Raw genomic sequence first — 55,228 nt, 5'->3', positions numbered from 1 at the left:
CACGACTCGTTGTTTCTCCGTCCTCTACCAAATTCACCAAAGCCCACCCTTTGGGTTTTCACTCCAAGAATATCCGGGGCTCATTAGTGGTGGTGCCGTCCCTGTTGCGGCGTTCTTGTTCGCGTTGATCGTGCTGTTGCAGTCAACGTTCTCGTCGAGCGTTGGTAGATCACTGGGAGGGTTTCCGCTGCGTAGGAGTTCTGAAATTTGAAGATAGTCTTCAACTGGTAAGGAACTTTGATTCCCTGTTATTTATTTTGTTCTGAGCATGCCGATAATTAGATTTATGTGCATAATTGTATGTGTTGAATGTATATAATTTGTATTTTGGTCACGGTGAGATCGGAGCGATCTGAACACGCTCATAGAACTCTCAGTATGAGATCCTTCAATTGTCAGTTTATTGGTTTGTGGGTTAATGTTACTAAATGTCGAATAAAATATCTCATATATTATTAAATAAATAAAATTGTTTGTACATTACAATTACAAACATAGAAACCACAAGATTTAAGACATCAACCTCAACAATCTCTCACTTATCCTAAAGCTTGTGGGGTGTAAATATAAAAGTCATACTAATATAAAAGTACACACAAAAACAATAAACTAGGGCATAAAACGTGTCCAGGACAAAATCTCCCACTTCTCCTTGACTAAATGTGGCATGTTCCGTAGACTCATACTCTGCAGGTGACCTTCAAATACCTTAGCCTTAAGGGCCTTTGTAAACAGATCAGCAACGTTGTGCTCCGAAATTATCTATGTGACGATCACGTCCCCTCGATGCACAATCTCCCAAATGAGATGATACATCTGTTTTATGTGCTTTCCGCGCTTTTGACTCCAAGGTTCTCGGGATCAATCCGCAGTAGAAGCAGGGATCGGTCCTAAATTTTTTTTTTCAGAATCAAAATTCACAGTACAGAAATTATGCATAAAAAAAAATTACAGCATGCAATCTAATAAAACAAAGAGAAGGGAGAAGGGTTTAGATCATGACTTCTTACCCTTGAAGAGTTGTTCTTCACATAATCCCTCCACGTTCTGTCACGAACAATCACGAACCTAAACACCACCACAAGAGTTTCCTCTGTATTCTCTATAGGGGAAGAGAATCCTTAGAAGTGTGTAGGCTCTGAGATCTTTTGCGAGAGAGTTTGAGAAAGAGGAAGATTTTTCTTGCAGGGAGTCTTCTAGAAGAATCTCAGAGAGATTGCAAAAACCTTCTATAAAGAAGATCAAGACCACACACACACTAGCACGATCTGATGAGAGAAAATTAAAGGGAGGGAGTCGTAACTCCCTCTCTTTAATTTTGAAATCTAAAATTAAAATTAAAATTAAAATAAATCTAATTTAAATAATTATACACACACACAATCTAATTTAAATAATTATACACACACACACACATATGTAGTATCAAATATAATACATAATCTATAGTTTTTAATTCTCTCAATCATTTGTGGTATTTAATATAAATCACATGTATACTAAATATAATTATATGAATCTTATCCATATAATTAGTATTTGAATCAAATTCAGATATTTAATTTCTCTTTCAATAAACTTTATTTTATAATGTATCAAATACATTACATTAATTATATCATATATAATTAATTTAAATTAATTATAACACATATAATTATTTCTCTAAAATAATTTGAAAAATTCAAATTAATCCAAAATTAATTCTCAATAATCTCTGTTAAGCTACAGAGGGGACCTTAGAACTGTAGATTGAAGTTCCAATGATAATTGAATAATTAATTAAACTCCTTTAATTAAAATATTCAACATCCATTCACTATCGGTTACTCCACTAAAGATCGATATCTGCACTCTTCGCACAACAGATATATTTCTATGTTCATTGGATATAACCAGTCAATAGTTCGATGACTCTTCACAAATTGCTTGTAAGTATAACTTAGCCAAAAGTACCGCTTTGCCCCTGTAGCTACATCTAACTCGTTAAGTACCACTGATCCCTCTAATGAACAATAAGTCATAGTCCAACTATAACCAAACCCCTCTTGGGTCAAGAGAAGGTGTGGCGCCATATTATTCAAGCCCTAGAATTAGTCTTTAAGGGAGCAATTTATCTATTTATCTCAACATTAGAAAATGAGTGAATTCTGTCTTGTGTAGCTGTGTTCCCAACTCCCCAATTAAACGAATCCCCAAAATGGCAGGCTTATTAAATTGGTCATCTAGCTACTCTCACCCATACAAATCAAAGGATTGCCTTCAAAAGCAGGAGTTCACAATTCACTAAGGATTTAGGTCATGTCACATATGGTCATCTTGGTGAAATGTAACTCTGTTATTAATAATGTTATATAATGAGACTATTCATTTCATGGTCCAGTCTTATACAAATTCCTTTGTATAGAATACCCTGGCTCATATGTCTCTACATGAATGATCGGGATTATATCATTTGTAGCACTTTACAATAATTGTAACATCTACAAAGCGAGTCATATTCGTAGTGTCACCAGGATAAGGTACCCAGTCTTGTCTATCTATTACAGACCATTTAGGTTATCACTTAAACATTATCCACCTGTATGTCTCTATATACATGTAAGCTATAGAAGATAGCCTTGAATGTCAGTTTATTGGTTTGTGGGTTAATGCTATTAAATGTTAAATAAAACATCTAATATTTTATTAAATAAATAAAATTGTTTGTACATTACAATTACAAACTGCAGGACCCACGAGATTTAGGGCATTAACCCCAACAAAAGAGTTATCTAGTTGACAATTAGAAATTGACTTTTAAATGAAAATAAATAGTTAACAACACTTGTTAACTATTATGCAGTTTTACTTGGAACTAATTCATCTACACAATTTGACCCTATTAAAGGTGAAGGAGCTCGTTTTACAGGAGATCCTTGAGCGGAAGCGGATCGTCCAAATTCCATTTTTATTGAAAACTAAATTTACAGTAAACATACAAGATATGCATTCACAATAAATTACAGCTGCTTGAAACAAGAAAATGATTCAAGAGATAATACCTTCGAAGAACTTTTCTTCATGTAAATCCCTCAAACAGTCACGAACTCAAACTCAACAACTCTTGAAGACCGTCTTTAAGAACTTCTCGAACCAAATAGAGACACTACCACAGTGAAGTTTTGGTATTCTCAGGGTGAGAACCTGGGAGTGGTGGGCTCTAACTATTTTGGTTTGGAGGGTTTGTTTGAGTTTGGAGGAGGAAGAAGATTGAAGCACAGAACGATTCTGTAACTTTCTATCGGATAGCAAATCTTCTATCATGTAGGTTGTTGTATCATGTAGGAAGAAGAAGAAAACCCTTTTCTTTTATTCCTCTTGTCACAAAATTGAATAACCACACACTTAGGTGGTTGGAGAGAAAATAGAATAGTTATTATTCAAAATAATAAAATTATATAAATAAATATGATAACTAACTCATCATATTATATTTATATTAAACTATATGTTATATCAAATATAACACATAACCTATAGTTTTAATATTGTATCACATACAATATAAACTATAGTTTATTTTCTCTATTTTATGGCTTTTAATATAAATCATATCTATATTAAATTTAACAACTATGAATCATATTCATAGAAAATATATTTAAATCCTATTCAAATATTTATTTCCTCCAAATAAACTATAATGTATTAAATACATTATAACAATTATATCATACATATTGAATAAATTTAATTATATTATATATAATTAAATTTCCTCTTATTAATTTGAACAATTCAAGTTAACCCAAAAACTGATTCTCAACTAAATCCTCTTGAGCTACCAAGGAGATCTTATGGACTTGTAGCTTGAAGCTCCAACAGTACGTAAATAATTAATTGAACTCTTTAATTACATTATCCACCATCTGTTAACTGTCAGACATTTCACTAAAGACCGACAACTGCACTCTTCACACTACAGATATATTTTTGTATCCATTGGATATAACCAATCAACAGTATGATGACCCTTCACAAATTGCTCACAAGTACAACTAGGCCAAATTACCGTTTTGCCCCTGTAGTGACCTCTAACTTCTTAAGTATCATTGATTCCTCTAATGAACAATAGATCATAGTACTACTATGACTAAACCCCTCTAGGGCCAGAAGAGAGTGTGATGCCACATTGTTCAAGACCCGGAATCAACCCTTAATGGAGTAATTTTTCTACTTACCCCTGCTTCAGGGAAATAGTGAATTCTATCTTGTGTAGCTGTATTTTCAGCTCCCCAATCAGACAAATCCTCAAAATGGTAGGCTCGTTGAGTTGGCGATCTGGCCACTCTCACCCATACAAATCAAAGGACCGCCCTCATAGGTAGAAGTTCATAACTCACTCGGGATTCAAGTCATGTTACCTATGGTCATCCTGGTGAAATGAAAGTCTCTATCATGAACGGCGTTATATAATGAGATTAAACATTTTGTGGCTCGGTCTTATACAAACTCTTTTGTATAGAATATCCCCGCTCGCATGTCTAATACATGAATGATCAGGATCAAATTATTTGTAGCACTTTAAAACACTTGTAACACCTATAAAGCGGGTCATACTCGTAGTGTCACAAGGATAAGGTACCCAGCCTTATCCATAAACAACAAACCATTTAGGTTATCACTTAAACATGATCCATTTGTATGTCTCCACATACATGTTTAAGTTACAACGATAACCTTGGATGTTAATTTATTGGTTTGTGGTTAGTGCAACTAAAATATCACATATTTTATAGACAATGTGAATAAAATATCATATATTATTAATCACATAAGAGTTCATTCATACATGGTTTACAAACTATAGGACTCTACGAGATTTGGGGCATCAACCCCAACAACAGGTCCGTAACCTTTCATTTTGACTTTTCAAATGAAATTAGTATTTGTCACACAAATGTATCATTTTTTATTTTGGGTTGTTCAAAAGGCCATTTATAAATTCCTCAAGGACTAGTTACATTTAGGTGTATTTTTGAACATTTATTTCGCCAAGAGTTCGTTGTGACACAAGTGTTACAACTTACCCTAATACTAAAATGTCGTAAACTAGTTTTACAACACTTTCATAATCCAAAATCTTTCTCAAACATTTTTTGAAGAAATGATGTTTAAAATTGCAATCTCTATTGCATGTCCTTAGTAAATTTGGCACCAGTGTAATGTTTATTTTTCACAAAGTACTTAACATGTACTAAATTTAACAAGACCATATTTTTCCTGTTTCGACATAGTTTCATCCATATTGTACATAATGTTGGACGTTGAGATCTTATCTCATCTTCATCAATTAGGCATAGTACATTAAATTTCCTATAGTAATCATTATGATCTGATCATAATGTCATAATAGACTTGCCTAAATGACTTTGACTTTAATCTAATTTCTTTTGGTCATTTTATAGAAAATAAGACTTAAATTGCATTATATTAAGATACTTCTACTCATAAACACTCATTAATCATATTAATGATATATTTAGGATGTCAGACTTACTCTTTCAGTCACAAGACTACCTGGGTCAAAAATGCATAAACCTAACAAATTTTTTGGCCTGATAGCCTTATCTAATAAGGTTTAATGACACTTTTGCATGAAAAGCAAGAGTTTTGATAGGTAATAGTAATTTAACTCTAACTTTTAGAGAATTACCTTTAGAAAATAAGACTTAAGTTACATTATATTAAGATACTTCTACTCATAAATACTCATTAATCATATTAATGATATATTTACAATATCAGACTTACTCTTTCAGTCACAAGACTATCTAGGTCAAAAATGCATAAGCCCAACAAATTCTTTGGCCCAATAGCCTTATATAATAAGGTTTAATGACACGTTTGCACGAAAAGCAAGAGTTTTAACAGGTAATAGTAATTTAACTCTAACTCTTAAAGAATTACTCGTAATTGTCATTTAAATGCCGAAGATAAGTATCCTTTTTAGGAGAAAAGAAATTGTCTTTCTATCTGGATTCATTAATCCTTACACTCTTTTAGTTTAGTATTTAGATGTGTTAACTTTTAACATACAAAAAAATGTATTTATTTAAAGCTGAACATATTTTCAAACAACTTTTGCAAACATACCTTATCACTAAAACTATTCATACTCTATGAATTATTTAGTAATAAAGTTTGGAAAAATTGAATTTCTCTAATGGTGATAAAAGTACCATATTCAACATAAATAAATAACATTTTAATGTCTCCTATTAGGTTAATTGATGAGCTTCCCATTGCCAACTAATAGAACAATTCAAATGAATTAAGTATTTGTCAAGAAATATAATTTAAATTGTAATGAAGAAAAAATCTGATAGTGAATCCTTATTCAATTATGAACGTGTGAATCTGTATTCTCCAACAAGAACTTAGTAAATCAAATTTACTTATTCTTATTTTTTCTTGCTTTTTGAGTATTTTCAAAATTCCTCAATGTGTGACGTCCCAAGCTAATATGGAAACATTTTCCTTATTGGCTCTAGTCAGACTCATAGTAATTTTTTTGGACTCAAATAGTACTTAACTTTGGAGGTCATAGAGCTTCCCATGACTCCAAAATATAATATGTTTTTGCCTTGACTTTATCTTACAATCCAGACACATTATATGTTGTCTAGAAGAAAAAGTAAGCTATCATTTCAAAGATAACTCATGAACACTTCATGAATTGGAAACAATTCTTTTGAGAACATTTTCCAAACTGAAGACAAAATTATATTGCCATTATGTGTTGACGGAATTTTTCAAAGTAAATATTCACCAAACCTTTTGACTTATATCAGTAATTAAAAAATTAAAGATCTTGAAAGGAAATGACATAACTATGAATTATATAAAATATATTATTTGACTATATGCAATCTTTTACCGATTCAAACTCAACATAGAAATTATAAAAGAATCCAATAGATTTAATATGAATATCATACATATTAATTCAAAATTTTTGTTGCTATGATACTCCAGTGAGTTAAAATAATCGTCACTGAAGGGTGATCAGTTATCCATTCACTAGAATGAGATATTCTCAACCAATTAATGCTTAAAAAAACTCTTATTCCTATAAAAATTAGGTACCATTAGTTTCTTCAAGAAATCATTAACTTGCTTAACAATTTCTTGTAAGTGTGACCCTCCATTTTAGATTCAAGAGTTCCACCCTAATGAGCCAATTGAAGGGAAAAACCGATTGGGGAAAAAACTAAAGCGACTCTATCTATTTCTGAAGTTTTCCCTGATATTAACCTAATGCACAAACCATTTGAAAGGGGACACTCCCAGGGCGCCTCGAGGCTGTGGAAAAAGATCTCACATTGTAAACCAATAAAGGAAACCATAGGACAAGTTGACACACATCCTTCTCCCACTTACTATAAATACTTTCTTCATTCACCTTGATATTGACCTATGCAAACACCAATCGAAGGGGAACACTCTCAGGGCACCTTGAAGTTGAGCAAGAGTCTCACAGTGTGAACTTTTAGGGAGAGCGTGAGAGAAAAATGACATATCATATTTTTTTTCTCCTATGATGTATTTAAAAAAAAAAATGAGGGTTCATTACTTAGGCAAATTAGGCTAAGAAATTTATCTAAGTCTTGTTAAATTTACCCATTATAACTCTTATATTGGATAGTTTAACTATGTATGTTTATCATTTATTAAACACGTTAGTAAATTTTAATCATCTATTTCTTATAAAACATTGACTAATTCACCTTTTAGGTCGGTTCCTAGGTAGGGGTATTCTATCCATCAACTTAAATACTCCAATCTTAAACAGAATGTTCCTAGACAAAGGTACCTAATAGGTAAATGTTTTATAAATTTAATCTTTTATTTTCTCATTTTAATCCTATTAAAAGAAAACAAAAAGATCTATTTTAAATATAATCTTATTAGAAATAAAATTTGAAGATTAATTAAAACAGTTTTAAGCCATTTAAAACAAATTAATTAACCATATCCTAATCACATTAGGCTAGCATGCCATCGATCAATATACATCTTCCAGTATTATTAATTAAATATAACAATTATAAATTAATTAATAAAACCATATCTCATGCATATCACATTCATCAACATACACAATATAACTTTTATATATTAATGTTAATGAATTACTATATAGTAAAAACATGCGTTTAACCATATGTTAAAATATATAATATAACACTTATATTATAATCATCAAACTACATAATATAATCATGTATGTACATACTTTAGGAATTAACCTAAACTTTAAATATAACAATTATATTTTAAAATGATGCATGATCATGCATTTTCATTAATTAATATAACTCTTATATTAATACTACAAAAGTAATAATAAATGTGCTAGCATATAATATAACACTTATATTAATAAAAAAAAATGTATGACATGCTTATTATAATATGCAACCATATAATATAACGTTTATATTAAATAAGATGCATGTGCATGCTTATAAAATCATGCAACCATATAATATAACATTTATATTAAATATCATGCATGAAAATGTTTATCCTAAGGTGGGATTTTAAATTATATGACATACATTATGCAACATATAATTAACATTAATTTAATCAAATATCATACGCACAAATTAAATTAATCAGTAAAAATAGACCGAATTTTGGCATCCTTAAGAATTAATTGATTATGTTAATTTAATTAATCACAATAATAAATTACATAAAAAGAAAATGAAAAACGGCAACTGCTCCATGCCAGGCTTGAACCACAACCTCCTATTTTCTAGGCATGCATCTAACCACCCGAGCGTTACGACGCTAATTAGATTTGAACCTCCTCATGTGTGTGACTGAGTCAGAGAATAGTGATATTGTGGAGAGTGTAGCTACGTTGGGTATTTTTTTTTTTTTTTTGCCACAGCATTACTACATTCCTTGTAGCATTGCTATGCTCAGTTTCAGCATTGTAACGCTGCTTAGGGGTGGAAACGATTCGGTGGTCAAATCGAATTGAACCGATTTTTTAAAATATGAGACTAAACCGAACCGACTTATTGATTCAAACCGAATCGCATATGCGGTTAGGTTCGGTTTCAAATTCAGTTTTGTCATTTAAAAAAAATCCATGTTATATTTTTTTTTTTAATTAAAAAACGGTTCAGTTCGGTTTTAAATTCAGTTTTACTTTTTTTTAATATATAAATAAATAAATATATATTAATTAAAAACGGTTCGGTTCGGTTTCAAATTCGATTTTAGAAAGTGAAACCGAACCGAGCCGAATTAATTCGGTTTCAAAATTTCTTCAAAATGAATCGAACCGCATTTTTCGGTTTCACTGAGTTTTCGGTTCGGTTCGATTTTTAGAAACGGTTCAGTTTTTTTTATTTGGATGACCACCCTTAACGCTACTATCGAGCGTCACAACGCTGGGCTTTCGATAACGCAGTGTAAAGTGCAGCATAGTTACGATGTGCATTAATTCTGCTTAATCTAGCACATAATGCTTGATTATGTTCGTCCTTTGCCTGTTTTTGCTCCGTTTTCTGCCGATCTTCTCATTAACTCTTGCAACTCAATCGATATGGATTTACAGACTTGATAGCATGAATTTAAATACTCAAAAACATTGGGTCCTTATAATTTGATCTCATCAAAATAGTAAATTAAGTGCCAAAAATCGAAATTATCCTTTTTTGCAAACTCATACATCAAATGCACAATAAGTTACCCACCTCTTCTCTGTTTTCAATCCAAAACAAAAATCAAGAGGATGACCTGACTTTGATACCAATTGAAGTAATCGAGTTCCTCAACGGAAGCACGTAAACGCGTGTGCTTTTGAAATTCGTTTTAGAAACTATGAAAAATAAAGAAAACATACAAATACAGGATAAATATAAAACTTATATAAGTATGATGTATAGGGGAAGAGAGGAAGAAGAGAAACATATCCTCGAAGAAAATCTTCGATGCTTTTCTCTCCCTATCATGACCACCTTGTTTCAAAAGTAATTCCCTCAAATTCAACATACAAAAACAACACCATCAGGCTTTCCTTGCTATTCTCTGGAATAAGAATCGAAGGAGTTGTAAGCTCTTCGATTTTGGTAAGGGAAAAATAATTGAGAGTGTGATTTCTTGGGAGAAAAATTCAAGAACTTTTCTTCTTCTTCCATGAATTGACACCAAAAGAAAACTTCTTTCAATTAAAAGTGAGAGGGGAGGGGACTCCCCTCAATCTTATGTTAACTTCTTTGCTAACTGTTGGGGAGTTAATTTCTATATTTAATTTTAAATTAAATCTATTTAGTTAAATTAAATAAAATAAATATTAATTCATCCAATTAATTAATATCAATTGATTAAATATCATATATTTAATTAATGTCACATTTGAATATAATTCAAATGTATTACCTCTCATATACTATAGTTTTAATATGAATCTCATTCACATTAAACTTGACCTATAGTTTTAATATGAATCTCATTCACATTAAACATAACCTATAGTTTTAATATGAATCTCATTCATATTAGATTTAACCTATAGTTATAATATGAATCTCATTCATATGATTTAATAATTGGATCCTATTCAAATACCTTATTCTCTCATATAACTCATAGTTTTAATATAAATCATATTCATATTAATTTTAACTTATAGTTTTATATGAATCTCACTCATATAAATAATATTTGAATCATATTCAAATATTTATTTATCTCATATATATAATATTAATTATAAATCATATTTATAATTAACTATATATTAAAATATATCTATATGCATTATATTAACTGCATCTTATACAATTAATTCCCTTATTTAATTTGAACAATTCCAATTGATCCAAAATTAATTGATTCTTATTTTTACCTTTGGTGAGCTAGTAGATGAACTTAATAGACCTACAGATGAGAAGCTCCAATGATACGAGATTAATTAATTAAACTCTTTAATTAAATGAATCCACATTCATTAATTGTATGTCACTCCACTAAAGATCCACAACTGTAATCTTTGCATTGTGGATATATTTTCGTGTCCATAGATATAACCAATCAATAGTATATCGACCCTTCACGAATCGCTCATAATAACAACTAGATCAAATTATCGTTTTACCCCTGTATTACATCTAACTCCTTAAATACCATTAATCTCTCTCAAGCCATGAAAGGGTGAGGCCTCATTATTCAAGACCCGAAATCAACTCTAAAAAGAGCAGTTCATCTACTTATTCAAGACTAGAATGAGTGAATTTTATCTTGTGTAGATGTGTTCTCAGCTCCCTACTCGAAAAAATCCATAAAATAGTACGTATATTGAGTCGGTGAATTTGACCAACTCTCACCCATAATGGCCAAAGGATTGCCCTCATAGACAGGAGTGCACAACTCACTCATGATTAAAGTCGAGTCACCTATGGTCATGCTAGTGAAATATAAGTCTTTTCAAGTAACAGTGTTATAAAGAGAGACTAACCATTTCGTGGTCCGGTTTTATATAAACTCTTTGTATAGGATATATCCACTCACATGTCTCCACATGAACGATCAAGATCAGATCATTTGTAACACTTTACAACAATTGTAACAATTACAAAGTGGGTCATATCCATAGTATCACCAAAATAAGGTACCCAGCCTTATCCATATACTATAGAGCATTTAGGTTGTCACTTAAACATGATCCACTTGTATGTCATCTACATACATGTTTAAGATACATAAAATAACCTTGGATCTTTCTTTAATAGATTATTTCATACAAAACAATCAACCGTTATTTCAAATAACATATAACTACGAGCCTTTAAGGCATACATCTCAACAAAGTGTTGGTCAATGAGTAGAAAATGGATTCAAAATGTTGTTTGAAGAAGGAAAGTGCCTCATTTCTTATTCCAATGGGAATGAGTTGCTCAAATAAAGATGCAGCATAAGAATTTTTCGTTGGATCCCCTTGAGAATGAGAAGATAGCTTTCAAGTGTCAAGTGAATGACACTGAGTTATGACACAAGAGGTTGGGGCATTTTTGTCAAAAAGGGTTGGAGCATTTGTAGAACAATGAGATGGTAGTAAGAGTATCAATTCTAAAGGAGTTGAAAACAAACTTCCGAGCTTGTTTAACAGGAAAGCAAACAAGGCTGCCATTCAAGAAGTCACAACAGAAAGCAACTGAGAAGCTGCAACTCATCCAAACTGACTTGTGTGGACCTCAACCAACTCTCTCACTAAATGGTAGTAGGGATTTCATTATCTTTATTGATGATTATACTAGAATGTGTTGGATATATTTCATGAAGTAAAGTATGAAGTAGTTGAAGTGTTTTTGAAGTTTAAGAGGTGGGTTGAGAATCAAAGTGGCTGTAAGATTTAGGTGGTAAAAATTGATGATGGGATTGAACATCGCAAAGGTTCAATTCCTTTTATGAAGAAGCTGAGATAAAGCATCAGCTCAATACTCCATATTCTCAACAACAAAATGGAGTCAATGAGAGGAAGAACAGAAGTATTATGGAGATGACAAGATGCTTATTGCATGGGTAGAACTTACCAAAGGAATTTTGGGCTGAAGTAGCAAACACGGTGGCCTTTCTATTGAATAGACTACCTGTGAGGGTGTTGGAGAAGAAGACACCTTATGAAGCTTGGTTTGATACTAAACCAAAACTAACACATTTGGAGGTGTTTGGTTGTTTGTATTTTTTTTATGTTCCACAAGTGAAGAGAGGAAAATTAAGTGAGAAAGTCAAACCATGAATCTTTGTAGGCTATAGCATGATGTTCAAAGCCTACAAGATCTATCAACCTTACACAGAGAAGATGGTAATTAGCAGAAATGTTCAGTTTTTGGAGGATATGAAGTGGGACTGAACAGTAGGAGTAAAAGTGAAGCAACAAGAAGTTTCTCTGGATCCTGATGAATTAGTTGATGATACACCAGTTAGAGAGACTAGACTATTGAGTGAGATGTATAAAAGAAGTAGTGTAATTGCATTAGAGCCTGCAAGATATGAAAAAGCTAAAAGAGATATGGAGTTGATGGAGGCAATGAAGGAGGAGTTGAGAATGATAGAGAAGAATAATACATAGGACTTGGTGGAGAAGCCTACAGACAGAAAAGTGATTGGAGTCAAATGGGTTTTCAAAACCAAATTGAACCCAAATGGCTCTATAAACAAGGTCAAGGGCAGGTTAATAGCAAAAGGATATGCACAAGTCTAGAGAATTGATTTTTCGGAGACTTTTGCACCAATTGCAAGAAAGGACACAATCAGGTTGCTAATGGTTGTGTCAGTCCAGCATGGATGGAAGGTGTATCAGCTAGATGTGAAGTCGGCATTCCTAAATGGAGTGTTAGAAGAAGATATCTACATTGAGAAACTAGACGGATTTATCATACCAAGACAAGAGTATAAGGTTTATTTGTTGAAGAAGGCTTTTTATGGATTGAAGCAAGCTCTTAGAGCATGCTACAGCAAGATGGATGATCACTTGTTGAACTTGGGTTTTGTGAAGAGTCTGAGTGAATCCACAGACTATGTGAAAAATCAAGTATTGTGATTGTGATTGTATTTCCTATGTAGATGACTTACTGATGACAGGAAGTGATGATGTTCAGATAGAGATATTCAAGCAAGAAATGATGAAGGTGTTTGAGATGACCAATCTAGGTCTGATGCATTACTTTCTAGGTATGGAGATTCAGCAAAGGCAAAATGAAGTGTTCCTATGTCAGAAGAAGTGCGTAGGAGAGGTATTGAAGAGGTTCAATATGGAGGGGTGTAAGAGTGTGAACACTCCTTGATTCATAAGGAGAAGTTGCAAAAGGATGATGAAGAAGAACCTGTCGATGAGAATGTATACAGAATTTTAATTGGATGCCTAATGTATCTCACATCCACTAGGTCTGACATTATGTATACTGTAAGTGTCCTATCTAGCTTTCTTCATTGTCTAAGCAATAATCATATGGTTGCTAGAAAAAAGGATATGAGATATCTGAAAGGCACACTGTCTTTGGGATCAAATTTAGAAAAGTTGAAAATTTTGAGTCAAGGTGTTTCTCATGGTGTTAAAAAAAAACCAAGATATAGTGGCTCGGTCAACTGTAGAAGCTGAGTTCATTGCAGCAACGACAGTAATCAACCAGGCTATTTGGTTGAAGAAATTAATGCATGACTTGCATCTGAAGCAAGAAGAGAGTGTGAAGGTGTTTGTGGATAATTAAGTCACTCTAGTCATTTCATTGAATCCAGTTTTTCATGAAAGAACCAAACATTTTAAGATCAATTATTATGTTCTGAGAGATATGCAGGAGAAAGGAGAAGTGCAGTTGATGCATTGTAGCTTAAAAGAGCAAATAACAGATATCTTTACTAAGTCTTTTTGTGAGTCGTCTTTAAGCTCTTAGGAACAAGTTAGGTGTTTGCAGTGTTTAACTTAGAAGAAGAATGTTAGTAACTTAAAACTGCAAATTAGTTTTGAGTTGGTCTAGTCAATTTCTAGTTTCTAGGAAAAATAGTTGAGATCATTTTTAGTTATAGTCAAGTCTAAGTTCCTATTTTGATGGAGTTAGTAGGATTAGTTGCTAGCATTGTGGAATCTATTTTTAGACTTATTTATGTATTTATATGGAGCATTTTAGAATGAAATGAACATATTTCCCATTTTCTGATTTCTCTCTCAATAGTTAAAACTACAAATTAAAATATAAGGCATATATATTATATAACAATCTTAAATCTATGCTTGTTTGACATACATTAGAAAGAAACCTCGTACATATACATTAAAAGATGAAACACATGAAAACAAAGATTTGTAATAATAATTTGCATTAAATGCAATCTAACGAAATTAAGGATTCTGAATTTTAAGTAAAATAAAAAATATGTAAAATAAAAAGAAATATTTATGACTAATTAAACAAATTGGACAAGAAACAAAATCTCCAAATATAAAGAGAATGTAACTATGAAAAATCTTGAACTAAATGCATGCAAATGAAAATTCATAAATAATAAAAAAATCAAATTATGTAAATAAGAAAAAAAAATAAATACTACGAATTTCTTAAAATTAAAATGAAAATATTAATTTGGTCCAAAATTATAGCTAAAAGTTTTTTTAATGAAATAATTCAAATTTTAAAATATTTATGAAATTTATATCGTAAAAAAGATTATTTGTGTAAAAATCTATTTTGGATAAGAAGTATTTGGGTCCAATCCAAACAAAAGTCGAATCTCTAGAAACATTAAGTATTAGAATATTTTAGAGAAAATAGTTTTAGGAGATGCTTAAAGTGTAGTATAGAATTCTCTAGAATAAGAGTGAAAAAAAAATGTAATTATAAAAGATATTCTAGAGATTAATTTGTGACCATTTGATCATAATGCATTGGTAAATTCTTAACCATAAATTTAGGGGTGTCAATATATAAATAGGAGTGATGTCTTAAAATTTTTATCAAACCAAGAAAAATCAAAAGTGATCAATAACACAAATAACCTCTTTCTTAACTCTATATTTTAAACTACCCAATCTCCAAAAGTTTATTTCCCGTAGACACAAACTTTAAAGGGCTAACAAGAGGAATGACAATTTTTAAAGTTTCATTTGAAGATATAACAAACTGATTTTATGTTTTGAAAAATAGCAAAATGGTTAAATACATAATTAATTAATAATTTGTGAATGTCATCAATACTCCTATCTTCTATAGATTACATTCTTCTTTTAAAAAAAAACAAAAAAAAAGCCCAAATCTGTTAATGCTAACAAAAAAAAGATGTTGTAACTAACTAACCACATCTTAATTAAATGGTAAAAAATAGATAACACACAACAAAGCAAAAGCTGGAAAAAACAAACCCATTGAAAGATAAATAAAAACTTAATATAGAAAATGGATCAAACTTCTTTCAATTGTTTTTCCTAAGTATACTAATTGGAATATACCACGAATAGGTTAGTGACCATTAAACAATACTAGCTACTGTATGACAACAACCTGTGTGAACATAATTACTGTGTATTTATAATCTAGAATTGAAGCTCTATATAAATATTTGAGAAAAAAAATGGTGGATGGATGATACTTAGTTCAAAATCGTAAATAATAAATACAAATTCTCAGTCAAATATAACAAATCCTCAACAAATTCTATGATAATGCAGAAAAATAATTAAAAAAAATTAAATAGGGAAGACAAAATTTTTAGATAAATGATATTTGAAAATAGCATAACATTAAAAGAGGAAGAAGAAGAAAGGATAAATGGAAAATTAGAGTGGAGTGAAATTTCAAAAGAAAGATTTTGATACTAATTAAAAAAAGTAGAAAAAGAAAAGAAAGAAGCAAATAACAAAAGAGCAACAAAAGAAAGAAGCAAACAATGAATTTTTTTAAATTATTAATTAATTAATTATATTGTAATTTTAAGGTTGTCGAATAAAAATTGATGAACAACCAAAGAAAAAGTAGATAATATTTAGTGGAAAGTTGATAGTTTTGTGAAATAAGGGATTGAAATTGTTGAGAATAAAAAGAAAATTATCCATTAATTATTTCTCTTCATCTTCATATTCTGATTTTGAATTCACCATCTCTATTTAGCCTCGTCAAGCCTCCATCGCATTTTGTCCTGCCGATAAACTTGTCTAGAAAGATTTGTTGCTTCATCTAAATCTCTCATAGTCAGGACGATGACTTCAATACTTGATACATATATATATATATATATATATATTGAAGAATGAGAACAACTTCAATCTTAATTTGCATAAATTGATTAAGAAGAGCAATACTTATCACTGTCAAGATTTTCTTTGATTTTTAAAAAAGATTTGGCAAAGAATAATCCAGAGCATGAAAATGTATCATGACTGCACTCCAAGAAAATCACATGCAATGTAGGCATTTTGCCATAATTCAAAAAAATCCTATAATTTGTTACTCCAAATGATAGCATAATTGCTGCTATATTTCTAAATACTTCATCTTTGAAAGTTCAAAAACCTATTGAACACTTTTTGAATTGACCAAATAGGCATTAAGTAAAACTAAACTTGTAATTTAATCAAAATTTAACCTTTGGAAATCTTATTGGGTTGCTTTGAATTACTTTTGATTTGATTTGATACTAACTGTAACGACCTGACCTTTCGAGTACTCAGACAAGGGTCGTTACGACATAATGCACATTTTCATTCAAAATTTTGACCGTCATAAATTTAGTGAAAACATAAAAAATCGTTTCAAATTGAAATGTTAAATCAATAATAGACCAATAATCAAAACATTTAGTTGGGATAAAAAAAAACATTCATAAAGAAAATAAAAATAGTATTAATAATCCAAAACCAATCCAAAAAAAATATGTCAAACTCAGATAAAATAAATAAATAAGACGTCTATCTAAAACAAATGAAACAAACATGAACTATGTGGAAGCGTTTTTCTATTGTCCCATAGGACTCTATCTTGGGTCCCTTCCGTCCCTCGCCAATCCATTCTTGTTGTTGCTTGAAAACATAAAAGAAGAAGAATGGGTATAACAATACTCAGTAAGTGACCTGCTACTGGGCCCTCTAGGTTACCTGTTAGCTAGTTTATCTAGGCACCAATGTATACTCATCATATCAGTCGTAGTGGTCTCGAAGGAGCACGCATCAGTTAAGTATGACCCAAAAGTCCCAATCATTCATAGACATGAACCCGAAGAACATGAATCAATCATAGTGTGTTACCCAAAGGCCCACAAATCAATCATAGACATGAACTCGAAGGAACATGAATCAGTCATGGTGTGTAACCCGAAGGTCCACAAATCAGTCATAGACATGAACTCGAAGGAACATGAATCAGCCATAGTATGTAACCGGAAGGTCCACAAATCAGTCATAGACATAACCTGAAGGAACATGAATCAGTCATAGTGTGTAACTCGAAGGCCCACCAATCAGTCATAAACATGAACCCGAAGGAAAATGAATCAATCATAGACATGAACCTGAAAGAATATGAATCAGCTATAGTGTGTAACCCGAAGGCCCACAAATCAGTCATCGACATGAATCCAAAGGAACTTGAATCAGTCATAGTGTGTAACCCGAAGGTCTATAAATCAGTCATATATGTACACCGGCCCAGATAAGAGAAACTAACAGGAAACCTATAACTTAGCATGCATAAGTTTTCATATAATTCATGTATTATATTTTACAGTCGTTTATCTTATGGATAAAATTTCATATATATCCTTAGTCAAGAGTACAATCATCATAGACAAAACAGTCCATTTCAGTCAGTCAATGCCATTAAGTCATATAGTTCAATCAGTCATACATTATTAGTCCCAACAATCTAGAATAATCAACCAAATTCGTCTTAGCAATCTCAAGAAATAGTCCATGTAATCTTAAGTAACCAGTCCATGTATTTTTAAGTAAACAATTCAAGTAATCTTAAATAAGCAGTCCAAGTGGTAGGGACGACTAGTTCAAAGGCGAACCAGTAGAAGGACACTTACATCAAGTTTTAGTCAATATGAGCTCAAACAACCTTAACTTTTATTTGCTCAAAAGGTCATAACGAAGTCCTAAGTGATAAACCAAAAATTAGGATTTCTAAAATAAGGCCAAAATTCCCAATCACCCAATTTATATCATCCACTAAGCCAAATATTTACCGTTCTAAGGTCCAATTACTTACCCATATTGTCTCGAAATTGATCTCAAATTTGGTGAACAACACCTCAAAATCCTTCGATTCTTGAATCAAACCCTATACCAAAAATCAAAATTAATTCCATCGTTTAGAACATAATTCCAATCACAACTTAACCCGAATGTCTCCAAACAACTTACCCAATACGTGGTTTGATCCCAAAACCACTTTGAAGCTTCAAAATCAACACAATCCAACAACTATATCACCAAAATCAACCTTTAACTTTAATGGACAGCAAATTTAAACCTTTTGATCCAACCTCCAAAAATCACAATTAAAACAAAAGTTAAGCGGACACTTAGTAGGTATCTAAAAATTCTCAACAAAGACCCCAAAAAAAAAAAAAAAAAAGATACCTAACAATTTTAATCTTTTCGGAAAGCGCCTTGAATGTCTATAAAATCCGATTTTAACATCAAAACAATATGGGTGAGCCAAAACTTAAACCAAAATTTGAAGGGTATTCAAAATCTTCCAAGAAAACCCATAAAACACAAAATAACTTTCCCAAGATATCAATTCCAATGACAATGGCACCAGCGGTAGTAACCATAGATAAGCGACGGTGTTGTTGTCGTATGACACAAATTGTTTAGGCTAGTGATTGGTAGTAGGGGTCTTGCATGAGAAGGTTTGCGAGAGTGAGAAAGAAAGGGGATTTCCAATTTTACGGATTCTACAAACTGGAGCATCAAACAACGATCCAACCGTTCAAAATGAAACTCCATATGTTCCGAATAGACTGACCAAATTTCAGCACGATCCAACGGTTCAAACTCCAGTTATTAACATCTTTGTGAAAGTTGTCACTAAAAAACCGAATTACTTTTTCTTCAATTTTATGCCTATTTTCACTCTCCATTTCAAAAAATCTCAATTCTTTCATTTTTTTTTTCAAATTTTAAAAAGATAAATAAAATATTTTATCACAATATCTCCAAAGATTCTATTAAATTAATAAATAACTTCTCAAATGACCTTAATTTAAGCTTCAAAAACCAAAATTAAATGACATAAAATCCATCAATTTGATAATTAAATTCTTTCAAATATTTAAATCAATTTAAAACCACATAAAATTAATTATCTCCTTCATTGATTTAAGTTGACTCCAAAATCTAAAATCGATACAAAATTCAATATTTTCAAAATAATTAGTTTGTATATTTAATCAATTAAATTCAATTTAACCAATAAAAACTTTTCAATTATTTCAATTTAATCTCAATTTTAAAAAATGAAAGAAAAATTAAAATTAGTAGATAAGTACCGATGTTAGATTAACACACACCAGGTAATAGTTGATCAATCAACTTCAAATTTGATCTCAATTGATGCAATCAGTTTGACACCATAGCGCTAAAGAAACACCTCCATTCAATTGTATTGCATTGCAGCTAACCCACCTTCATCAGACATAAGGTGATGGATTGCTGAGATTATGCCACAAAGCTAATATTTTGAACATTCTCTTTTAACTTGCCAAATGTATAAATATTGTTCATACAAAATGATGCAACTTGAATGTAGTCTGTAATGGAACTCTCATACACTCAAAAAGTAAACACTAAATAAACATATCATAATATAGTTATTAATCGAAATTTATAAATGCCTATGTATAGAGATGCTAGCCTCTAAAAAGTATAGAGGAAGACTCCATTTAAAACATATTACACAGACTTAGAAGCCATAGTAATATAAGAGCTTCAGATGAGAACTAATTTGTGTGCTGCATTATTAATAATCTTCACCTCTGGAAATCACTTCTTTGCAGGTTGGCCTCAGTAAAATGGTATGCTCAAACTGAGAAACATAGCTGCCCTTGGAATCACACAATGGAGGATAGGCCTGAGAAAAGTGGAGGATTATTTACAAAACAACAAATGCTGTGGATATATTGCTTAATCGTAGTTTAGTAAGTTTAGTACCAAAAGGTATTTTAGTACTTGAATTTTCATATTTATTTATTTTACTCCTTCAATTTTCAAATATTCTAGTAGGTAAGGTTTTCATAGAAAAAAGAAACTACTATATCCTTACTTTTACTTTCCTATTGATCATTTAAAAATCATATCTATTTACAACTAAGTGCGCCTAAACTATAAAATGCAGAAATTAATACAAATAAATCTGTAACACAATCACTAAACTATAGAATGTGAGATTACAATAAAAGACAGATGGACTGGTAAAACTAAGTTATTTCGTCATTTTACAAGGGACCAAACATCAAAAGACTTCGTCTGATCTCTAAAAAAACTATTATTTCTTCCCCCAACTATCCACGACATTGGGCAGATCCCTGCTGTCCATAAAAAACTCCCTTTTTCCTGAAAGGGAAGAGGGAGGAGGAACTCCTTAATCAAAGAACTAAAAGATTTATGATTGGCTGTCTTAAGGCTATTATTTCTTCCCCCAACTATCCACAACATTGGGCACATCCCTGCTGTCCATAAAAAACTCCCCTTTTCCTAAAAGGGAAGAGGGAGGAGGAACTCCTTAATCAAAGAACTAAAAGATTTATGATTGGCCGTCTTAAGGCTGAACACACCGAAGTGGTCGCAAACCGACCGAGTCATAGCTCCAAAATAAAGTAATTGAGTCATAGCACCCCAAACACAGCCATCAGAATCATATCAAAGTCACCAGTGTGATATTGAATATTCTGAATGAGACAAAAGGACATTATAAAGGCAAGGGGATATGTAAAGTCACGAGTTAATTTACTAATAGTGACGTTGTGCACACTAATAAGATTGAAACTTTCCTCATTATGAAAAGGGAAACAAGACAACTCCAAGCTGATTTATACTAATGCATCTCTTAATATTAGATCAAAGATATCAAGCAACTAGGTAGAAGAGGAGCACCTGAACAATGCCAGTATCACACAAATTCTTTAATGCCATAAGATACTTAGTCTCCCCGAGGCGATCCAAATATCGTCGACAGAATGCCAACGTTGAGAAGTAATTATTAATGGTCGCCAACAGTTGCTTGGCTCTTGGCAACCTCAGTGGAACATGGCCCACATCAAAGTTCTTCATGTAATGACTACATTCAAGATCTTCTCTAACATATCCTTTCCCTGGATAAAATAAAGATGATCCGCAGTATCAACGAGGGCAACCTGTAACATATAATAATTGCTTCCAAGCTTGCATAAATTCATACCAGTTGATCCAAAAGTTTCAATTGCAAAGAATTCGCCCTCTTCCATTTTGGTTTGCTCCCCTCCTTTCACAATAGGAACAGATTTACCGGCATGGATCTGGTAACGACCAATGCTATGTCCATTCAAATTTCGAATGCTTTTGACTGGAAAGGAAAATAAGTCATTCATTAAAAAGTATTCTACAAGGACAAGAAAAACATTATGCATTTGCAAAGTGAAAAGAAACAAAAACAGGCTTAAGATGATATGCAATTATTAAATACATTATTTCATCAGGGAAAAATCTGCAATTAACAAAATGAATAGATCCTCGACTGAGATCATCCATATCTTAGCATTCTACTTTTCCCAATAAGGATTTCTCATTCTGTAAAGAAACAGTAATATATTTATTTTTACATTCTTTTAAATAATACGATACTGAAATGCACAGGTCCACTAGATTAAGCAAGCTCTAACAGTGTAGGAGTGGCTTCATACGATCAAAAGCAAAATGTTCAAAGCTGCCGAGTAAGAGGATGGGATAAATTTTGTAATAGCCAACATTCAACACTCTCGGCATAGCCCATCTTCAGGTTTTTTAGATTTGATTTCCCAATTCATTACCAGTTATCAGTTATCAGTTATCACAGTGGTTTAGTTTTTGGCCTTCACTATCAATGTTCTGTCAAATATTTTTTCATGAAGAAAGTTGTCTTTCTAGAGAGGATTGTGATAGACCTAAGCCAAAATCATTTTTTATTTATCAACAGCAAAGGGAGAATTTGAGAGCTCCCTTACCTCTGCCCTAAATCTCATAAGAGATTATCAATCAACAATGATTCAATGCCTCCCCCATGGCCTTACAAATACTCTTCTCCTCCCTTGTGGACCCCTCTCTCTCTCTCTCTCTCTCATAACTAACAATATTCCTAGGGCCCACTTCCTATTTTAATTATACCTATCCTTCTCAATATTCAGCCTCTCCTTGATATGCTTTCGTCGTTCATAAACTTTCGTCACTCGGGGCCTTTGGGGTCTATCAGATTGATATAATGAAAAGGTTAAAAAAGTGGAGATGACCGAGTTGATATGATGAAAAGTCTAATGCATTTGAATTTTCTTTTAGAAATGAAGAAATGAATGTAAACCCTTCCTCCTTGGAACTGCAAATTTCTTGACAAAGAATCAAACTTACAGATGACAAATGAGAAGCAGGAATTGATGGATTGTTCTATGTCTGCAACGGAAAAACAAGACCATTTTTTCTTTGGCAGACATCCTGTTCTCTCAAAGGCAATTCTACCGTAAAAAACTATCTCCTAAGACATTGTTTGGAAGATTTTCCTTAGTAATTAGAAACCCATGCTATAAAAACGTCAGAAAGTCATGCCTTTACATATAATTAAGATGCTTCAGGAACGGGTAACAACATCGTTTAAAATATCATAAAGTAGAGATGAATTGAGAACTCTGAGTTATAGCCTAATTAAAAAGACAGATGAATGACATTCTGATTTGATGACAACTGAAACACTCATACCTTGATACACCTTTCCATTAATTTCAACCTCATAAGACTCCATAACCTCCTGGATTGCAGCACCAACATCACAAAGTCGTACGTCGATTCCAGACTCCTAAAGAAATAAGAGAGTTTATTTGTAGAGGATTCAAGCAACCACCAAATTCAATTGGAATATAAATAAATAAAAGTCTAGTGCTTTTGTGATGCAATCTTTAAGAGAATAAACGTATCATAGAAAACATAGAACAAATATATTCTATCAAACATTTTCATAGTTGGAGTGTAGTCATTGATATTAACTTGATAGATAGGCCTCTGTGCTTTTTCAAAATTTGTTTTAACTAAAAATATTTTCAAAGCAATACGGATTTTTGTACTTAAGTAAAAAGAAAAACAAACAATACTTTCATTAAGATTATTGTAGCTAGCAAGAGAGAGAGAGAAGCCACCATGACACACCAAAGAAGTCTAAATATTTAACGGCTACTCTCCCTCAGTTTGTTGCCTTCATCTGCGAAATGAAGAGCCACTCTCAACCATCTCTTCCTTCATTGTGCAATTGCTGCAAAGAGTTGGCCGGTCCTGTTCAAAATGTTCAGTGTTGCCTTATGTCTGCCTAAAAGGATTAATTATTGGCTTTTGGAAGTGTTATATGGCTGGTTTTTGAAAAGAAAAGGGAAGATTTTATGGCATTGCAACTTGAGCCCTTTTGTGAAACCTTTGGACCGAGAAATCTATGGACCTTTGAACATAACCTTTCTTCTTTTGGTTCTTTTTATCATAATGTGCACAATAGTGCTTCTTGGTGGTGCATAAAACGCTCGAAATTATTTTGTAGTTATAGCATATTCATGATGATGACAATTGAAAGGTATCTTCCTATAGTAGTGCTTTGAGAAGGGGTTTCCTCAACCCCTTTTCTTAGGTTGTTCTTTTGGCTTTTGTGTGAACATAAATCTCTCAGTTTCTTATTAAAAAAATAAATAAAATAAAAAGCTTTACCAAAGCCTACATTCAGAGTAAGGTGATGTTTTTCATATTTTATTTATATCACTCTGTGTATTATAAAGCTAGCACTTTATTTATTTTCCATTTTTCTATACAAATGCAGTATCATTTTGAAGATATTCACCTCGTCAATAAGACAACATTTACACGTCATTTTCCCCATTTGGAAAGCAATAAAGAACATAACTGCTATGGAGTTGCATTTACTATAAAAGGGAAGAAAATACTAAAATACCAATTGTATCTACTATGAATAATTAGGTGACAATCTTGTACACAAAAATAGCTCATCTAAATATCCACAACTATTCCATAGAAAATATACTTCATCAAGGCTGAGTAATCAAAATATTATAGTGACCACCGGCAGACCTAAAAACCACTATTACCTTAATGCCAGTGTTAGTTGCTTCACGTGAGGCTTCGAGTAGTGGATCAAACATAGGATTGAATGCAACTGTAAATGCACAATCAACTATGCATCCTGCAATCACCAATAAACCAATTTCAATGACTCCTGGAATATGATATTATCCACAAGACACAATAACAAGTGCACAGCAAAGTCCCTGAAACCACAAAAAATTTACCATCAATATGTGTCCCAAAATCCAATTTCATTACATCATCATACTGAAGCACAGTCTTATCTCCGGTGTTAGGGGTCCAATGAGCAGCAACCCTAAAAGAAAAGAATCCTAAACCATCAATAAATAATTGAAAAAAGATATATATATTTGATTCCACGTCTTTAATATTACCAGTTCAAAGAACATCCTGTAGGAAATGCTATGCCTGCTTGCAAGCCATTCTCCGATATTAGCTTTCTAACCGTGTTTTCTAATGTCTCACACAGGTCAGTCATTAACATCCCTGGCTTCACTATGCTTCTTATGTATTTTCTTACCTAATAGCAATAAGAGGGGCAAAAAAGGTTAGGTAATTGTAAACCATGGCAGATCCTCCCAGCGTAAACATTAATATGATCAAGTTACATTACCTGACGATGAACTTCAGCTGCTCGTCGAACAGAATTGTAGATTGGCTTTTCAAGACGCTCCAACTCCCTCTTCTCCTCAGATGTAGTCCTCCACAGGTTACTGATGTAGATAACAAAGAAAATAGAGCCAGATATCAAAAATTTTGATAAAGAACCCTCATAGCTAGCTTCAAGTTGTCAGACACTTCAAGGTTTTGATGAATAGCGTATAGCCCTTTTTAACTTCTGTACCATGGCATAATGGAGAAGCTTTAGAGTTCTCCATTATCCTCTTAATGAATGGTTGGGCAACCAAACCCCTCTTGTTTTGTAAGTCAATTTCTTACTTTTAGACTCAACAAAGTACACAAGGGCAATTGTTTGTTGGGTACGAATCCAAGCTCTCATCAAGAAAAATATACAAAAACAAGGCCACAAAAGGAACTTCAATCCAAAAGAATACAACCAAGCAGATAATTACAAAAATCTTATTAACAGACACCCATAAAGATGCAGTAAATCTCACCACCTCACAAACCTCCTCCAAAGATCCCTCCATCTTTCTTTTAGTACAACGGATCTTTCTTTTAGTACAACAATTATAGAGTAGAGGACTGGTCCTTTGACCTTTAGGGACGAAAGTCATGCCAATACCACTGAACCAAGTTCACTTTTGTTACCCCTCCATCTTTCTAAAATTCCTACTCTCTCAAGTCCCACAAGATAGAAAAATAACAGGCATATCACAAAAAAATTCTCCCTTCACCCTGCAATGGAGAGTTCATCACGATCTCCTCAATCAAAGAGCGACTATCCTAATTACGCACTATAACAATTTTAAACAAATTAAAGCACCGGCTCCGAAGGGTGACTAACTAGCAGCTCCACCAAAGATGATCTACATGCTCCTACTTTGTGGAAAGGACACCATTGCGGATGCAAAACATGTCACTGGATGCAATTGTGGGTGCTCATTGTCACAATCGCTCTTTCGAAAGCTTCTCGTAGCGATTGTGCGGCACTTGTTCCCGCTCACGAACAAGTCAGCCAACTCGAATACGGATTGCCGGTGGCACACCGAGTGCCTCTCGCAACCTCCACCCCCGTTTTAGGGAAAACGGTTTTAGAAAACGGGTTTGGAGAAAAGGTTTTCGTAAGAAGTTTTTGTGAGTGTGAATAAAGAAAGATTGTAGTAGACTAGAAAGCAATAAGCAACAACAGCAGCTTTATAGAGTACTACTCCGGGTATGAGGAAGTGATGGTTAGTCTTATCCCCATATAGTGCATTCTGAACAAAAAGCCAACTGGCGCCCTTGCATATGCAAAAGGGCGAGTGTTCACTTACAAAGAAAATGTAAAGAAAGCAAGCTAACTAAGCTAATACAATACAAGATATGAAAGTATGCTAGAAGGGGGTTGGATTGGGCATGCGGCCATGGGCAACAGGCCCTGGACAAGCATGACCGTGACACTCATCCTCCCATGTAAGACTAGCCAACCAAAGAGTTTTTGCTCACTAGGGGATTTTAATCTCCAAAGAAAAGAAAAAAACTGAAACCTCCTGACTGCGAGAAAGGGAATAATGGATAAGAAAGAACGAGCGATAAGAAAAACCCTCCAAAGAATTAGACTTCCAAAACCGAAAATCCTTCTACTTAAACCCACCCTCTTATTAGAATTATATAAAGAAGCCCTAGCACCTCCAAAGACTCACGATCAGTGAGAGGATGACGTAAGCCATAAGAAAGTAAGGGGGAAGGCTTGTGTAACCTCTTCTCAGAAAAATGATAGATGTGCGGTAATAACTCACAGACAAATTTAGTCCCCACCAACCAATCTCCAAAACATAAGTATAGACCCATCCCAGGTCCCCAACTGAGCAATTTACAAACTAGGGGGAAAAAGGCCCAACCAATAGCAGTCCAGAGATTTATTCTAGAGCCTCTCAACCATCACTAGGAGTCCACTCAAAAGGTGCAGGTATACGTAATATTCTTATGCCACAAACCGATTGATTCTCTAGAGAATTTCCACAAACATTTTTCCCACAAGGTCTCGTATCATAATCTCAAGCTACTAATGCTTAAACTTCCTACCTATCCAGCTCTTAAACAACCTCCCACCTTACTCTAATCAAGTGAGATTGATCCCCCACCCTCCTCAATTCCTTTCCATAAGAAAAGCTTCATCGAACTCCCTACATTTTCACACATGATAGAATTCTAAACAAAGGGAGGAAATAGATAGGGACCCCACTCAACAGAGACCGAATCTAGGTAAGTCTCACTCCCTCAAGCTCAAAGAAAAAGTCCTTTTCCAAAAGAAAGCCTTTTCTATATTTTTTTCCACCAATGGATTCCAAAACAACAACATTCAGATTACCACCAAGGGCATCCCCAAATATGAACAAGGGAGCTGGCTAACCTCAGCCCACCGAAGAAGCCCAAGGGCAAACTTATTTAAAAGAGCTATAAATTGTCATAAATATGCACCATAAAGGCATACTTATTGTCTCATAACCAATTTTCATTTAATTACATAATAAATGTAAAATATACTTGACAAACAAGCACATACAAGAAGCCTTTTTTTCTTTTTTCGGTACCCTGCTATATTTTCCATTCAATTTGAAAGATGACTTACAAGTTACAAGTGTATCTATACCTGTTCAATACGTCGCTCTTGATTTTTCAATCCAATCCAAAACAATATATATTTTGATCAATAGTACTTGACAAGAAAATTATTAGCATTTAGAATTAATATCAAGTTTAATACTCACTCATCCTTGTACTGTTGAATTTCACCCTCTGGAAAATCCCCTGATGGGAAAAGATCAACAATGGGAATAGTTGGTGGATCCGTCTGTTGAGGCACCTCTTTCTTTTTCCTATTCATGAAAGAAAAATATCAAACCATAAGATAGCCTTGCAATCCCCCGTCAATTCCAAGACCTAGGGGAATCCGCACACATAGAAGAAGCAGTTGATCTAAACATATTGATTCTCACTTGCTTTTATTTTTCTTCTTCTTTTTCTTTGTCCCTTCTGCAAAATGAGGGAGAAATATCAGCCTGGTACAAGCACCAGTAAAACCACCAACAAAATGGAAGCAGAAGTCTCAACTATCCAACCTGATATGATTTATATCAAATATAATAATCATTCTACAGGGTATGAAGTTAAATTTAGGCACAATGAGAAAGTTGCTAACTACAAAAAAATATTACAAGCAGCAGCAAAGAAGAGTACAAGTAAAATTCAGCTCTTTCTTCTTACAATCGAACCAATTTTCATTAAGATAAATGGAAGTACATAAGAAAACCACCAAAATATATAATACGTAATAAATAAATAAGTCAACCAAAAGAAGTTACAAAAAGCAGTCCAGCATTTGGTGATCAATAAAAGAGGATCACTACAAAATAGCAATTACTAAAATTCCAATCATTCAACCCATCACAATACCCAAAATAAGTTATCTTGCTCCATTCCAACCAAATATTCCACAACATAGAGAGAGGGGAAAAGGCAAACAGACATACAAGTATACAACCCACACCGGGCTAACCCCAAAAGAGAGAATTAATGATATAAAGTCTATCATCATCACAAAATAAAATATCAGAAGCATGCAAGAAGTAACACCACAGACCTTGGTACCCATTAGCAAAAGGACAAAGCTAGAAAGGTGATTTATATATTCCGAAGCACAGTTGGAAAGGATTACACCTAGGACAAAAGAAAACTCTGACAGAGTAATGTTCATGGTGTTTATTTTCCCTACAATCAACAAGAGGAAAATAACCAAATTTTCCTGGAAATTTTCAGCTTCCAAAGTTTAGAAGAAAAGAATGGAGACAAGAATGGCAAGATAGAGACTGATAAATTAAACTGGATTAAGACCTACAAAGTGAAAGCACCAAAGGATCAATAAATCATAAATGACCACGCATAATTAAAAGTTCAAACTAAGTAAGCTTAATTTTCAAATTATTAACCGAAAATGCCTATACAGAAATAAAACTCCAAAGAGGACAAATGGACAATCAACTAAATGATTGAAGGATATTGGAGAGATTTTGTAAAAGGATTAAGGAGAAAAAAACATCCTGCTGTTGTATGTCTGTTTTAACAAATTTACACAAAAAAAAAAAATTAAATAAACTTATGTCACCAGGTATTTTGCATGTAATGTAACATTACATAATCAGTGAAAGAACATGATCTTTTTCCTAAGGAACTACACCAACACATATTCTAAGTTTAATCAAGAAAAACAGATGCAACTGCGTAATTTCAATATTCTTCTTAAAACCCCATTTGCATACACAGGTAATTGAAACTAATCTGAAGCTAACCTATCCAAAAGATTAATCTTTCTTTGAAAAACTTCTGTTATAACTATTTGGAAGGATAAGAAAACTTGTCCCATGATTATTTATTCATTCAACCATCAGAATCAAACAAGAACCTCAAATTGCAAACAGAACATTCACCTTTCACATCATCTTCATCCTTTTGTGACTTCGGAGCAAGTTCGACAGAATCCTGTTCATTCCCATTACTGGGTTCAGAAGCCCCATCTTCAGGGACAGGAACGTCAGTGTGATTATCGTCAGCCATAGTTGGAAAAAGGTTCGTGGCGGCGATTGCTATCATCCGGGGGAATAATAATATCAACAAAACAGAAAAAAGAAAGGGTAAAGAGGAATGTATATCAAAAGAAACAGAGAAAAACGTGTAGGAGGAGCAACTTACGGATTTATTCGTCTTTATCTGAACGAAGAAGAAGAGGGAAGTTATGAATGAAGAACCCTATGACCGAGTTGTAAATAGTGCGCCGAGCAAGAGAGGACTTAAAAATTGGTGGGTTCTCTTTTGTGGAAATTGGGTTCTTCGCAATATTTGCCCCTTTTTTTTAATAATGAGACTTAAACTGGTCGACCCCTTTGCAGCGAGAGAGATCGGTAAGAAATTAGGAACTGGGAAGTTTTTTTTTTAATTTAATTTTATTTTTTACCATTCGAATAAAGGAATTCAAACTACTAACTTCTTCGTGCATAAATATCCCCCAGTGTGATATTCTTTCTTTTTTTTTTTTCCCTTCTTTTCTTCTTTTTCTTATTTCAATTTTTGGAGTTTTAACATCTTGTGAGATCAAAGATTCTCTAGGTTTGACTTCTCTTCTAACCTTGCCTAGAAGCAAAATATATGAAACGGATGAGTTGAACATTTAACTTCAAGATCGGTTGTACAAGTTTGATGTTTTTCTAAACAAGTACAAGTTTTATATTAATGCTAGGTTCATTTTAACTTTTAAACAATTCTCTTTTTTTATTTCAAGGATTTTTTAGTACAATAGAAGGAAACGATAAAAAATTATACATCGAGCGAATCAAACTGAAGAGTAGAATTCACCCATAGATGGTGTTCTTCAAGCCAAATTGTTGAGAATCCAAATCTCCGTCCATGGCAACTAACTTGTGAGCGACAAAATTACTCCTGCGATTAGCTCAATGGAATCCAAATAGAATCTCTGTGATGGAGATCTCAAATAGCGTCCACAAAAGCTTAAAACTCATCACATACCTGGCTTTCCCAACCAAAAGATTCAACTGCATGAGAGAGTCAGTTTTCCCAAAGCGAGGAAGGACCAATGTCTAAAGCACTAGAAAGACTATTAAATATGGCAATAGTCTTAGTGAGCACGGTAGAACCTGTCAAAGAGATAACTTTTCATAGTAAGCATAACATAATCATTTGAGTCGCGAACCATGGCTTCGATTCCCACCTCACCCTTTAGGAAAGTAGCATCGGAATTCACCCTAAGCGATCCATTAGGAGGGGTTGACCATCGTAAGTTCTCCTCACTAATTGACTGATGATTAGACAATTGAGTTAGGGCCTATCCAACTTGACGATTGAAGGATTTCACCATGTTCACCAGCCACTGGATAGAATGGAAACTAATAGGTTACACCTATGTCAGATGGTAGACAGAATGAGCGAGAAGATTCTGACATCCAACAAGTTCAAAATCTCGTTGGCCTTACAAAAAAGAGTAGCAACATCAGGACAGTGCATGTCAAAAAGATAAAGACTAGAAGGTCAGAGAGACCAAATTTGTTTGAGACCAAATTTGTTTACTTCCCTTATAATACATAAGGCATGGATACTAGATTCAGAAGCACATCGACATAAAGGGCAATCCTCACAGGTAAAGATAGAGCGGCTAACCAACACATTACAGGTTAGGAGTGAGTTAAGGCAGGCATGCCAAAATTTTTTTTTTTTTTCTTTTGAGGAATAGAAAAGGCCTACATTGATCTCCAAAAATTTTCCACGTCAAGACTTGAGGAGGAAGAAGTCTCCACAGTCAAAGCCTAAGCCAACTTGTACCCACTTTTGACAGAATAAATTCCTTCTTATCATAATGCCAAAAGTGTTGGGGTTGATGCCCGAAATCTCGTGGGTTCTGTAGTTTGTAATTGTAATGTACAAACATTTTATTTATTTAATAAAATATGAGATGTTTTATTCGACTTTTAGTAGTATTAACCTACAAACCAATAAACTAACATCCAAGGTTATCTTCTGTAACTTAAACATGTATATGGAGACATATAAGTGGATCATGTTTAAGTGATAACCTACTGTAGTAAATGGATAAGGTTGGGTACCTTATTCTGGTGACACTACGAATACGACTCGTTTTGTAGATTTTGCAATTGTTGTAAAATGCTACAAATGATCTGATCCTGATCATTTATGTGGAGACATGTGAACGGGAGTATTCTATACAAAAGGGTTTGTATAAGACCGGACCACGAAATAACTAGTCTCATTATACAACACTGTTCATAATAGAGACTTACATTTCACCAAGATAACCATAAGTGACATGACTTGAATCTTGAGTGAGTTGTGAACTCTTGCATATGAAGGTGGTCCTTTGATTTGTATAGGTGAAAGTGGTCAGATCGCCGATTCAATAAGCCTATCATTTTGGGGATTCGTCTGATTGGGGAGCTAGGAACACAGCTATACAAGCTTTCCCTAACGTCTGGGTAAGTGGATAAATTGCTCCCTTAAGGACTAATTCCAAGGCTTGAATAATGTGGTGCCACACTCTCTCTTGGCCCGAGAGGGGTTTGGTCGTAGTTGGACTATGACTTATTGTTCATTAGAGAGATCAATGGTTCTTAAGGAGTTAGATGTAACTATAGGGATAAAACGGTAATTTTAACCAAGATGTACTTAGGAACAATTTATGAAGGGTCATGGCACTGTAAATTAGTTATATCCAATGGACACAAAAATATATCTGTAGTGCGAAAAGTGCGGCTATTGGTCTTCAGTGGAGTAACCGACAGTTAATGGATGTTGAATATTTTAATTAAAGAAGTTTAATTAATTATTCAAGTATCATTGGAGTTTCAATCTACAGGTCCTAAGGTTCTCTCTATAGCTCAACTAGAATTACTGAAAATTAATTTTAGATTAATTTGAAATGTTCAAATTAAATGAGGGAATTAATTCTATGTGATATAATTAATTTAACTTAATTGTATATGATATAATTAATATATGTATTTGATACATTATAATATAAAGTTTAATTGAGAGAAAATAAATATTTAAATATGATTCAAATATTAATTATATGAATGAGATTCACATAATTAAATTTAGTATAAATGTGATTTATATTGGATATCATACACGTATGAGAGAAATAAAACTATAGGTTATATTGTGTCTGATATATATATATTAATTAATTTAATTTAATTTATTAATTTAATTTTAAATTTCAAAATTAAATGGAGGGAGTTACAACTCTCTCCCCTCAATTTTCTCTCATCAAAACGTGGGAATGGGGGTTACCAGGGAGGTTCTTCTTCTCCAGAGTTTTTATGCAGGAAGTGGTAGATCTCTGTTTTTTCTCTCCCACCGGATACACAAAAAAAAAAAAATCATTCTCATCTCAAAAAAACATTTTTCTTCCCTCTTCCAAAATTTCAGAGCCCATATACTCCTGAGAAATTTTCATCCCAAGAGAATACGGAGGTCTCACTTGTGGTGGTGCTTATTTTGGATCATGATCAAAGAGGAGAAAATTTGTGAAGAAATTGGTTTCTTTAAGGGTATGTATTTCTCCCAACACTTTCTCTTTTTTTTTTTTTAAGAAAAAAAGATGCATGTTGTAATATTTCTTTTTTGATGCATATTGTACGCTCTGTAATTTCATTGTTTTGTAAAAATAAAAATTGGGCCGATCCTCGCTTCCGCTACGGAACTTCACAACTTCTTAAAAAAGAAGCTATCCAAGCGGGATGAAGAACAAAGAGGAATACTCTTGATAATCTTACTATCTTCCAGACAAAAAAAGCTCATTAATCAAAGAGGAATGCCTTATGGTATTGTAAAGGAAGTAAACAAATTTGGTCACTCTAGCCTCCTAGTCTTAATCCTTTTTACATATGCTATCCCGATGTTGCTACTAATAAGATTTTGAACTTGTTGGATATCATAATCTTCTCGTTCATTGTATCTACCATCTGACATAGGTGCAACCTGTTGGGTATTATTAATTAATCAATATATTTTTCATAATATAACCTAAAGGAAAATTTCTGACAAAAAAGCTCATTAATAAAAGTTTGATTCTATTGCTCATCACGGTTAAGACTTACCACTGATGTAATAGATAGAGGTCGTGGTAAAAAGAGAAGTTTGAAAGTAGTTTCTTTAGGGATCCATCGATCATAATAGATATCGATTGATTGGCCATCCTCGATCCTCTATGGACCACCTTTAAGACAAGCTCACGACCCATAAAATACTTTGCCACGTGTAGGAAGGTCGATAACCCAGATCAACATAAAGAAAAAAGGTATTCGGAAAGTACTTAGCCTTTAGTGTTCGAGTCATAAGAGAATATTCTCTATCTAGAAGGCGTCAGGTGTGATTAAGAGATAAAAGCTAAATATTTGCATAGAAAGAAGTAAAATTATGAAGGGAATTAAAAGGAAAACTTGAAAATTTAAACTTTTTTAATCTTAGACAAAACAATGGACAATTACTACCTTCTTTAATATAATCATTTTCTCTACCTTTAATGAAATCGATGTTCTTTAAAAATGTTTTTTCTTTATTTATTAGTTTTCAATTTTGTATCATGGTTTTGTTGAGATGTTTACCCTAAAGCCTTGTAGTTAATAAGTTATTTGAATATGGTTAATTGTCTTATATATGCAATTATCAATTAAGGAAAGCTCCAAGGTTATTTTATGTAACTTGAATAGTATGTGGTAGACATACAGATGGATCATGTTCAAGTAATAACCTAAATGATCTGTAGTATATGGATAAGATTGGGTGTCTTATCCTGGTGACACTACGGATACGACCCACTTTATAAATGTTACAAGAGTTGTAAGTATTACAAACGTTCTTATCCAAATCGTTGGATACATGTAAATGAGTTATCCTATACAAAGAGTTTGTATAAGATCAGATCATAAAATGATTAATCTCTTTTTATAACACCGTTGACTGAAAAGATTAACAATTGACAAAATGATTAATCTCTTATTAAATTTTGAGTGAGTTATGAACTTCTATCTATGAGGACAATTCTTTGATTTGTATGGGTGAAAGTGGCCTAAATCGTCGACTAAATATGCTTACCATTTTGGGGATTTGTCCAAGTAGGAGCTGGGAATATAGCTACACAAGATGGAATTCACTCCTTCCTATCTTTAGGATAAGTAGATATATTGCTTTCTTAATTGCTGACTCCAAGTTTTGAACAATAGGACCCCTTCCTCTCATTAGTCTGAGAGGATTCTGTTTATGGTAGGACCATAAACAGGTTGCTCATTAGAGGATCAATGGGACTTAAGGAGTAAGAGGTAATTATAGGAGTAGAACGGTCATTTGACCCAACTATAGTTACGAACAATTTGTGAATGGTTGACTTACTAATAATTGGTTATATTTATGGACATAGAAATATTCTACAGTGCGAAGAGTGCAATTATGGGTCTTTAATGGAGTGAACTACAATTAATGAATATTGATTAATTTAATTAAAGAGTTTAACTAGTTAATCTCGTATCATTGGAGCTTCTAATCTGTAGTTTCATTAGGTTCTCTTGCTAGCTTACTAAGGATAAAACAAGAATCATTTAACTCTGGATTAAATTAAATTGTTCAAATTGAATAAGGGAATATAAATTAATTGTATGAGGTGCAAGTAATATAATGTATATAAATACATTATAATATAAAGTTAATTTCGAATAAGATTCCAAATTAAACTTTATATTATACGAGAGATATATTTAAATAAGATTTAAATATTAATTATATGAATGAGATTCATATAAAATTATAGATTAAAATTAATATGAATGAGATTCATACTAACTATAGGTTATGAGAGATGATTATATTTAAATATGATTCAAATATAATTTTAGTTAAATGTGTGATATTTAACTTACTGATTCATTAAATTTTAATTAATTATTATTTATTTAGTTATATATTAAATTAAAATTTAATATAAAATAAAGAAATAAGATAATTTCCATGGGGAGTTATCTAATGGTTAGTGGATCTCACCATCATGTTCTTGTCAGAGAATAGCAAAGTAACATTATTGTTAGTTTCTCTTCAGTTGGTTCTTGATCAAGGAAGAGGTTTAGAGTTCGTGAGATGTTGTAAGGGAAGGATTTTTGTTGAAGACGGTCTTCAAAGGTAAGATTACTTTCCCCTTTAAAAGCATGCTTAATTAGAATGTGTTTATACTTCTGTGGTTTTCTGTAAGTTCAAAACGTAAATTAAAAACACGTGTCCACATGCTTCCATTGCGGGATTCGATCCGTTCATTTTTTTTTTTTTTTTTGCGAATGTATTGAATTTTAGGAAAAAGAATAGGATATCACAACCTATGCTCAAAGTACAAACAAACACAACCACAATAGTTAAAAAACCAAGACCAAGAAAACAACTAAATCACCTAAAATTCTTTTGAGTATTTATTCATATTTTTGGGATTTTCTACTGTAAACTCTCTTGATCTTTGCTTAATCTCATTGAACTTTCATGATTGAATTGATGCTTTAGATTAAATGTTCTTTGCTTGCTATGTTTATTTTAGCATTTTGTTTACATCAAAGATAAACACTTAGTGGCATGAGGGAGTGTGTATTCAATTGGTAGGCTACCCCTCTATTTTGATATTCACGAACTAATTATGCAGTAGGGATTGAGCAGTATGGCGACAACAACTAAAAGACCAAAGGTTTCTCCTAAGGAAAACGCCCATCTTTGGCATCTAAGGTTAGGTCACATCAACCTCAATAGGATTGAGCAGTCGGTGAAATGTGGACTTCTAAAGAGTTTAGAAGAAAACTCCTTGTTGGTATGTGAATCATGCCTCGAAGGCAAGATGACCAAACGACTTTTTACTGGAAAAGGTTATAGAGCCAAGGAAGCCTTGGAGCTTGTACATTCTGACCTCTGTGATGCGATGAGTGTTAAGGCTCGAGGTAGGTATGAATATTTCATCTCTTTCATAGATGATTATTCAAGGTACGGGTATCTATACCTAATGCAACGTAAGTTTAAAGCCCTTGACAAGTTCAAGGAGTATAAGGCTAAAGTTGAAAACTTATTAGGTAAGAAGATAAAAACATTACGATCTGATCGTGATGAAAAGTATATGGACCTCCAATTCTAGAACTATATGATAGAACATGGAATTATGTCCCAACTCTTGGCCCCAGGTATACCTCAACAGAATGGTGTATCAGAAAGGAGAAACATAACCTTATTGGACATGATTCGGTCTATGATGAGTTATGCTCATCTTCCAGACTCGTTTTAGGATTTTGCAGTGGAGACTGCATGCTATATTCTGAACAACGTTCCCTCGAAAAGTGTTTCTAAAATATCTTTTGAGTTGTGGAGAGGCTGTAAAGGTAGTTTATGCCACTTCAGGATTTGGGGATGTTTGACCCATGTGCTAATGACTAACCTGAAGAAGTTGGAACCACGTTCGAAAGTTTGCCTCTTTGTACGCTACCTCAGGGAAACGAGGGGTGAATACTTCTATGATCCGAGTGAGAACAAAGTGTTTGTTTCTACAAATGCTATCTGAAGGATCTCATATCTCAGAGTTCCATGAGCGCGTTCAGATCACTCCGATCTTATAGTGACCGAAATACAACAATATACATTCAAAACATACTGTTATGCAAACAAATCTTAATTAATGGCATGCTAAGAACAAGATAAATAACAAGGGAGAGAGTTCCATACCAGTTGAAGATAGCCTTCACACTTCAGAACTCCAACGCAGCGGAAAACCTCCTTGCGATCTACCAATGCCCAGCAGCAGCGTCAACAACAGCAGCATGAACAACCGCACGAACACGAATACCGCGGGGATGACACCCCCACTAAAGAGCCCCGGGTATTCTCGGAGTGAAAACCCAAAGGGTGGTCTTTGGTGAATTTGGTAAAGGAAGGAGAAAACACGAATCGTGTAGGCGATAAGCAAGTAGGAGGGAAAAAGACGCTATCGCATAGCAGAAATGCTTGTCGTTTAGAAGAAGCTACACGATCGTGTAGGATTTACTGAACGGTCGTTTAGGAAAAGGTACACGATCGTTTAGTAAAAACGACACACTATACGATCGTTTAGATAATCTATGCGATCGTGTAGGCGACAGTGTGCGATCGTTTAGGTGTGAGGTAGACGGTCATTTAGGCAGAGAGGAGCATCGTATAGTCTCTCGATTCTTTAAGTGATCGTTTAGCATTCTACCAACGCGCGCCTGCGATTTCTTTTCGGATGAGTGACGGACGACGCAAAAATGAAAACTCTTTTCATTTTTATTTCATCGATTATAATAATCGACTCATTCCCACTAAGCCACGTCCAAATGCAAATTTTGGGATAATTATCATATAATTAACCAACTAAAATATTAATAAATATAATCATATTATATTTTTATCCTATAGTTTAATGTCACATATCTACTATAGTATTTTCTCCTCTACTTGATATAAATCATATTTATATCTAATTTCCTCCAAAATAATGTATCTCATACATTTAGTGAATTATATAATATATAATTAATCAGTCCAATTATATCATATATAATCGAACTTTCTCTTGTCAATTTGAACATTTCAAATTAACCCAAACACTAGTTTTTGACTTTATCCAAGCTACCCAAGGGACCTAATGGACCTATGGCTTGAAGCTCCAACGGTCCGTGAATAACTGACTAAACTCTTTAGCCACGAGATCCACCATCCATTAACTGTCAGGCATTCCACTAAAGACCAACAGCTGAACTCTTCTTACCACATATATATTTCTACGTCCATTGGATATAACCAATCATGAGTACGATGATCCTTCACATATGCTCGTAAGTACTGCTGGACCAAATTACCGTTTTCCCCCTGTAGTTACATCTCACTCTTTAAGTACCACTGATTCCTCTAATGAACAATACAACATAGTCCAACTATATGTAAACACCTCTCAGGCCAAGAGAAGGTGTGTGGCGCAACATCGTTCAAGCCCTAGAATCAACCTTTAAGGGAGCTATCTATCTACTTACCCCTGCCTCGGGGAAGGAGTGAATTCCATCTTGTGTAGCTGAGTTCCCAGCTCCTAAATCAGGCGAATCCCCAAAATGGTAGGTTTGAATCGGTAAACTGGTCACTCGCACCTATACAAATCAAAGGACCGCCCTCAATGACAGGAGATCCCAACTCACTCAGGATTGAGGTCATGTTACCTATGGTCATCCTAGTGAAGTGAAGTCTCTGTCATGAATGGTGTTATGTAACAAGATGTTAACACTTCGTGGTCAAGTCTTATACAAACTCTTTGTATAGGACGCCCCCGCTCGCATGTCCCCAACACGAATGATCAGGATCAGACCATCTGTGACAAGTCACAACACTTGTGACACCATTTCCACAAGGGCCACATCCGTAGCGTACCAGGATAAGGTTTCCCTCCTATATCCATATACTACAGACCATTTTGGTTATCACTCAAGACATGATCCACTTGTACGTCACCACATACATGCTTGAGTCACATACAGATAACCAAGGATTTTATGTTTATTGGTTTTTGGTAAAGCAAATAAAACAAGTAACTGAGCAAAAATACAAGATGTGAAGTAAATATCATATATTAATAACACAAGCGTTCGTACATACCGTTTACAAACTACAGGACACAAGACTTTAGGGCATCAACCCCAACACTATCTTCTTGAAAGAAGACCACATTTGGGATCATAAACCATGAAGTAAGCTTATTTTACATGAGACTTCTAGTGAGACTACTGAGGGTTTAACAAAAGTTGTTGAACAGACTGACAGATTAACAAGAGTTGTTGAGGTTGGTACATCTACTTAACCATCTCAAGAGTTAAGACTGCCTTGACATAGTGGGAGAGTTATGAACCCACCAGATCGCTACATGGGTTTGACTGAAGCCCAGAACGTTATTTCTAATGATGGGGTCGAGGATCCATTGTCTTATAAGCAAGCAATAGAGGATGTTAACAAGGATGAGTGGATTAAGGCCATGAACCAAGAAATGGAGTCTATGTACTTCAATAAAGTCTGGGAGCTTGTGGATCAGCCTGATGGGGTAAAACCTATAGGGTGTAAGTGGGTCTACAAGTGAAAATAAGGTATATATGGAAAGGTGCAAACCTTTAAGGCTAGACTCGTGGCAAAAAGTTATACCCAGTTTAAGGGATCTATCAGGATACTCTTGTCCATAATCAATGGCAAATGGACGTCAAGACTGCCTTTCTTAATGGTAATCTTGAGGAGACCATCTACATGGCTCAACCAGAGGGATTCATTGTTCCAGATCAAGAGCAAAGAGTTGGCAAGCTAAACAGGTCCATTTATGGGCTGAAACAAGCGTCTAGATTGTGGAACATTAGGTTTGACAGTGCGGTCAAATCGTTTAGTTTTGATTAGAATGTTGATGAGTCTTGTGTTATCAACAACTCAGTAGCTTTCCTGGTACTGTATGTGGATGATATCCTACTCATTGGGAATGATGTAGGGTTTCTAACTGACATTAAGAAGTGGCTAGCTGTCCAATTCCAAATGAAAGATGTAAGTGAGGCGCAGTATGTTCTAGGGATCCAGATGTTGATCAGGTACAGGATGTAAGTTATAAATAATAATATATTTCATGAGATGAAATTTTAAAAGTAGGTTATAAATATAATATGGTAATTTGGTTATCATATATATTTATAATAATATTAATTATTGGATAATTATCTCTTTTTCTCTAATAACTAATTGTGAGGGAGATTATTGGTGGTTTTATGGTAACCGTGAGTTAAAAGAAAAAATGTTTTTCTTAATTTTAGAAGAGTTGCTTAATTCGGAAAGGAACTCACGGAATGCTGTCAAGTAAAATCGTTTCACTAAACGATAGCTAGTAGAGAGACTAAACGATCGTGGAGTGTTACTATGTGATAGTTCACTTAGCTGGTCATAGTTAAACGAGTGCAGGGCATTATCTATACGATAGGCTGCCTTCTTCTACACGATTGAGCATTCGTCTATACGATAGACACTTCTCACTTCTCATCTCCCACTTGTCCAATCGTCTACATGATTGTTGTTCCTCCATTCTCGTCCTCTAACCAAGTTCATACAGAGCCCACCCTTCTAGATTCTCACACCGAGAATACCAAGGTAACCATTGGGGTGGTATCCTCACTCAACTCGACTGAGTTCGAAGTTTTTGGATGCCATTCGTTGTGTGTTCGCACTGTTCGTATGGTGGTTGCTATTGATCATACTGTGTTGCGTTCATTGTGTTCGAGCGTTCGTGTCTTGCTGTCTTGGAGACTGATCGAGCATTCATGATCGAGGGAGTTTGAAGCATGAGTCGTTAAAGGTATGATACTCTATCCTTTGATCTTATCTGAAAGCATGCTATAATTTCATATTGTGCATGACCTGTTAATTTCCGTTTCTTGACTGTAATTGTGTATGTTCAATATCGAATAGAATTTGGAACGATCATTCTGCTGCTCATAGAAATCCTCATGTCTGATTTCCTTCAGGAACAAGTTCCATGCACCTACTAATAAATAGCTATCTGTAAAACTTACTTAAAGTAGGTCCAACTTAACAACTCCTCTAAGCTTAAATTGGACGCTATTTAACAGTAGAAGATCCCAGTTAAGTTCAACGCATATGTAGCAACCCTTCCAAGCTGCATCAAAACATTAAAAGCTTTGCTGCAGAAAAGAGTTAAAAAAAAAATCATAATCACATTCATATGAAATTTAACAATTTCAATAGAATATCGCTACTACCAAGTAAGAATATCATATTTTTCACAAAAGGACTTGAGTAAACAACAAAGTACCTTCTTGAGTTGGTTTTAGTAACTCACTTCTTCCCAACCCTAAAAGAATAGCAATTGTAAGCATTACAAAGTACTTCTTGAACTAAGACGTATGCATCCCATGTGCTGCAGCATAATGACTCTCTCATGATTGTATTCCATGCTTGATTATGACATCCCGTTCTTCCTCAAGTATATTGAAAAGTGTTAAAACAGTAACTATTTAAAGTGAAACCGACATTTTATCTTACTTTTATCTCTCAACAAAATTGTAGACATCCTATATATAAAAGATCTAAAAGAGAGAGATAAAAAAAGAGAGAAATCAATGAGTTAGAAGAATTTATCTGTAATGTTTTTACCTTTCTACTTCGCAAGAAATCTCAGCTCTTTTCGTGGACGTAGGCACCTCTTGCCAAACCATGTTAAAATATTGTTGTCTACTTCTCATCCCTTACCTTGCATGCGTAAATCTGCATTATAAGTCTTTCTATCTTTTAAAAAAATTGTCATTATTGCTAAGCATTGAGAGTTCTCAACCTTTCTCTTCCTTCTTTGTACAAAATAATTTCATTTTTCCTCAGCATTCAAACATAAGATAGAATCACCAGCAAGTAAATCAATTATGATCTCAATATCTTCTTTTCATTTAATAAGAAACTACGCACAATATTAATAATACTTTAAAATATAAAGAGAGTGATAAAGCATCAATCTGAAAGAGGTCAAGGGAACTACTGAAAAGATGGAAGCCTAAAAAATAGTTTTAAAAAAATGAGTGGTGTTTGTATTTATGGTTTCTATGGAGCTACATTAATTCCTCCCATTAAAAGAAAAAAGTATCCCATATAAAAATTTTATGGAAAGAGAACTCCCAAGAGATGATTGTAATTGTAGTCTCGAAAAAAAACACTGATAAAGAATTGTAACAAAAAAAAATGTTGTGAGGTATGCTAGATTAGGCCCAGGAACATAAGTCAAAATAATATTCATAACATGAAATGAGCAACAGAAGCAAGATTAGAATAATAAAGCCTTCTTCAACCTCAGGCTTTAAATTGGGATAACTTGTTTGACGTCGTGACATGTTAAAAACCTATTTGTGAAATCAATAAAAAAGAAAACATAAAAAGTACGAAGCAAATAAACGACCTTTAAGCCTAAGCCATGCGTGCATCATCTTGTGACCCAGGATAGATCTTGTCAATAACCTGAAATGAAGAAGTTACTTCACGGTCCTTCTGAAGAACATAATACACATAAAAATGTGTACTTGGATACTTTGATAAGGAAACCATACCTAGGAAGGCCATATAAAACGAGAATAACAGTAACTTCATATCGACGGATTAATCTATAAGGCTCTATAAACATGTCGACTATACGGTAGCCTGCGCCAATCCTCGGCCTCTTTGAGATTTGCAGAATTTGTTGAGAATATAATAACATACCACATTGAACAAATTAAATTTGTGTAACTAGAAATTGAGAAATATCTAAGAGAGGGGAAATGTCATACGGTAGCAACAGTTTGCTCTTCTGATAAGCAGAGTCCTCTAGTTTCCGACAAGTGATGATGACCCTGTTAACCACAAGCAAAAAGAAAAAAATCAAATGAGTTCTTGATAAGGACGACGATGACATGCATTGCATAACACAAACAAGGTCCATTAGCTCTTACATTCTTTTCTCCTTCCATGGCCACATTAAGCACTAGCCTCTCAACCAACAACATGGGAACTTGTTGTTCCATTTTCATATTCAAACTCTCTTAAAATTCTTAAATTTTGAGGTATAATGGTTGACATTCATGAGTATTCATGATTGCTGAGTCCAAACACTCTAAAAAGAGCTTCTGTCCATCATCAAGCAAAAGATAACTAGTGTCTCTTGGCTGCATCATTTAAAAAGTTAGTTCTGAGTCCAACTACAACCAACTGATGTATGGAAAGCAATGATCAAAAAATTGTTTCACATCGAGTTTAAACCAAGATGACAAGAGCCATTTTCTAAAGATATCGTTTCTTCCTAATATGCACATGTGACCGGTTGAAGGGGATATGGTAAACATAATGAGACAAAAAGTAATTTCGAAAAGTACCTCCATTGTTACACAGCTACAACATCTCGGAGTTCCATCCTTTTCAATTCAATAGCTGTTGGAGGGTTGTCGTTGCTATTTGAGTACACAAAGACTTGAGCCTGTCGCATGACATCGTTCGAACCAGCCTAGCATAGATTCAAGCATAGCTTAACTAAAATAAACATGATCGGAAGAGTGCAGAACGATCGTCTAGCAGCATTGAATAAAAGCCAAAAACAAGAATGAAGAGAAAACAACATTTGAAATTTTGAAAGTTAATCATTCGTACCAATATGTAGTCTTTTATATGAAATTCAACTTTCTACATACATTCAAGTCCAAATCTACAAAATCATTTATATCAGGGAATGAGAGTACCTGCAAGGAGAATATATCAAAAGTGTTTTGCCCATCACTCAACATTACTGCAACAAGGAAGATAACCTTCGCAATTTTGAAATGAAATAATTCCATTGCATAGAGATACAAGCACCACCAAAATCAAGCCCAACTAGGATAACCTGCATAAGTTAAGAAGATAAAAGAAATAAAGCTTCGAGGGAGTCAAGTGCAAAATACAATACCTTAATAAAAAAATAGACAATCGAAATAGAAAAACATATCTCAATAACATTTTTGTTAAATCACCACTAAACCCCAGCGTTCGTCCAAAAATTAGGCTCAAGTAATTTTAATACTCTCCGTGAATTTTCAACACCCATAAGCACACATATGTATGAATACCAATGCCTACAGAACATAAATCTATATATGGACATATATACTTGAATGTGTATATATATATATAGATAGTAAATTGGGTTAAAAGGATGGAAACCTTTTCGCCAGTAGGAAGCTTTTCAAGAACATCCGTGAGCGGTTGCACATATTGCGAGAGATCTGTGATGCTGTTTGGATCAAATGAATGAATTCCTGAACCAGTTAAGTCTATCATCGTAGCTCTGTAGCCTGCTTCTTCAAGAAGAGCAATAGTTTTATACCAATACCAAGCACCAAAACCCCCTCCATGGACAAGAACAAAGTGATTTGTTTCCAAGTTATCTAGCTTTATGTCCTGTCAATTTGAAACTTATTAGAACCATAAATGCTTTTGGCAGGAAACTCAGAAAATAACCTTTTGGAATAATATGTGAAAAAGACAAATAATCAGCAAAAACTCTATTGATAATTTGAACAATCCAATTAGTTTGTTTAGAAACTTGACATAGAAGTTCATCTATACAAATGCTATTGTTTCCTATGTCCTTTTATATTAGTGCACTCATTCTGATTCTAAATTGAAATCGTAAGAATTAGACGCATACAAATATATAATTAATTCATCATGTATAATTTGAAAGAGGAAAATGAAGCAGTTAGTAAACAAAAATTAAGACTATCATTCTTTCCCCCCTGTTAGCCAAAATTAATTTTCAACTATCCTCCTTGTAGTTTAAATAAGTCTAAATTTAACATACAATTACAATGAAGTTGTTCATTAAATACAGGATGGGAAAACGATAATTCACTTCACCGTACTTTGAATGATTAGAATCTTTAAAAGCTCTCATTAGGGTCCAATTGATTAAACTTCCCGTTAAAATTGGTCCAAAACTGATCCAGAAATAATCCAGTTCCCACACAGACAAAATTAAAATTCCTTTCACACAATGCACACACAATCCACAACACAAAAATTTTCAATCAACACTCATCCGTAACAGTTAAACATCGAATCCCCGATCATCCATACCAATCATAGTCACACAATCAAATATAAAACTCAATGAACCTGATTAACAAGTTACTGAGGTTGAAGGAGAGGGTCGGTGAGGGCGCGAGCTCGAGAACTCGAACTCCCCGTCAAGGCGTTCCGATTCTTCTTATTGGAGGTCGGCTGCCGGGTTGAAGGAGGGGATCGATGATTGATGCTTGGTCGGGTTGTGGGTTTCGCGTGGAAGGATGAAAGGAGTCGCGTTGGAAAGGTTTCACGTGGGTTGTGGGTGAGTGGAAGTATGAGAATGAAAGGAAAAAGAAAATTGGGGGGGGGGGGAATTGGTTTTGTTTTGTCTTTGTTTTTGTTTTTTTTTTTTGAAAATGGATCTTTAATGTCGGTTTTAAACTGACATTAAAGATTCACTTTTTTTAAAAAACAAAACTGACATTATACATTCGATTTAATTTTATCCAACTGACATTAAAGTCCAAAATTCTTGTAGTGTAAACATTAATTAAATGTCACAATTCAACAATATTCAATCAAACATATATAAAAGAAACATAATAGAAATCATTCATAATAATAATCAAATTTAAACATTCAACACATCGGAATTCAAGAAAACAATTCAATAGATAATTATTTTATAAAAGTCAAATACAACAATAAACCATTGATCACATATATATTATAATCAATTGGCAACATACAGTGGAAATTACTTATGAGTAGTCATACAACTATACAATTAAACAACACGATTATAAAACACACAAATCAGTAACTTATGATAGAATCCACTTACCTCAAGCTTGAAATCCAAATCATCTGTAAGATTCCTATATAACATCTATCATGATTTCAATTAGTTTTTTACAAATTAAATTTTAGTTTCCTAAAGGAAGCTCATTAGCTAGTTAAATACACTAAGTTGTTTAGCTAACCTATACTACATATTAATTATCATAGTTATCATTACTAATAAAATTATTACATAAATCTCATAACTTAATCTTTTTAGTGATCTTATTATTCTTTAACTTATACCTAAAAATACATGAAAATTATTTGTAAATATTAAACTTAATGAAAGAAATTGAAAACTCGAGTAATAGTGTTTTTACCAAAATTTAACCCTATGAAAAATAGATCATAAAAAATTAATTTTAATGTCTTAAACATACTTTTTGGCTAACTCTAAGCTATTAGTCATGATTTCAAAGTTTTATAGCCAACCTATTTTAATTTTGATATTAAACAAGCAAAACTATAAAGATCGCATAAATCAAGAAAACACAAATTTAGACTAGCTTTAGGAACTATTTTGAACCATTTTTCATTTTGATTTTCTTGCCTAAAATCAATATCCTAAGATCTACATAGCACTAAAAGAGCATCTAACAATGCCCAAGGAAAATTGAAAGATAGAGAGAGCGGCCCTTACCATTGGATATGTTTTTGTCTCTATCGTAAAGATGATGAAGAAACTTTAAATATCTAAATAGCTTGAAATAATGCTAGAATATATTAGGAAGAGGGTATGAACATGTTTGAGATCTATGAAAATTAATAGAAAAAGGTTCACTATAAAACTAGATTGAAAACGATCGTTTCATACCGATTTGATGCAATCGTTGAACAATCTTGTGAGATTCAAGAACACCAATTCAAATAACTTTTACAACTCACCATTCTCTCTAAGAAGTGTGATTTACAACATTAGACAGGGTGAAAGAAGAATTTTTTAGATTTTTTTAGTCTATCTTGAAGGATAAATGGAAAGCCATTTAAATAACTGAAGAGATAAGGTTTTTGCAAAGTGATCAAGCTCTTCTTCTCTTTCCTCCATGCATGCACGACCATGTAGTCTTTTAATGGAATTTTTGGCTCCTTAATTTACCCACCTAAACTCTTACATCCCTAATTATCTTGTTTTAAATTCTTGATAATTCAAAAATTACAAACGACAAAATTTGAAAATAATAAGACCATACATCCTCTTAATTAATATCACATTCTTGACAAAATTTGAAAATAATAAGACCATACATCCTCTTAATTAATATCACATTCTTACCAAGTTAACTAATCTTCTACTTATATTCATTCTTCCCTTCTATATTCAAATAACTAAATATAAATATAACTATGTTACTAATATTTAGTGTGAACTTTTAGAATTATAATAATGATGTACAAAAAAAAAATATTAAAATCAACTTTGAACAAGAATTATATAAATTAAGGTTAGTAGCTCTCAATTATCTTAAATTAAGTTTCCAAGGGATCAGAAACTAAATTTAAACAACTTATTAAAATAGTTATTTAAATTAGAAAAAGCATAATTATATTAAAAATTACGAAAATACCCTTAATAATTGTTCAGGTCATTACAAATGTAGTGAGGTTGTTAACCCTAATAGACACTTTCCATATTCTTTCCATCTTTTTCTCTCCCTAGAACTTATGATGGATTTGTTGTGTGAGGAGCACACCACTTCATGGATGTTTCGATGGTGGTATGCAACATAAGATAGGGATACTTATGCAAGGATGTCAGAGTGCTAAGTTGTAAATACCCTAGTTTCCTACTTATTTCTAGGATGCTACTTCATGCATGCATAGACTTAACCGTACATTTTTTTTTTCTAAACAATTAAATAAAAGAGCCGAAATTTTATTTAATAATGCTCAAATGAGCAAAGGTAAGAAAACATATATAAATAATAATAATAAAATAAAAAAATAAAATAAAATAAAAATTTACCGTTTGGGGTACCCCTAAACCCAACTTTAAAATGAAAGAAAAAAAACAATTAAATAGTCAAATAATAAAATTAATGAATTTTTCATGAGAGTTTAAAACGCCTAACTCCTAAACCAGACTCCAAAAATATGACACTAAGTGCAGAAGTAGTAATTCGTCCTAATGGCTAGGTCACAGATCTCTCTTGTCATGCGCCGGTCTATCATTACGCTTACCTGAAAAAAATAGAAAAAGAAAAGGGTGAGTATAAAAGTATACTTAGTAAGCGGCCTACTACTGGGCCCATTCAGTGATCTGTTAGTCTTTCCATTGGACCAAAGTGCACAAGGGCATCATAGGCGTAGACATAGGCATAGACATAAGGGGCGAATCCGAAGGCACGCTTTCATAAGTAGTGACACCAAAGGTCACAGGCATAAAAACAAGTGGTGATCCCAAAAAGGACACCGTACATAAGCATAGGGTGTGGGCTCGAAGGCTCACAACATGCAATGTGCATAGTCCAATAGTAATACTAACAGTCACTAAAATATCATATGGACATAAGCATGCAATCATGAATCCTGGCACTAACAGTCATTAAAATCTCAGACAGACATAAGCATGCAATCAAGGTCATGAATCAGCATCTAACTTTATCACAATTACCCATACATCAAACTTTATCACAGTTACCCATACATCAATCCTTATCACAGTTTACTCATACATCAAACTTTACCACAGTCTACTCATACATCAAATTTCAGCACAGTTACCCATACATCAAACTTTATCACAGTTTACTCATACATACAGTGACATAAGATTTTTTTTTCCTTCTGACTAACAGGCTTATCAAGATCCTAGGGCAAAACCGGCAGTAAACCACTTACCTCGGGATAATGAACTGACCCAAAACAAACCCTTACTCTGCTCGAAAACTTCCTTCACTGCCACACGTTTCTGAAACCAACCACAAATTCCATGGGTGAAGGTTAGCTTAGGCCCAAGAATTCCAAATGACGATGGGCTACCAAAAAAGGAACCAAAACTTACCCCAACAGACAGATCGGTCGGAATCACCACGATTCGACGGCAACCAGAATCAGCGGCTAGCGGATGGAGAGAACGACGCGGTTGAGTGAGAGAGATGCGGCTTTGAGTCGCAACTTCGGCTGTTCGATCGTCATTTTGAGTCGACGACGAAAACAAGCACGGCTCCTCGTGACTTCAGCGGCTTCGGCGGCTTCGGGCTTGGTCAATGGCGAAGACAAGTGCGGGTCCTCTCGATGGTTAGATGCAGGAGGTCGGCCAAAAAAGAAGAGAAAAAGAAAACCTCAATGATGAGGCGGCGGCAGGAAGGGTACAGTGAAGAGAATCGTGAGGGCTGGAAGGAGTAAGAAGAAGAGAAAAAAAGAAAAAAGATTTTTTCCCTTTTTTTCTTTTGCACACAGCCTGAGGTTCCCCAACCCTCATTTATAACCCTAATTCCCCTTCTCCTTTTCCTTAATTAACTATTAACTCTTTCTCTCTCATTTTTTTTAATAAATAAATGTATAAATCTTTGGGGCGTCATGCTCTTCCCCCCTTAATAAACTTTCGTCCTCTAAAGTTCTAATCTTGAAAGAGCTCTAGATACAGTGCTCTCATCTCGTCATCTCGTTCCCAAGTTGCTTCCTCAAACTGATGGTTCTGCCACATAACCTTTACCAGTGGCACCTCCTTGCTATGCAAAACTTTCACCTCTCTGGCCATAATTTACGCAGACTTTTCCTTGTAACTCAAGTTTTCATTCAGCTGCAAGAGCTCAAAGTCCACCATATGAGACGGGTCTGTTAAATAATTCCTCAGCATGGAGATATGAAAGACATTATGGACCGTGGAGAGAGATGGTGGCAAGGCCAAATGGTAAGCCACAGAGCCGACTCGCTCTAAGATCTAAAATGGCCCTACAAAAGGCGAACTTAGCTTACCCTTCTTCCCAAATCTCAGTACACCCTTCATCGACGCCACTCTTAGGAACACTTTGTCACCTGCCTCGAACTCCAGATATTTACGCCTGACATCAGCATAACTTTTCTGTCTACTTTGTACTGCTAGCATTCTAGCCCTGATCTTCTTCATGGCTTCATTCGTCAACTCTATTAACTCAGTTCCCACCAGTTTCCTCTCCCCAATCTCACCCTAGCAAATAGAAGACCTGCAACCTCTGCCGTAAAGAGCTTCAAACGGCAACATGCCAATGGTAGCCTGATAGCTATTATTATAAGCAAACTCTGCCAAATGCAAGTGGGAGTCCCAACCCCTTGAGAATTCCAACGCACAAGCACGCAACATGTCCTCCAACGTCTGATTTAAACGTTCTGTTTGCCCATCAGTTTGGGGGTGAAAAGTTGTACTGAAGTTCAACCGCAACCCTAAAGCTACCTAGAGGCTCTTTACTGGAGGTGAAACGAGGGTCCCTATTGGACACAATTGATACTGGCACACCATGCAATCTTACTATCTCCTTCATATATAGCTGGCTCGGGGTCTTCACCTGTTGATAGACTAAACATCTGCTGACATAATTAGCTATCTCTCTTTACATATTGGGCTACCAGTAATACTGCTTCACATCTTGGTACATTTTGGTACTACTTGAGTGCATCGAGAATGGAGAGTTATGAGCTTCTGCCAACAATTCCCCTTTCAGGCCATCATTTGCTGGGATGCACAACCGTCCTTGATACAAAAGACCTTTGTCCATCGACATTGAAAAATCATTTGCTTGGCCCGACCTACCTGGTAACATTTCTGAACCAGATCCGGATCACCCTACTGTGCAACAATAATCCTCTGCCTCAAGGTAAGTTGCACTGTTAACTGAGCTAGCTGCGAAGTGACTTCCCCCACTGCCACCGTAATCTTTGCTCGCTCCAGATCCTTACACAACTAAACCTGCTTAGTGATCAAAGTGGCCGAATGAGCGACCTTTTGACTGAGGGCATCGGCTACCACATTCATCTTACCTGGGTGGTAGAGTGATCTCATAGTCGTAATCCTTTACTAACTCGAGCCACCTGCGCTGCCTCATGTTTAACTCTTTCTGGGTGAAGAAGTATTCCAGATTCTTGTGGTTGGTGGAACCTGGATCTTTTCCCTATACAAAGTAGTGCCTTCAGATCTTTAGGCAAACCCACACACCAATTTCCAAGTCATGGGTAGGATAGTTTCGCTCATGATTTTTCAACTGGCGGGAGGCATAGGCGACCACTCGACCATGTTGCATAAGCACGCAACCAAAAACCCTTCTTAGAAGCATCACTGTAGATTACGAAGTTCCTGGAGCCGTCTGGTATGGTGAAAACCGGAGCTGAAACCAACCTCTGCTTTAGGGTCCTGAAACTGTCCTCACAAGCTTTTTGCTCCAAACAAATGAAGCTCCCTTCCTGGTTAGCTGAGTCAACGGCGTGGCCATGCTAGAGGAAAATTTTACAAACCTACGATAGTACCCAGCCAATCCCAGGAAGCTACACCCTCACTGACCGTTGTAGGGTGGGTTCAAATTGGTAACAGCCTCAATCTTAGCTGGATCCATTAAAACCCCGTCCTTCGACACCACGTGCCCAAGGAAGGACACCTTTCGTAGCCAGAACTCACACTTAAAAAACTTTGCATACAATTTGTTTTCCCTCAGTGTTCCTAGGACTTTCCTAAGATGTTCCTCATGTTCCACCTCTGTCTTGGAGTAGGCTAAAATGTCATCAATGAAAACGATTACAAAGGTGTCCAGAAAGTCCCTGAACACCCGGTTCATCAAATCCATGAATACCGCTGGAGCATTTGTCAGGCTAAAAGACATCATAATGAACTCGTAATGCCCGTATCTAGATCAGAACGCAGTCTTCGGGATATCACTGTTCCTGATCCTCAGCTGATGGTAACCTGATCGTAGGTCAATCTTGGAAAATACAGTAGTACCCAGCTGGTCAAACATGTCATTGATTCTAGGAAGCAGGTACTTGTTCTTGATGGTCACCTTATTCAACTCTTTGTAGTTTATGCATAAACGTAACGACACATTTTTTTTCTTCACAAACAGCACTTGTGCACCCCACGGAGAAACACTGGGTCGTATGAACCCTTAATCAAGCAGTTCCTTCAATTGAACCTTCAGTTCTTTCAATTCTTCTGGAGCCATTCTGTACAACGCTTTGGATAATAGAATAGTGTCTGGCTCCAGTTCGATCGTAAAATCAATCTCCCTTGGTGGAGGAAATCCTGGAAGTTCTTCCAGAAATACATCGGGATAATTTCTCACAACTGGCTCAGAGGTTAGTGCAACCTCAGTTTCTCTTGTGTCAACTACGCTAGCCAAGATAGTCTAGACACCTTTATTAATCAACCTTTTGGCCTTCACCGCTGAAATCACCTTAGGCAAAACTACCGTCTCGGCCCCCTTGAACTTAAAACTGGCTTCCCAAAGGGGGTTAAAAATCACCTCCTTACGAGAACAGTCTATGCTAGCATGGTTGGTGATAAGGGGCAGAAATGCACGTTATTACAGTGCTAAGTTATTAAACAATGCGGGTTTGCGTTGATAAAATATATAAGATTGCGTGTAAAAAGTATTCAGTTTGTGACATTGCGCGCATGCGTTCATCGCATAAAAACAGTTAACTTTTGTATTTTTGTGCAGAATATGCGTTGATGCAAAGCGTAAAATGCGATAACAAGAAAGCAACGGTCGAGCACAGCATTACCGCAAGGCTTTGCAGTGATTTGTGCTTGCAAACATTTGCTCAAGAAGGATTGTTGCATAGAGCCGCCACAGCTTGGTGGGTGAATTTGGGTGAAAAGCATAATAAATCACGTTGGGACAGAAAGCTGATGATGGTCTATTTCGAATTAAGTTGACAAGTCGCTAACGAACTACTGTAACAAGTACAATCAACTTTTCGGTGACAAATAATCAGCGCATCAGACAGAGAATTAATGTTATCCCATCAGTGCAATCATAAGAGAGAAGCAGCCTTTCATCCCGAAGCTCTATAAATACTAAAGGCAACATTCAGTGAAGGAGTTCGGACAGTTCGGATAGTTAGATAATTTTCACTTAGATAGAAGTAGTTTTTCTTTTAAGGCGGAGTGAGAGAAGGGAAGAGACGCCGGAAGATCGCTCTAGTCAGCTCGAGAGAGAACTTAGAAGCGTGGAAAGCAGAGAGAAGGCCGACTCTCGTGAGAGCGAGACTATCTTTGGAATAAAGTAGAGAAGAACAGTGTAAAAAGCCTTGGGAAGCAAGAGATTGCTAGTAGGCTCTTTATTCTTATTCCACATTGTTATTTTGTATTTCAACTCTATATCTATAAAATGGAACTTGCTTATCTATATCTGTTTACTCTCTTAAAAGCACGCATGAGTAGCTAAATCCATTGAATGGGTTGAGAAGAACTAAGCTAACATGATCTAGGATCTTTATCGCATGTGATTGTCTTGTCTTATGTTGCGCTCAACACCCCTTTAGAGCTACTCGAGAGAGAGTCTAAAGAAAGAACCTAAGACTTGAGAGAGCTAGGTTAGAATCTAGACTCGAGAGAGCGAGATTAGATTTGCATAAACAAGAGATAGGGACTTAGAGATAAGCTCTGTTTGCCAACATGCATTGCATGCACCCTAGAGATAGGTTATTATATTATGGGGTCACCTTGTTTGTGTGTGTGTAAGTTTATCATCACATAGACAAGAATAGAGGTTTATGTGTAAGCCCTATAGACTTATCGCATATATCGCATGTGTTCTAGTATTAGAAGCCGTAGCATTTGCGTCGAGAGATGATTTGCTATTGTATGTGTGTTGTATGATCGCATAACATGAACGCATTTTAGGAAGTGTTAGCTGAAACCCTTCTCAACCCGTTCCCCGCATATTCATTGCATCTTTCGTATTATCTGCTCTTTTCGTAACTCCGCCGCATATATTTATTTTACACCGCAAATAAAAACCCAAAACAACTATTTGAATTATTTGGTTACCGCAAAGTCTTCTTGAAAATTATCACCACATACTGTTTTCCCTAGTCCCTGAGTTTGACCCTGGACTTACCAAGAAACTTAGTGGGGTTTATACTTGGATTCCGCTAAAAAAACTTGTTGCTCAACGCATTTCCATCACCGCATTTCATTCCATAATTTCACCTCATAAAATAATGCATCAATTGGCAGCCAACCAATCCATGCCCATAATTATGTCGAAATCACACATGTTTAACACTATCAGAGTCACATCAAGGGTACGGTTCGCTATTTCCAACTGACACGCTTTTATCTTTTTACTTGCTATCATAATCTCTCCTGACGGTGTAGACACTGATAAAACATAACCCAAGGGTTCCAAAACTAACATAGCATGCTTTACGAACAACAAAGAAATGAAAGAGTGAGACGAGCCAGAGTCAAACAATGTCAAGGCATAGTGCCCCAAGATTGGGAGCGTACCTGTCACCACTGTTCCCGAGTGCTCAGCTTCCTGACGACTGGTGGCATAGACCCGACCCTACTGCTGCTGTCGATTTGAACTACCCTGATGCGAACTATAGAGCTGACCCCCCGCACTTTCAGAACCACTACTAGGGCATTGGTCCACCGTATGCCCTATCTGCTTACATTTGAAACAAGTCCCTGTGCCAATCAGACAGAGTCCCCAATGATGCTTCCCGCATGACTTGGACATCGGTCTTTCCTTCCAAACTCCTCCTAAAGTAGTAACCTACCGTTGGGCATGCCCTACTAACCTT

The 55,228-nt window shown here is 34.5% G+C and overlaps 2 protein-coding genes across 3 annotated transcripts; both read right to left on the bottom strand.

Moving 5' to 3' along the window:
* Positions 1 to 20,235: 20,235 nt before the first annotated feature.
* Positions 20,236 to 30,381, bottom strand: LOC120068890 (methionine aminopeptidase 2B). Of its 2 annotated transcripts, none has more exons than XM_039020540.1 (12): positions 30,215 to 30,381; positions 29,953 to 30,133; positions 28,465 to 28,501; positions 28,237 to 28,344; positions 25,476 to 25,575; positions 25,237 to 25,382; positions 25,066 to 25,157; positions 24,865 to 24,959; positions 23,483 to 23,579; positions 21,960 to 22,103; positions 21,656 to 21,873; positions 20,236 to 20,633 (listed from the first exon to the last, which is right to left on the bottom strand). In XM_039020540.1, the coding sequence occupies exons 2-12, from the start codon at positions 30,113 to 30,115 to the stop codon at positions 20,523 to 20,525; spliced, it is 1,311 nt and encodes a 436-aa protein (XP_038876468.1). In that variant the 5' UTR covers positions 30,116 to 30,133; positions 30,215 to 30,381; the 3' UTR covers positions 20,236 to 20,522. The 2 variants fall into 2 exon arrangements, with proteins under 2 accessions (XP_038876468.1, XP_038876471.1); XM_039020543.1 differs by having other exon boundaries at positions 29,953 to 30,108; positions 30,215 to 30,378.
* Positions 30,382 to 44,009: 13,628 nt separating this feature from the next.
* LOC120077216 (putative methylesterase 11, chloroplastic) lies at positions 44,010 to 46,553 on the bottom strand. The gene is made up of 4 exons (XM_039031121.1): positions 46,509 to 46,553; positions 44,822 to 45,058; positions 44,314 to 44,361; positions 44,010 to 44,129 (listed from the first exon to the last, which is right to left on the bottom strand). The coding sequence occupies exons 1-4, from the start codon at positions 46,551 to 46,553 to the stop codon at positions 44,010 to 44,012; spliced, it is 450 nt and encodes a 149-aa protein (XP_038887049.1).
* Positions 46,554 to 55,228: the final 8,675 nt, after the last annotated feature.

The sequence above is a fragment of the Benincasa hispida genome, chromosome 1 (assembly GCF_009727055.1).
Source record: "Benincasa hispida cultivar B227 chromosome 1, ASM972705v1, whole genome shotgun sequence".
Lineage (NCBI taxonomy): Eukaryota > Viridiplantae > Streptophyta > Magnoliopsida > Cucurbitales > Cucurbitaceae > Benincasa > Benincasa hispida.
This window is presented reverse-complemented; position numbering and strand designations above follow the sequence as displayed.

Bases quoted from the DNA above. Each gene is read 5' to 3' on its own strand.
- LOC120077216 (XM_039031121.1), bottom strand. From the start codon at position 46,553: ATGTTATATAGGAATCTTACAGATGATTTGGATTTCAAGCTTGAG. The intron at 44,362-44,821 runs GTTTCCATCCTT...TTCTCCTTGCAG, and splicing joins AGCTTCCTACTGGCGAAAAG to GTACTCTCATTCCCTGATAT. The intron at 44,130-44,313 runs GTATGTAGAAAG...AATCTATGCTAG, and splicing joins TTGTAGATTTGGACTTGAAT to GCTGGTTCGAACGATGTCAT.
- LOC120068890 (XM_039020540.1), bottom strand. From the start codon at position 30,115: ATGATAGCAATCGCCGCCACGAACCTTTTTCCAACTATGGCTGACGAT. The intron at 24,960-25,065 runs GTAAATTTTTTG...TGGTGATTGCAG, and splicing joins TTTTGGGACACATATTGATG to GATGCATAGTTGATTGTGCA. The intron at 20,634-21,655 runs GTGCTCCTCTTC...CACTTTTCTCAG, and splicing joins GTGATACTGGCATTGTTCAG to GCCTATCCTCCATTGTGTGA.